A 52,500-nucleotide genomic window follows, 5' to 3' on the forward strand; every position below is an offset into this window, starting at 1 on the left:
CAGAGGACAAAGTGGGCTCCCAGAAGCCATGCATGGATCTGTGCTGTACACACACACACACACACAGAGGACTGAAATCCTCTGTGCTTTATTGCGCCACTCAGGAGTCTAAGCTGTGGAGCACTGACACACCCTGTCTACATGGATATGCTGTCTCCCTCCAGGTCTCCAGGTGGCGCTAATGAGCACTTCTTTATGGAAAAGTGGTGGTGGCGCACAGCTGGAACAAATAACTTCATTCAGCACGGCCTTCACTCACTATTCACTCACTATTCACTCACTATTCACTCACTGAAGTAGGATGCTCCATTTCAGAACACATCACGTGAAACATCACTATTAGAATAACATCACACTGTTAAGATATTAGGAAGTTAAAGTGCAGAGCTGTCCATGCATGGCCAGCTATATAATGTTGTTGCATGTATTATTTATAAAAATAACCTATACATTTCAAAGCATAGTCCTCTCAGAGGTATGAGGGCTTTTGTGTGTGTGTGGGTGTTAGCAGATACCACAGATGTCCACAGCATTTGAAAAGGTCTTTTGTAGCATACAGAGGAGGAGGAGGAGGAGGAGGAAGAGGAAGATTAGGAAGACAAGGATTGCTGAAAGATGGTCTCCATGTGCAAGAAGCATCGTCACCACATCACAGGATTCCCCAGAACAGCAGAGAGCAATCAGGGCTAATGGCCCAAGGCTCTGCCACCGCTCAGACAGAAAGCTTGTCACTGAGGGTGAAAGGATTACGCCTGGAAATGCCTAGTAAACAGCGTGGGGACAGTACTAATCCCAGTAAACAGCGTGGGGACAGTACTAATCGCAGTAAAGAGCATGGGGACAGTACTAATCCCAGTAAAGAGCGTGGGGACAATACTAACCCCAGTAAAGAGCGTGGGGACAGTACTAACCCCAGTAAAGAGCGTGGGGACAGTACTAACCCCAGTAAAGAGTGTGGGGACAGTACTAACCCCAGTAAAGAGAGTGGGGACAGTACTAACCCCAGTAAAGAGAGTGGGGACGGTACTAACCCCAGTAAAGAGTGTGGGGACAGTACTAACCCCAGTAAAGAGTGTGGGGACAGCACTAACCCCAGTAAAGACAGTGGGGACAGTACTAACCCCAGTAAAGAGCGTGGGAACAGTACTAACCCCAGTAAAGAGCATGGGGACAGTACTAACCCCACTATAAAGTGGGGACAGTACTAACCCCAGGAAACAGAGGAAACAGTACTAACCACAGTAGACAGTGGGAACAGTACTAACCCCAGTAAAGACTGAGGACGGTACTAAGCCCAGGAAAGAGTGGTACAGTAACGCAAAAAGAGGAAACAGATCCCCAATCAAATCCCTTTTGTTCCTAGTCCCCAGAGGGCGACCAGTACAGTATTTCAATGACAGAGCACGGAATACCTGCAGAAACCACACGGATATGCCTGTTCCCCTCAAGAGACAAGCCATCGTTTTCTCCCTGAAGGATGGCTTCCCCCAAAATACACCAGCAAAGCCAGCTGTGAACAGCCACACACAGGCTGCTGGTGGAATCTCACTGACTAGCTCACTAGCTTCCACTTTCCAGTGTGTGTGTGTGTGTGGGGGGGGGGGGGGGGGGGGGGGGGGCATTCCTTATTAGCATGGCCAGGATTTCAGAGGTGAAGCTTTAGAAGACACGGATCACAGACAGATGAGGTTGGCTTGGTTGCTGGGCCGGAACAATGCAATGCAAACACTCGTGGGGGTGATTCTGAGGGACTGGGCCCGAGGATTCTGGGTAAGCATCTTTGTTGTGGTCGAATTCCATAACCACGGAAAGAAACCATCTACCGAGGAAATCAGGCCTCACAGTTCTAACATGAAACACTCCCCCTCACAACTCTCCACGGCTGATGGAAGTGATTAAAGTTATCTGGGTGTAATTCCACTCTCTCTGGGGTCTCAGGTCTTAAAATAGCGCTGTGGGGCGAGCGGATGTGGGAGTCCCGCCGCTCCGGCTGCGGGCTGTCATTAGAAGCGACGTGAGGCTGCCAGAGCAGAGCGCACGAGCCTGGCAGCAGACCCAAGTCCTTTCCCCAACCCCACCTGCTGACCTTGGGAGGAGGGGTGGTGGTGGAGGTGGTGGTGATGGTGGGTGGGTGTGGGGGGGTTAAATCGCTCCATCCTGCCCCGAGTCTCCTTCCCCCACCCAATCCGAGCCACAACTTCAAGCTCTGAGACATTCCACATGGATGCCCTTACACACACACACAGATATGCCAACATGGATGCTAGCACACTGGCACTTCCTGTGGGGCCGAGCGCATGTGGACAAGCTCGGTGGAGGAAGACAGCGACGATGGACCTACAATAAGAGTATCACGTAGCCTGCACACACAAGACTGCGTGCAAATGTATCCCAGCAGACATGCAGTCTGTTCTTCCTTACTGCCTCCAGAGTGATGAAAGGGTTCCTGATTAACGGATGGGCAGAATCTGGCATGCGTTAAACCATGGAGGAAAGAGCCGTATGAAGCCACTTTTCCCTCATTCCTCCATGCAGTGTTTTCTTGGCGCTTGTCCCGCGCGGTCAGTGCCTGCGTGGGAGGAAGCTTCGGTGGGGTGGTCAGGGGTGAGCCGCTCCGGCACGTCCGGAAAAAAAAACGGAGCCACGCATCACCGTCTGCCGACCCAAAATAAGCTCGCCACAGACCCAGGTTGCAGCAGGACCAGTGAGGGCACGTTGCCCCTCAGGTAACGACCAGTTAACGGGACAGACAGGCAGCACGTTTGCTTAGACCGGAGTAGCGGCACGGCTCAAAGGCACAGGCAGGGTGGCAGCTCGTGTCCAGAGCTCTGAAACAACAGAGCGGCTGCTGGCGTAAGTTCAACGGGCCAGAGACCATCAAACAAACAAGCCTGAATGTCTCTAATGAGTGTAACGTCAGCGCTAATGCGATACATTGCCTTAGCATAAATAAAGTAGCAAATTAAGTCATTTCTGATTTTTGTAAAGCAAGCATATTCAGCTTTAAAGAGTTCACTAGCAGATTAGTTTAAGTAGAATACAAGTCCAAGCAGTTTGGTGTCATGGACAACTGATGTTGAAAAGACTGCAGTGCCAACAGTTGCTCTCAGTCTGTCTGGGTATTAGCATGTAGTAGATATTTGCTAAAAAGCAGGAAGTGCGCCCATGCCCTGTCACCACCTTGGCACTTGGCAACGCAGCCTCTTCAACACATAAGCACACGTGTGCTAGTGCAGGGGAGCGCACGAAACTGTAGGGTGCTCCGGTGAGCGTTCAGGACAGGGGTCCCGCTGGAAAAGCCGGCAGGTCGTGCGAAGCGCTCTCCTATGGCCCGGTGTGACTCCCAACACGCGCCAAGCGACCGAGAGATTTCACATCCGTGAAGGAAGTGGTTTATGGGATGTGCTGAGCCTTCACCTCCCGGTTATCTTGCACAACGGTTTATGAGCAGAGTAGTGACTAGCAAACTGATGACTTCCAAAATTTCCCAGCTCATTAACACGGCTTTAGTCTATGGCTTTAGAGCAAAACTCCTGGAAATAACGCAGCAGAATTCTAAAAATAGAGAGAGAGAGAGAGAGAGAGAGAGGGAGAGGGAGAGAGGGAGGGGAGAAAAAAAAGTACGAAAGACAGCATGAAATAAAAAGGAATGTAAACATACAGGAGATTTCTGTCAGGATAATAAAGACGTCAAACAGTTACACTGAGCAATGGCGAAACTGAACAGTGCAGAGCGTGCTAGTGCGAAGTCACGCGTGACCTTGAATCAGACTGACTCAGATCCTCTGGTAATTCCCGCCAAATCCCAGGGCCTGCTAGAGTCCGTATTGGACCCCTGGGTGAAGGCAGGCCTTGGGAAGACCTCGTCTGGAGCGTCGGCCTTGGCTCGGCCTGATCCCGAAGATGACCTGCAGTTAATCTGGGAGGGGCGAACATGGCGTTTTTAATTAGCCAAGAATTCTGTTGCATAATCAGTTCCAAATGTAATGAGCACGAAAGGAGTAAGAGGAGGAGAAGAGGTAAAAAGATATGACTCTGTGGACGCCACTGACCTCTCGATGGCCCCATACTTGCTGGGTGTGTGTGTGTGTGTGCACGCGTGTCCATGTGTAGATTAGCTGAACGTTCAGGGTCTTAGCATGTCTGGTGCTATGTGATGGAATGACAGGCTGGCTATCGGAATCACGCTGGCCCTGAGTGAGTTATCCAGTTCCTGAACTCCGCATGACGCTGTGCTGTACCGGCTCCAGCCTGACCAGACACAGCGTGGCCTGGAAGAAGACCAAAGCGCGTGCGCGAGAGAAGGGCGGTAACTCTATCGTGCTCTGCAGACACAGGCCGTCAGACCCGCATGCAGCGTGAGAGCTCGCCATCGCTCGCCATCGGAGTGAAAGCGCCCGTGTCATGGTTGTGATGTATGACACTCGGCCCACTTGCAGGGTCCCACAATGCTGTGGGACTTCAGACAAAGGGGCTTCATGCACGCAATCAAAACACACACACACACACAAACAATGAAAACACGAAAAACCCCACAAACAATAACAATAAAGTGTAATGTCCACCAGTCATCATGTCAGAGGGGAGGCAGCATGTTGTGACCGGACCACCCTTTGAGAGAGACGACATGAGCCGGTCCAAAGCCACGCAGTTCTGGCCTCCGTCCAGAGTGAATCAGACCTCCTCCATGGTTCGCTCTGAAGTGGGCCGCCCAGGCGCCGAGCGACCGGCAGGAAGCCACTGGGTCCGGCTGAGGCGTTCCACCATCGCCGCTCTCTCACGCGGCCCAGCAGAGGCTGATCGGATTGGGGGCGAAGGGCAGCTGGCTGCCCCCATGTGGATGAGCTCATCCTGGAAACGGTCCAGCCCCCACAGAGCTTGGGAGGCTCGTGGAGTGCTGCCTTCCCTGCCAAGTCACCCTAGTGCCCCTAGTGGGAGGCCCCGCCACGACCGGGCGCCAACACAAGGCCCCTCTTCACACTGCAGGAAGGAAGAGGGGCACAGAGCCAGCGCCTCCCTTCAGGCCGGGCTCCGTAGTAACAGGGAAAGTCCTGAGCAGACATAAATACACTCTCCATATCACTTCGGAGGATGAGGTCACGGACAGGACCACGAGCTGGCACGCCGCCAGGGCCGGCCGATCGCAACGTGAGCTCGGTCGCCGCAGCCCAGCGGAGATGGTCGGTTAGCCGCGAGTCAGGGGAAGTGTCAGAAAAGGACAGCTATTTTCAGGCCGAAGTGGGACCTGGCGCCGGAACACGTGGCCAAACGGTCAGCGAGCGAGGCCCAACTGGGGCAGCGGAGGCGGTGCAGCGACCGGCTGGTTTGCTACGTGAAGGCGGCAACTGCAACCGCTAAAGGTGCTCACCGATGTGGGCGACTTCATCAAGCGTTAGCTACATTAGCATATTCCTTTAACAATAAAGATCCTGGCCCTTCCGCAGTAGAGACTGTTTTTAACGTGGAGGAAAAACGGAAGGAAAGTCATAAAGCCGCTTGAATGTGGCCCAGATCATATCCAGTCAGCACACTGAGTTATACTCGCAAAGCCCTAGAAGCACCCTGACCACACAGCTGGACAGCGACCCGCTGGTCTGGACAGGCAGATAAAAAGACTGCCTCTCCTCCCCCGGCTGCAGAGACATGGAAACACACACACGTACGCACAGGCTAATTAAGTTCCGTCACCTTTATCACACAACCGGTCCACACAACAGCCTGAGAGAAAGCAGAGAAGCGCAGGGGAACTGCAGCTCTAATGGGCTCCACACGCTGATCTCATCGCCGGGCTCCGGGCCTTCACCGCACACGAAAACACAACGCATCATTCAGGCGAAATAACAGCTCACTTTGCGAGAGCAGCTGCACTGTTCATTAAAAGTATAATCAGGCCCGAAACTTTGCTGTAAAACTGGACAGCACGCTTGTTCCGCTCAGAAAATAAACCTGAGAGACAAAGCACACACACGACGTGTTGCGTTACACACGGAAGAATTTAGAGTAATAGGTCTGTAATATTTAATTCCACAATAACATCTTGAATATCCCGCTTTCCTCGGCTTCACCAGCCACAGGTCCGAGCCAGAATCTTGCCTCTCCGCTCAATTAACCACGCGGCATATAAACGTCTTTGTGCACGCGATATATAAAAACACACTGCCCATTAACCCGCGGGCTATAAAAACACGCGGTGCCGCAATTAGCCCACATTCCCAACGCGATCCAGCTGCCTCCTTCCTCAAATGACTATAATTCCAAACAACAACGTGGCAATTTCCGAGGCCGGGAGCGCATGCCTCTCGGACTATTGAATACGCCGTTTTGGCCAGATACGTAGAGCGGTTTCCACGAGAAAGACCGCATCAGCTGTCATGATCATAATTACAGCATCCCCGCTGTTTCTTCTATAATCGTGCAATTACAATATCTTTGCTATTTTGATCAATCATATAATTACATTATTCGACTATTTCCAAAGAAAATCCTCATTGTTTTGTAACTCTTTAGGTTTTGCAGAAAACAAAACAATTAACAAATATCTTTTTGACTGGGCACATGGCTTTTGCAGGCAGGTTTGATGAATGCTGGCCTCTTGGTAAAACACAGAAACAGCTAGCTTTGATGGTAGATAAAAAATAAGAATGAAGGACTATGTAACATATCTATTACACTTAAAGTCAAAAAAGAAAAAAGAAAACACATTCCTGACTGCTTCTCGGACACTCTACCCCAGTTTGGATAGCTAACTCCACGAGATTAGGCTTTCGAATCTAGCCTGCCTCTGAAAGAGAGATCTCTGTAAACATGTGCCTTACTGGAAACACATGCAGAACTGGCGACAATGCTGGTTTAAAGTACAAATCTCTCTCAGATGCCTGTAGTTATGTCATTTTCATCTTGATGCCATTGAAGGATCCTCACTCTCTTCTCACCAGAGGAACTTCATTAAATCAACTCCTTCAATTGCTTAGAAACCATCTAATCCAACGGCGAGAACGCCACAGTATCCTTCCAACCCAAACCCGTGTGACCTGGTAACACCCAGACTGCTCGCCTACGTGTTTTCCCCACTCTGCTTAGCTCCGACGACCAGCCGATGAACCGATGAACAGGTCCTGGGGCAGTCAACCTGGACCCGCTCTTATCTAGACCCGGTGTTCTACAAACTCCCGAATTACCTCGAATGTGTTCCTTGCCCAGTTCTGTCATGTGCCGTTACATACATTTTCCCCCTGCAGGGTCTTGTCAGTCTCTTGTACGACGTGACAGCTCAGTTCTGAGCAAGCGGAACACGGACTGGACCGCCCTGCCAACGTCGGGCTCCGTTGGCACACGTCAGTGGCTGCAGGGTTGTTAGCGCCCAGCCTCTGGTCAGAAACGCAGGCCTGTTGCGATGCGGCGAGGCGAACGTGCCGGGGCTCGTGGGCGGAGCGTGAGCGCTGCACGTGCCCCCTGCCAGACGCCCACAGCTGTCATAAAGACTGAATTCACAGATTGAACAGACCCTCACACAAGCTCGGTGTCTACGCGTGGGAGCTGTCTGACCTCTGCCAGCTGCACAGCTGGATCGAAATCTGATCAAACGTATATGGCAAAAAAAAAAAAAAAGACAAAAAAGACAAGTGACTATGGGGGCAATGAACCAATTAGGCAGAGGTTGAGCGGCAACATTCAGTCAGTGACCCCTTTACTAACAACATGTAGCTCGTAGACACTCGTGTGTCGCCAGCCTTTCACCAAGAGAAAGTAATTGTAGCCCCTCGGCAGCACACGAGGAAAAGGAAAAAGGAAATTGGTGAACAGGACAAAACACAACACCAGCAGACATCTGGGGAAAATCTGTGTGTCAGGCCAGCACGTTTCTCGGTAATGGGTATGTTTCTCTTAATGCTCATGTTCATGGACATTTCTCTTTCAGAGGAAGGCTATAATTAAAAGGCTTATTTATAGAGTGACCGGGCAGAGACTCTCAGCTCCAGCCCTAGTAACCCACTGCCCAGAACCAGGCAGCCTGGTCCCTGCTCCAGCATCCACGCTAATCTCAAGCAGGCTTCGGCTGTCAGATCCCATTAGGGCTCGAGATGCTCTCGAATGACATAGAAATGTGTCCCTGGCTCAATTCTGTCATAGGCCCTTACATCTAAACCTCCAGGGATGGCCCTGTCGTCAGTCTTGGTTGTGTCTGTAACCTTGGAAACCTCTGGTCAAATCCACTTCTCCGAGCAGTGTGCCCCAGCGTCTCTCTACTGGGCTATGCCATCAGAGCCAGACGTTGCTAGCCAAACCCCGTGACACAGGAGAGGACAACATTCTCTTTCACATAAGCATACAGAGCCAGCTCCGTGACTGGCTGGTCACAAGTACAGCATCGATACAAATAAACAGTGATGAAGACCAGAAAGGCCAGGCCCTCCACAGAGCAGAGACACAGTTATGGGTCTCTGTAGTCTTGGGCACCAGCTCTGTTTACAGTGTGAGCACCAGCCACCATGTTCCTAGACTGGCGTTAGACACAGTGCCGGGCTCCTGGGGAAAGTCCCATCAGCTCCGTTCCTACATTCACTCTCAATCAGTTTGGAACATCTAGTTTTCTCTCTTAAAGAGAGTAGTGCCTAAATTGTAGACTATTAAAACACTATTAACTTGAATAATCTCCGAACGTTGTGGAGCGCTATGGACACGGTATAATCCCACAGCAAACGGCTCAGGGGGAGCGGGTATCTATCCTGTTATTCTGATGGAGGGGGTGCGCGCAAACCCACCTTCTCCTGTGCTCTTGAAAGGCCTCCTTTGTGAGAGGTCCATCGCCATGACGACTGTCCCCCAACTGTAAGCCCTTTAGAATTATTAGCATTCTTGCTGATTCTGAGCAATGTAGGAAAAGCCGATTCATTTACCGCAGATCTACCGAGATGAACACACACACGCACACACACAAACACTACGTCCTCACAAAAACAGGAATTCTCTGCCCGCACATTAATTAAAATCGAATTACAGAACGAAGGGGACTGTGAAACCTGAGGCTGGAGGAAGGTGAACACACAGCCTCCCCCGCACAGATGCACAACACTCATACATCGCAGCCAGCAAGACCCTCGGAACTGGACCCAGAACCCACATCACGCTGGCCACCTTCACCTTCATATACATGCGTCAAAATGCCAGTCTGCCACTGTAATCCTTTTAAATTTCAGCTACATTCAGCTACTCATCCTAACAACTTAGAAGCTTGTGAAGATGATAGGCCAAGCAGGCCGAAGACCAGGTCTCTACCCATATAGGTCATTTCCTTAACAGATCATATGGCCGTTTTAAATACAAAGCCGTCCTGTAAGAGATACAGACAAGGGGTGTGACTGGGTGTCATTACTAATGCTCGGTCAGATAACATGATGACCTTGATTACTTTTATGGACATGCACAAAATCCAGCACGTCCAGTTCAGTTCACTGACAAAATGACTTTTGCCTAGCCTGTTACCTTTAACACCCAAGCAGAGCACTCTGCTTAATCAAATATTCAGAATTCAATACGGACACTTCTCCTGTTTGGACACTTTATCCTTGGGGCCAGCAGGGCTAACTGGTTCCTGTAATAAAAGCAGAGGTGGCATAACGCCAACACCACCTCCCGTGCGTGGAAGCCGTAGAGTGCAGGGTAGGGGTGTATCATGTTAGCGGGACGCCCGCTGCAGGGAGACGTGAGGACGGCATCCGGTCAAGAGCCAGCCATGTGATAGCCTGCCACGTCCCGCAGGCCTGTCTTGTTGTCCTGTCCTGCCAGGCCTGCCCGGGACCAGTCAAGCCGGGCTGGAGCTCGACAATCGCCTCTCTGTTGGCCTGCGGTAGAGAGAGAGCAGGGCTGTTCCTTCTCCCCGCTCGAGTACATAGTGAGAGCGAGAGGAAGGAGCCCCGCCTGGGGAGGAGTCACACCTCTGCTTCCCAGGAGGGTTAGGCTGAGCTCCAGTGCAGTCATCTCCCCAGAGCAGGCAGGTAATCTAACAGCTCCTCCTGCCCTCTACACTCGGGTTGTCTCTTAACCCAGTTATCTTAGCCTGGGAGGGTTCACCTAAAAGTTCCTCACGACGGATGTGCGTTTTTGAGAAAACTACTGGCGAGTCTACAAAACTGGACTCTTTATACACTGTCCAGTCTTGGAACGAAGGGTGTGAGATTTGAAATCATAATGAGGAACGGACACCAAACCCCCCCCAAAAACAACACTACAGAAACCGTAACACCACCCCAAAAAAAAAATAAAAAATGTGTTCTTAGATTTATTAACAGACAATAACAGTTACAGGAAGGTTAAAACATTCTGCCTGTTGTTGCCCACAGCCTATCGGAGGGCTGTCCGACATTCCAGCTCAGCAATCAGAAGACGAAGAGGAAGATGTGTGGGAACGGAGAGTGGCAGGGAGGCAACGGAACACCAGAGCACACGCAGTGGCGTCGGCGGGAGACCCACGGAGTTCCTGCAGCTGGGTGCATCTACTGCGCTGGACTCTGGAGGATACAAACAGGACGACACATGAGTGGGACGCAGGAACGCTCACAGATCTGGGCTTCAGCACCACTGGGGAAACCAGTGGAACCACCCGGCCTGCTGAGGAAGGTCCTGTGGCATCTGTATAAAACACAGACTTCCTAGGCGAACGGTAGCGCTAAAACACAGACTAATGATTAACGTCAATGTGATTCAGAAGCCAAAATGTCATTTACTTCCTAAACATGATGGGAAAACGCTGGGCTGGACGTGACTGTATCAACCCGGGATTTGATTGGGCGGATGTTACAAAACAACTCCGGTTGACTCAGACCTGGACACTAGTCTAAAGTCTATGGTGTAGGAGCGTGATGCTCTCAGGAACTGCTGAGAGCAGAACACTCTCCCCACACTCTGGGGGAGTGTGGGGAGAGACATGAACGTCAGGTGGTGTGGGCTCATAACCATCATCTCCCAAATACACCCACCCATTACAAGCAGACTAAAGAAATTAATAATCATAAATAAAATAGGAAAAACAGCAATGAGAGTTTGCTGAGAGTTGTGATGAGATGAGAGTTGTTGTAGATGTTGGATTACAGTCTCTTAAAAGGTCTCAACATGTTACCTTGGCCAGCAACGTGGGGCGTGGCACTCCCAGCCAATCACAGAGCTGGTTTCTGTAGCCCCGCAGCGTGGTGAGGTCACTCTCCCTAGGAGACGGAACAATGAGGTCACTGAGGGCGGTTCAGGGTCAGAGGAGTCCTCATGTGGGCACTTACCAGTTAGTGTCACTGAGCACAGTCGTGACATCATTCAGCACGGCCAGATCGACAACATCATCGTAGGTCAGCAGCATCTCGTACACCTGACTAGCGGTAGATTTTCTGATCTAGAGAGAGAGGATTTACAAAAATACCAAACGAAAGAGTAAGAATCAAATGCGGAGACAGAGGAAAGGAAACGAAGAGAGAATGACATCGTACTGCCAGCATCAGAGTGGCTTGGCAGCTTTGCCCAGGTGGTGTGATATACAGCGGAATATAAAAACACACACACACACTCACCACAGGGAAGGGGTGACACAACAGGAGCATGAGCTGGACGAGGATCAACTTCCTCACGTTGCCCTGAAACTGGATGAGGCCGCAGTACCTGAGACAGAGAGAGAGAGAGCACAGTAATGATAGATAAATATAATTTAGGAAATGTTGATCTATTACTGTATCATCTGCACAGAATCCTAAATTATCAGTGATACACGGATGGTGATGGTGTGTGTGTGTACACGTGTACAGGAGGAAGTCCTTACACAGCTGCGCAGGATCGTAGCTTTTGAATGTCTTTCGACTTCTTGATCTCCTCTTTACAGAGAGCCAGCAGCTCAACACACAATGGATGACTGGAGGGATGGAGAGAGAGAGTGAGAGATAGCAATAATAGCATTAACCTCACACAGACACACATTCACGTGAGCAGGTTGGTGAGCCACTCCGCCTCCCCGGGGCGGGGCAGAGGCTGAGTGTGTACTGCTCACCTGTCCTCATGGACGAAGAGCTCGAAGCAGCCGTGAGACAGCATTTGGTCCAGCATCTTCAGCAAAGGCACAGACACTCTGATAGAGGGACAACCATGCGGGACAGGACACAAACTCACATGTATGGAGTCCCAACTCCCTCAAAACTGTAACATGTTAGGGGTTGACCTTCTGTGGTACAAAAGTCCCAGTACAAAATGTCTCAGCAGACACAGATAAACAACATTTTGACATTACGACATTGCTCAGACAGACACGAGTTCTCCTGGGATGTGCTGGAGGAGGTGTGATTATGTTAAGGAGGCGTGACTGGGAGGAGCTATAGAAGGCGTGGTTATGTTAAGGAGGCGTGGCTCCACCTGTCGTTGTGAAGGTGGTCTCTGAAGATCTGCAGCAGCGTGTTTCCAAACTGCAGCAGGGCAGCGCCATCCTGCTGGACAGTCTTCAGATAATCAAACAAGGACTGGGAGGAGAAGCGCACCTGTGGAGACACACACACACATACGCACACGCACGCACGCACGCGCGCACACACACACACACACACACACACACACACACACACACACACACACACACACGACAGCAATGAGCCTTCCTCTTCGCCACTCCCCCTCACGGCATCTCCACACAAGCAGGAGAGAGCAGATGCTGGGCGCCTGTAGGGCCGATCTAAACGATCGCTACGAGATACGCGTACCGAAATAAATGCACAGCACGTGTGTGATAATAAACGACACTTTTATCGAAACATGGGGCATTATCAATTTTAAGGCTGTATCGCCCAACCCCAGCGCAGAACTTTCCTCGCATGCCATGGCAACAGTGAGAACGTCTCGCACGTCTGCTCATGCTGGCACAGTCAGCAAACGCTGCGCAATACTCATCAGAGAGGGAGAGGGAGAGAGCTGATCGGCCCGGGAGGGATAGGGGAAGTGTTTGTGCACGCTGCTGGTGGAGGAGCTGGAGCACACGAAGATCCCAGCACCTATTAAACAAACTCACCTTATTTTTCATGATAACGGAAGACCAGAAGCAAGGCAGAAGGGCTCCAAGCTGAAAGATCTCTGCCATGTGCACAGAGTGTAGAACGAGTGTGAAGTGGGGGGGGGGGGGGGGGGAATGAAAGTGAAGTAGTGTAGAAGAAAACAGTGAGAAAAGACTGAGAAAGTCTGGCCTTGAGAAATGAGAAAGTGAGGAGAAAGACAGACATGGAGAGAGCAAGAGAGGGAGAGAAAGAGATGGAGCTCTCACACAGAGCGCTTTTACTTCAGAGGTCTCATTCGTCCGCTGGAGTTAGAGGGGCATAGGTACCAGCTCACCTCGCAACCCTACACGGACGTTTGCCCTCACTGACCTCTGACCCACAGCTCTAGCCGCACTCCTCACGTCCGAACACCTCTCCAGAACGAGCTGTTCACATGGAGTTCGTCCCATCGGACCACTCAAACCATTTAAAAGAATCATCTGGAAACCTGGAGGGCGCTGTGGATCTGCCCCGCCAAACCTGTCTTCTGAGATCAAACGGCAAGACGTGATGACATCCATGACATCCGAAAGCCTCTGATCTGCACTTACTGGCCTTTGACCCTCATACCTACACCAACCCATCGACAAAGGTCGACGCAGCTGAGTGGCTCATGGCGCCATCTAGTGGGCCGATTTGAAGAGAGCGGGCCCCGCTCCCGGATTGCCGAATTTAGGAGTGTTTACCATGGTAGTGGTGGATCGGCTGAGGCCTGCCTGTGTTTGTGGGGCGTGTCTGAGCTGCGGAGAGACAGAACGTACCGTGGACTCGGTGAGGCCGCCTACGGACACAGCCAGGCCCAGCAGTGTGTGGTAGCGGTAGAGGGGCAGGCTCAGGAGACGAGTCACACGTGGGAATGCCTCCGATGCCGACATCCAGTTCAGAGACTCCGCCTCCTCACTGCAAGACAGCGAGCAGGGGAACGGCACGTCAGAGGAGGTCAGACACACACACACACACACACACACACACACACACAGTACCTGACCAAACCAGCCAATGATAAGGACACCATGGCATATTCCCATGCACATAATCATATGTTCCACAGTCCTCCACACATATCAAACCATGCAGTGAAGACAATCCACGCTTAACGGTGCTGTCGGTCTCTGGAGAGACGCACAGCCAACGTGCTGCAATGTGTTATTTATGAACCCAGAGACTCGTAAGCTCAGGTAGGAGAGCTGTTCCCAGGTCAGTCTCTCACTGCCACTCTCTCTACTAGCATTAGTAACACAAAAGCGCCCAGCCACTGAGAATGTGATGGTAAGAACTTAGACCCTCATAACGCGTGCACGCACACACACACACAGTCACGTGAGATTAGAGAGTGATATGTAAGGTTGTGCAGGCCGTGGCAACAGAGGCACCCTGAGTCACTCACGGAGGGAAAATGCTCAGCAGCTCCTCCCGGTGGGGGAGGTGGGGTACTGCAGGCTCGGTACTGTGGAGCAGACGCAGGAAGACAGCGCCGGCATGCGCCCGGTAGCGGTCGATCTTCTCGGCAGCCTGCTGGGCAAGGCAGCTCATCACGCGCTGGCAACTACACACACACACACACACACACGGCAAGCAGACAGTTGGAACTCGAATGTCTATTTATTATGTCAAAGAGAAGCGATATTGTCATGGTCACGGTTATGTCATGGTCTCACACACACACACACACACACACACACACACACACACACACACACACATAAAGGGATGGGTGTGTCAAAGATGGGTGGGGCCAGACTCACATAGCAGGAGTTAGGAGCTCGGGGGAAGAGCCAGCCACCTGCAGGGTCACATCCTGCAGACCCGTCATAGCTGCCGCGCGAACCCTGGAACGTAGCAGGGAGCAAGGGTCAAACACACGCTGAAGGTCAGCCTCAGTGTTGTAGCCATGGTAGTCATAGTGACGAGTGACGAGATCCAGACTGTCAGAACGTGATTACCTCTGCTGGGCTTTGTGGTGGGATTTAGGGGTGTGCTGTTTGTAGCCAACACCCCACCTCTGATCTGAAGGATTCGGCCCTGGGGTGTGAGTGCACATGTGATTGTGTGTGAATGTATGTGTGTAAGTGTGCATATACATGTACATGTGCGTGGATGCGTATGTATGTATGTATGTATGCATGCATGCGCATGCATGTGTGTGTGTGTGTGTGTGTGTGTGTGTGTGTGTGTGTGTGCACGCCCGTGTGTGTCTGTGCAAGTCTTTCCACACCCTCTCTAGCTCCGGGTGCCTCCTGGAGGACCCCAGTGACTCTCCAGTCCGGCACACCTGACTAGTCCCAGGTTTGGACAATGTCTGCTGTGAGCAGTGGGGTGCGCTGGTGACCCAGAACCTTTCCAGCCCTCTGGCCCCCTGGTGGTGGAGGAGGGGAAGGCTTGGCGTCAGAGGGACTCACCAGGCTCCCACATCCCCTCGGCTGTCTGTGGTGTAGTCACCCATGCAGTCCAGCAGGGCCTCGTACACGCCGGCCACGTTGGCCTCACACACCACGTTGTCCGGACTGCCCTGCGATCTGGCTCCCACTGTGACACACACCCTAGGAGAGAGGAGGAAAGGTGTTGCACACGCACACGCAGAAGGTGGGTAAGAAAAGGCAGTGCTATAAAGCGGATCGTGACGCATCTTGTAGTAAGATCATGAAATTCAGGTCGGGTGGGTTGACGCGCCAGTCGCAAATTACCCTCCTTCCAACTTGCCCTGCACAGGAGAGAGGGGCAGAGCAGAGGGGTGGGGACAGAGAGGAGGAGCACAGAGGCCACTCACCTGGCCAGTGCCACGGCTGCATCCCTGCGGGCCTCCGTGAAGCCCTCCATCCCCCGCACCACCCTGCAGGCTTCCTGCAGGCCGTGGAGGATCTGAGGAACGGCATATCAGTCTCCGTCAGACACCCGCCTGCTCGGCCGGCGACCTAGACCCAAACCAGGCCAGGGCGAGGCCTGGCAGGCATTAAACTGGCCCCCCACTCTCAGCCTTCACTCCTGACACAAGCCTGAACACGTGTGCTGGGGAAACCACGGTCGCCGAGGACCTCCGGCGAGCCTGCCCACGTGCATCGACACTTAATCATGGCTTGTTTGTGTGAAGTGTTGCCTCGTCACAGGCGGTGACCGTAGACGGCTGTGGTCTGGGTGTGTGGGTGGGGCCTGGGTGGTGGTACGGGCTCCTACCTGCTGGAGTTTGTTGTGGATCATGAACGGAGGGAGAGCTCCCAGAGCTAGAGCACAACCACAGCGACCCTGGACCTCTGCAGAACTCAGTGCTGTTAGATACCGGCTCACCAGCTGCTCTGTACGCACACGCACGCACGCACGCACACACACACACGCACACACACACACACACACACGCACACATACACGCACGCACGCACACGCACGCACGCACACGCACGCACGCACACGCACGCACGCACACGCACGCACGCACACGCACACGCACGCACACGCACACGCACGCACACGCACACGCACGCACACACACACACGGAAACATACTTCAGACAAAAATATAGTCTGGAATCCTACCATTGGAATTCATTGAATACATGCACACAGGCAGGTATTTGACACACACACACACACACACACACTTCAATGGAACTTACTTGCATGCGCACATGCACGTCACAAACACAGGCATACCCACACAAACTTCACGGGAATTTACTGGCATACACAAACACATTGGCATACACATTTACACAAACAATCCCCTTAATAGTGAAGAGACAGGCAGAAAGACATGACACCCTGCTACTGGACACACACACCCTATCAGTTACCTTGCATGTGAGGGTCCGCCAGCCCTGGCTGTATCTGGTAATACTCCTGACAAAGAGCTGCCAGAGCAGCTACTGCTACCGCCTACACAGGTCATACACACACACAGACACACACGTCAAGCAATGCACAAAAAACATGCATATAAAATGGTCAAGATAGAGTGCACACACGCACGCACAGATTACCCCACACGACTCCATGAGGACCACTGTACCTGTATGCTATGCTTGGCACTCAGAGTCTCATCCAGAAGAGACTGCCAGTCAGCTGTAACATACAAACGCCATTAGTGCACACAATCCCTCCCCTTTCTTACACAGCGCTCTCCGTTTGTCTTTGCTCTACCGTTCCTATGACAACAACCGGGCTGGGGGGGGGGGATGGGTCATCACACAGAGCAGCACGGGGGCTGTGTGGCCATAATGAACCTGACATGTTCTCAGATCTTGCTTGAGTAGTGCTGCGAGAGCTCATATAGGATCAACAGCTGTGCGTGACATGACCGACACGGAGCGGCGCTGACGAGCGGAGCCGGCTCACCGATGACGGGGTCGTCTCTGAAAGGCATCCTGGAGAGGGACAGCTTCTGGATGAGGATGCAGACTGCAGGCAGAGGTGAGAGAGAGAGAACAGACAGTCAGGGTCAGAGGTGAAGGCATTCCGCCGCGCGCCACAACGGTTTATGTGGTAGAAATGGCAGGCCCACGAAAGCATGCACGTCATTCTGTGACAGCCACTTCCTCGAGCTCCTGTCCCCTCTTGCGAGGCACGTTAAGTGCGGCAGGTGTTGCCGTCCCTTCCATGACGCACGAGAGGGCACCCAACCCGTTCCCGATCACCTCGGCCGAACCCGGGCGATCTGTGGCGCGTCTGCTGCGCCCACTTCACCAACACGCACGCGCGCGCGCACACACACACACACACACACAAAAAAAGAAAGTGCCACGGGCGAAGCACAGACGGATTTGCACGACAGCTGAAAGACAGGCCAGACCCCGCCCTGCTCCCGGAGCTTTTCAGGTACAGCCTCGGGAAACACACTCAGGAACACAGGCGCTCCGGACGCCCTGATTGGCCGCATAGCTTGTCGGATTAAGCGGGGATGGGCAAAGTCTGGCACATAGTTGGGAAGGAAAGGAACTTCACCTGCTGGTTTCATCAGCTCTCCGCCAAGACCCCTGCGGGAGGAGAAACACCGGTACAGTTCAGCGCTCCAACAGGGTGTCCCCTTCTACAGCGCGCTCGTGTGTGTGTGTGTGTGTGTGTGTGTGTGTGTGTGTGTGTGTGTGTGTGTGAGAGAGCAGGCAGAGAAATGCTCACCTGTACTGCTTTCTGTCACAGAGCTGCGAGGGCAGAGATGTTTTATGAGGGGAAATTTTAAAAACATACTGAACTTCTGACATGTCAGCAAGCAGCAGATTAACCAGCAAATTAACGAAAGCAAAACAACAACAGGCATATAAAATAAAGTTTTAAGGCATCATGAATAAACGTGACCAAGAGGTTAAACTCTGCTTGCCTTTTGGTGGAGGCCTCGGAGTCCCTGGATGGTGTCTGGGGTCAGGAGGTCAGTGACTGGCCTGAAAAAATTGTGTGTTAGACGCGTGTTTGGCAGCATGGAATGTTCATGCCTTCTGCATGGGTGGGTCTGAATGCCTTTACTGACCCAGGAAATATGCAAGCCATGTACAAACACACACACAGGTCCTACTGGTGTTCCCAACGAAGATGCCGCCAGGCGCTGAAGCCAAGCTGGGAGGTGGCGTTTACCAACCTCGCCTGAAGCCTAGAGAACGTGTGTTTGTAGACACAGTACCAACGCTTGAACTTAGGAGGAGGTCAGGGGAATAACCCCGCCTGACACAGCCGTCCGTGTCTTGGCATGTTCTTGGTCCCACACACCATGCAGAGATGGCGATTTGAGATAAACCTGGAGCACTCAGTGTGAGAGTGTGTGTGTGTGTGTGTGTGTGTGTGTGTGTGTGTGTGTGTGTGTGTGTGTGTGTGTATGTGTGTGTGTGTGTGTGTGTGTAGGCGTGCTGCTGTCAGACAAAGCAGCTCACTTTCAGGGAAGCTTCCGCTACATAGGAGCACGTGTCTTAACGATTATTTGCATGGTTAAAGTATAAATCATTATCAGAGCCTGGATGTATTTTTTTAGCTTGTAACTGTCAATCAGGCATGTGACGTTACCTGTTGCTCCGGCAGCCCAGCGTGTAGAGAGCATGAGTGATCTCGGCACACGCCAGGATGGCCCCGTGCCGGCCATGCAAGTCCATCCCTGTGGCCACCGCCAGCAGCCGAGGAAGCACTAGGAAGACAAGAACACCCTGATGTTTGTGTCTGGTTGCACCTACAGGTGACGTCCTACCACCAGAGTCTGACCTGTCAATCAGATCTGCATGTCCCAGTCACTACAAACTACTTTATCAGACGCATCAGGATGTGCCACATGTATTTGGAAAGATATTACGTCAGCGTTAAACCAACATCGCCTCTGCTCGGTGACCCGTGAGGCTTTATCTACTCTGGGTCACTTCCTGGCAAAAGCTCCGCCCACCCTCTGCACTCACCTGTGTTGGCCATGTATTCCGGGGCACACGGGGTCAGGTTGTGCAGTGCCCTGGTGGCCAGCTCACGGATTGTCCTGGACGCGGAAGCAGAGGGCTTTGGTTAGATGCCTTAGCAACACGCATGGAAAGGCCGATAGGCTGCTCCACTCCCTTACCCATCCCAGTGGTTGATCTTCCGGGTCACCAGGTGGTCAATCATTGGCTTGGTGTACTCCTCGAACCCTGCTACGTAGACACTGGGGGGGGGGGGGGGGGGGGTGTAGAGAGGGTGGAGTTTTACCCCAAAGGGCAGCATGTCCTCAAATGGAAAACTCCTACCCCAAAAACACTAATCCATCCAACTAACACACACATACACACGTATTTGCATGTGTGGATCAGTTAGGAAGCTTTCATTGGTTGTTAGTGACACACATTTATTTAAAAGCCACAAACCAATCACGTCCTAATTAAAGGTGCAGTCAGCAGTTGGTGTGGGTTTCATTCCCAGGTAACACCACCTTTAATAGAACACTCAGTACACACACTAGCCCTCAGGCACGGTGGTTCAGGTTTCCTGACCAGTGCTTTAGGACTGAGGTTTTAAACTCCAGATCTCGAAGCCCACATCCAGTCCTGGATTTTACAAGGACTGTTAGTCAGTTTATACTACAGAACACACATGTATACCAGGCCAAGGGCCCACTGATTTTTCACCATCCCTTTACCCTCAAGATGGGTGTGTTGACAAAGAAGCCATATTGCTTACATTAAGTCTTCAATTAACTCAGAATGATGAAAAAATCCAGGACCAGACGGCGGATTCGAGGTCCGGCCCTGAACGCCTCTGCTCGGCTGAATGGTGATTTCCAGAGCGATGCCTCGGGCGGAGGCTCTTAGACAAAGGAGGATGTGATTTGCGGAACGTGTGGCTTTGTCGCCCTAAGGCTAGAATATTCTGCATTGTTCCAATTCTCGAGCAATGCAGGATCTGGACACCTTGCCGGGTAGCATTGCAGCCCGGGGTGGGGGCTCCAGTTGCGCTGCCAACTCCACTATGCAAATCAGCCAACACACGTCTCCTGCATCTGACTTCAGAAGAAAGCTGCAGACCTCCCGAGAGGAGACGCAGCGTTCCCCGGCACAGCCGGTGGACATCAGCGTGCTCAAAAGAACGGCTTAGGTTCTCTCTACCCCCCCCCCCCCCACAAATATTATACACACTTGTTGGATAACACCTGACACCTGAATGCCACGACTGATGCAATTGCCTGTAGCGACCGAGTTACAGGTTGAAGCATAGCCGGACAGGATGTTCACACCACACAGTTATAACGTTTCGTGATTTTGGAGAGAACCCTTCTGCAGTATCAGTATCGCCAGGGCCGATATTGCGATAACAACGACCGAACGATATATTGTGCAGTCTTATCCGCTCATTAAAAAGGCAGGAGACGTGGCGCTCACAATGACGGCCTCTAGCCCCTGGTTCCTGTGCCTTACCTTATGGCCAGGTAGCAGTTACTCAGGTTCCCAACAGCAAAGTAGTCGGCGGCTGTTAAGATGTCGATGCCGTGGGGGAACGTACCCTGCAGAAAGAAACCCGGAGCTGAGCGCATTCTCGCCTGGATTCGGATACACTAGTCCATGCTGGAAGCATGCAAAAGGCATGATGGAGCGCACTGATGTTTTAGGAAGGACTGCACAGTAAGATTCTACATGTGTTTTTTTTCACGTGTGTGTGTGTGTTTCGGCACGGTCTGTGTTAGTGAAGCGAGAGCTGTGGACGGAGACGGGGTTAAACGCCCACATTGGTTACGGTCTGCTCCTACCTGCCTGCCCACGTTTTCCTGGAAGGCAGCCTGTGGAAGGGAGAGGGAGCATGTTACTGCCTCAGCTCCACACACACACACACACACACACACACACACACAGATGTGGAATTAACAGCACACACACACACACACACACAGATGTGCAATTAACAGCACACACACACACAGATGTGGAATTAACAGCACACACACACACAGATGTGGAATTAACAGCACACACACACAGATGTGGAATTAACAGCACACACACACACACACACACACACACAGATGTGGAATTAACAGCACACACACACACACACACACACAGATGTGGAATTAACAGCACACACACACACACACAGATGTGGAATTAACAGCACACACACATACACACAGATGTGGAATTAACAGCACGCACACACACACACACACACACACACACACACAGATGTGGAATTAACAGCACGCACACACACACACAGATGTGGAATTAGCAGCACGCACACACACACACAGATGTGGAATTAGCAGCACGCACACACACACACAGATGTGGAATTAGCAGCACACACACACACACACAGATGTGGAATTAGCAGCACGCACACACTGACGCGGTGTGTTAACATCACTCACCGAGGCAGCTTTCCGACAGGAGATGTTCCGGTCAAAGATAGCAGTGATCACCAGGGCACTGAGCAGAGAAGAAAGAAAAAACACAGACAGATGAAAAACAGAAAGAAAAAATATTTGTTAAATTTGGAGGAATTGGTTTCATTCAGCCCAAGATCCAAAACCTGACACACACACACACACACACACACACACACACACACACACACACACACACACACACACACAGCATAATAGCATAATTCCCCACCTTATTTCTCATCTTACATATTTATCCCCATTTCTTACGTCTAAACCTTCTGAGTTTCTAACGTACGTTAACGTTGCTCAAGGCGAACCAGCTGAGTCGTGTACCACTGAACCTGTGACACACACTACGTTCTGCACTGGTTTCAGCAGCTGCGAGCTGTTGTGAAACTCTCTCCTGCAGCAACACATTCAGCTGTCTGGGCACCTTATCCCCTCACTGCAGGCTGCTCATGTGCTGGGGGGGGGGGGTTTCCCAGCTGAATGCCCCCCCCCGCCGGTCGTGCCTGCTCCTTCACCTCCTCCCCCCTCTACCACACTGACAGGCTGTGTGAATGTGCCCACGAGGGATTCCCACCGAGAAGGATGTACTGCTGTTACTGCACCACGCATGCATGCATGCACACAGAGTTTGCAGTGGTTTCGATGAATTGACAATGGCCTGGAGCAACACAAAACGGACAGAAATTATATCTGCAGAGTTCACCAGTACACGCACACATGCGTGCACAATGACAGAGACAAAGTTGACTGGAGTGTCATTCCTTTAGATTAAAATGTTTTCCTTTTTCACACCAGTAAACTTTGCCAGACCTTCCGCTAGCACCTTCCCAACAGGGGTCGTGACCTCGGGCCACACGGCCAGGCGTGCATGCGGCAAGCAAGCGGGCGTGCCCGGGGGCAGGCAGGCAGAGAAGGGGGCCCCCCTCTGCGCCTGTGGGAAAGGGCCCCGGGACAGTTGGCGCGCGTGTACACACGGAGCGTGTGCAGGACACTGCCTGGAAGCGGCGACAGGACCTGACAGGCCCGCCGCCTCAGCCAGAAGGGGACCGAAACCAAGGCAACCGAGCCGAAACCTGGCAGCGCACAGAGACAAGGGGGGGAAGGTGGGTTGGGTTGGGGTGAGGTGAGGTGGGGTGACTAATAACCTGAACCAATCTGCACAGTCAATTATGGATAGGTCCACACTTGTCCCTGAGCGGGGGGGGGCAGGCATGTCAGATCACACAGCCTCTCGTCACACACTTGATCCTCTTTAGTCCTCGTCGTTACATTATCACAGCCACCTTTTAAATAACGAGGCTGGCCAATTACCTTCTCGGGTTTGTTTGGCTCACCCAGTCATCGTCCCACAGACACATTTATTTACCATCTACTGGAAACACAAAACGTTTCTAACCAGGTCAGCTTCAAACGTGGGTGCAGTGTGTGTGTGGATGGTGCAGTCTCTTAAACGCACTGCCTGCACCCCACACACACATCCACACCCACACACCACTATAACCTCATTTTCCCAGTAACCAAGAGCGCTGAAATGAGAACATTCAGGAAGGAATTAGGAAGCAAAGCGTGAGGCACTTGAGATGAGAAGCTTCTGTTGTTCCGCGCATGAACCTGAGAAGGAAGTATAACTTCACCCGGGAAACAATGGCTTCAACCGCATAGCCGCGAGGCATCGCAGGAGCCCCAGTCGGCCTGGTGTAGGTCGGCATGCCGTCCTCACGCCGGGGGCTGTCGCCTGGGACGTGCTGCCGCCCAAGGTCATGGGGCTCGGAAAACGCGTGTGGAAGGGACGTTTGTTACAAACTGTTCCGAAAAGTTCCGAAACTGGGAAGGTGTGTGGGAGATTGTGCCCTTTGACATGCACTTTGACATTTCTACAGCTTAGCTGGGCTGTCCTGTGAAATCCCGTTCCCTGGAAGGAGACGTACTTCCCTCATTCCCGAAGGGGAAATTCAGTCTCTGCATTTAACACGTGAACATGCGAGGTCCAGGAGAAAGACGGACCGCTGTCACCGCGACGCACGCACGCACACATGCATGCACATACACCAACAGATAAAACATGCATACCACTCAAACAACACACACGCACACATGCTTGGAGTGGTGGGATGATATTCAGCTGCCGTGCCTGAGGGGGTTGGGGGTTAGGTGCCTTGCTCAAGGCCACTTCAGCCTTCAACAGTGAAGGAGGAGACAGCACAATCTTCCTGTTCAGGGGACTGAACTGGCAACCCTTCAGCCCCTGAGCCCCCTTCTGTAGCCTTACACGGAGACGTGCTCGTGTGCATTCTTCTGAACATGAGAGTTTGAACTCTGAGGCAAACCAAAGGCAAAACGCTATAAATCAATGCTACAAAAAGAAATATTTCAAAACAAACTGTCAAAAATCTCGTCAAATCCAGTCAAAAATCACACTGAACTTGAGAATGAAAAGATGTGTGTGTGAGCTCACGTGGCTGTTGCTGGACAGACCATGGCACTGGTTGCGGGGCCACATGGGTCGGGGTCAGAAATCACAATGAACTTGAGAATGAAAAGATGTTGATGGGAAGTCGTGACCCTTAGAACTAAAAAGTGGCTTAATTATACAGTAACTCAGAACCATGCATGTTTCCCACAATGCACTTCTGTCAGTACTAGTATTCTATCAGCACTACCATTATACACACACACACACACAGGCACACAAAACCTGTCAAAAAATAAACTGAAGTGTGTGAGAGAGTCTAATAACTGGGAGAGGCATTAAAAACTGGTTTTAGGCAACAAATACCAGCGGCTGGATTAACAGGTGTAAGACATGCCTGTTACGAAACCCAGCATCCTTATGAGACCTTGGGTCTTGCGCACAAGAGGCAACCCACTTACCACTGTCACATCTGAATGACCTTTACTGGGGAAGCTTTTAGCAGTGGGTTCAGGGGCGGGGCTTTGACGTGGCCACGGTTACCTGGCGATCGGGTTGACGTACGGCTTCAGCTCGGTGGGGTCGTAGGCGCGGGCGAACGCCCAGCACACATAGCAGGCGGCATCTCGTACATTGGAGCCCAGGCTGCATGCTCCCCTTCGCTCGTCATACGTCAGGGCCTGGACGATCAGCGGAACCACTGGAGGACACACACACACACACACACACACACACACACACACACACACACACACACACACACACACACACACACACACACACACACACACACACACACACACACACACACACACACACAAATAGCTCATTGGTGGTACGTCTTAGTCATTATAAAGGTCCCCTACAAAGTCTGACTGACAGTGGGAGAGCACAGAGAACCCTACAGAGTAATTCTGATCCTCTCCAAGCACTTATGAGCATCATTGCATTAGCTGAGACTTTATTCAAATTTCCTCTAACACACTCCGACCAAGCTGTTGCGGTTGTGTGTGTGTAGTTCAGGTAGGACAGTACGACAGCTGCATCCTGCACATCCCTCACCCACAACCCCACCCCCAAACCAGGCTGGTCATCCATTCTGGGCAACTTTTATTAAAGTCTATCCACCTGTTGTAGCCGGTCCATGAGTTAAACTAGTAGAAAAAAGCAACAAAAGTGTGTGTGTGTGCGCGCGCTGATGTGGCTGTTGCTGGACAGACCACGGCACCAGTCGCGGGGCGGCACGGGTCTGGGTCACGGGGAGGGCGGAGTCAGTGGCAGGAGCCGTGGTTGTGAATTGTGGCTCGGGGCCTGACTAATATTAGAGCAGCAGAGGTGTTGCCTGAGGGCTCTACCTGAGAACAGACTCCACCCCACAGAGAGAGAGAGAGAGAGAGAGAGAGAGAGAGAGCGAGAGAGAGAGAGAGAGAGAGAGGAGGAGGAAAGAGCAGAGGCACATCACTCACACACATATACACACACACGACACTTCTCTGACAGCAGGACACGCAGACGCATCAGTGCTGCTTCCGCAGCCTTCCGAGAACAGCAGCACACCCGGACAGCAGACGCACGCTCCGGACCGTTCACCCAGCATCCACAGCAAGCGCCTGACAGGTAATGGAAGCAGCACCCACACAGTCAGCACCGCACGCCTGGCAGGCTGACTGCCACACACTAAAGCGTCAGATACTACTACAATCATTTCTCATGATCGCCAACTGGTGAGCCAGAGTTTACGCAACTTCAGTTTTCGGTTTCTGTGATTTTGGCTTTTTTTGGTTGCAGCAGGTGTTTTCTGAGGGAGTGTTTAGTGCACCTGTTACCCGTGTACCATACTGCACACTGGGAATACCAAACCTCTGTACAGACAGTTAGCGCTGCCTGCCAAACCTTCTGAACAGTTCTAACTTTTCCCTATCCACATCACACCTACAGGGCACGGTAATTGGAACATTAGTAACAAAATCATAACAAATAAGAAAATAATATCAACAATGTTAATAATACATTTTTTCTTTCATTGACAATAATGATATCTATGCGAATGGGAAAAATATTTTCTGTAAAATTCACAGCATTTATGTAGACCTCGTTAATCTCGATAATAACGTGTCTCTCAGAATACCGGTAAATATCTAGGCTGGATTGGCAAGGAACACAAAGGAAACCTAATTCCAGCAGCCATTGCGCAACTGAAACTTTGTGAAATGATCGGAGGGGGACTGGACTGACGACCTGTTGCGACAGTGCACGATGAGCAGGTTCCTGATGGGCGGAGCCCGGTCGGCCCCGCCCGCTCATGCTTCTTAAGGAAAACAAACAGAAGGAAAAAAAAAAAAAACAACAGGTCCTCACCCTGCCAATATAATCCCCGGGGCTTCTAAAACTTCAGGCTCCGCTGACTTCTAATAAACCTTTCCTGAAGATTCAGCCGAGAATCTTGGGTTTGTTTGGGCTTTTTCTCCTGCGGTCTCTAACAATTCAGCTCACGGGTGATGTAAGCAGATGGCTTCCGATGCCGCAGTGGGGTGGGGTGGGGAGCCCCCACAAAGAGCACGGCCGCGTGTCAGCAGGGGAAACGGCTAGAGCGTAGCGAGTGAGGCCGTCATCTGCGAGTCTGCGTTGGTCGCGACTCAAACCCCACAGAGTACAGTCACAGAGGGCCGGGTGGGATTACAGGATCGTGTGTGTGCGTGCGCGCGTGTGTGTGTGAGCGGCCTGCAGGCAGGGTCATGGGAAGCAGTCATCTGCGGTTTCCCACGCCGTGAGCGCGGCTCGGCTGGTCGGAGCGAGTCTCCACAGGCCCGCAGTGCTTCTGTCAGAACCACTCCCACCTGCCGCCCAGGCCGCCAGGAGCGCATACGTAGCGACCAGGCCGGTGCCGGGCCAACAAGCCCTAGAAAAACAAAACAAACCCCCCACCCCCACATACCCCCAAACTGCCTCTGTGTATGCAAAGCTGCCCATAGTTTTGTGTAACGGCCAACCTGAGCCCGCGGCAGGTAAGGGGGAAAACAGCGACTCAGAGCCAACAGAGGAACGGTCACTCTTCAGGACACGGCTCTGTGTGTGTGTGTGTGTGTGTGTGTGTGTGTGTGTGTGTGTGTGAGAGCGAGAGAGAGTCACTATTCAGGACAGGGCTACGTCATGTTGATTAAGAGAGTGCCACTGTGGTCTACCATTGAAATTTGAAATTTGTATGGAGTAATGGCCTGTATTATTGTGAACAAAGTGATTTATGTTGGCATATGTAAATGCTGATCAAAACAACCGCAAAGTGCTACAAAGGTGTGATGAGAATGACACTGAGCATGAGTGTGAGTATGCTGTGCAAACATCACAAGCATTTTCTTTCATTCATCTAGGAATCACAAACGCTGAACCGAGTGAACATGGAAACTCAGGAGAGGAAGCCGAAGAAGCCCCACTACATCCCGCGGCCTCCAGGAAAGCCCTTCAAATACCAGTGCTTTCAGTGTCCCTTCACCTGCAACATCAAGTCCCACCTCTTCAACCACATGAAGTACGACCTGTGCAAGAACTCCATCTCCCTGGTGTCCCAGAGAGAAGAGCACTCGAGCAGAACGTCCAGGGCTCCGCTCCGCCCCCCGCCTTCCGGCCAAGCCCCCGCCAGAGCCGCCACGCCCACCGAGCCGGCCGCGGCCCGGCCATCGCAGCCCGTTGGCGAGGACAGTGCGGAGGCGCAGGTGGACGAGGCGGTCAGCCCGGGGGCGGGGGAGGGCAGGAGCCCCGCGGAGAACGTTCAGGAGACCGCCCCGGAGACGGCAGGCGTTGAGAGTGCGGCGCGCGGTGCGGAGCGTGCCTCGTCGTCCGCCTTCTCGCCCGTCCCGCGGAAGTGCGAGGGCGAGGTGCAGAAGCTGGTCCCGCGCAAGGGCGAGCGTGCCTTTCACCCCGTGGCGGGCTGGGCTCAGGGGGCCGCGCCCACCGCCCTCAGGGCCCCCGCGGCCGACTACCCGCCCTACGCGCTGGCGGAGAGACTCCCGCACAGCCTCTACCAGCCATACCTGCAGAGCCCGGCCGGAGCCCCGGCCTACCGCCTGCCCCTGCAAGAGCACCACAGACCCCTGGTGTCGGCACCCCTGCTACCCCCGAGCCCATCGCTCCTCCACCCTTACTACAGGTACGGCCCCTCCTTCCTCCCAGCTGCCCCGCTGCCCTACGGCCTTTACCCGCCCCCCGAGCAGGCGCCAGCCATACAGGGCCCAAGGTACCTACCGGTGGAGATGTACACGCCAGCCTTTGACCCCAGGGACTATGGGGGCTACAGCTACCTACACCCGGGTGCCTACGCCAGGCGACCCGAGGGCAGCCAGCAGCCTGGCGGCGAGCGCGCCCTGCGTCAGAGCCCGCCGGCTGGATGTGCTGCGTCGGGGTCGCCGAACAGGCCTCGCACAGCGGAGTTCGCGCGGCGCGCCGGACAGTCGGACCACGTCGCTCCGGAAAGAGAGCCAATCACGGAGCTGGAGGACTCATGTAAAAGTTCACGCAGCCATCAGCAAGAGAACGGTGCGCAAAAACAAGGAAGGTAGGTGAACTTTGATAAACCATATTAGCAGAAAGTCTGGAAAAATAGTCAAGACATGATACAAGTATGAGGCGTAAACCCCAACAATGTCATGTCTTTTCTCCTTCAGAGAGAGCGTGAAGCTTTCCTCCATGGTGACCTCCTCGAGCTTCTCTTCGGGAGAAGCTGAAGATGAGGACAGCGACGATGACAACGATGAAGCAGCGCCTCTGAACCTGTCCAAGAGGGCCCCGAGACCCGTCGCCGCGGCCGGCCTGGAATCGGACAGGGATGTCGATGATCGCTCCGGTTTGGACTCGGAGGGCGGCACAGAGGAAGACGACGCCCCGCTCGACCTCCGTCTCCGCCCCCAGAACGGGAGGCGGGTCCAGGTGGCAAGCCCGGCCGCCCAGGAGCCGGCGACAGTAGCTGGCGCCGCCGAGCGGGAGCAGCGTGAGCGCAGGCGCTCGGCCGCCTTCGCCCTGTGCCAGCTGGCCAGCTCCAGTAGCAGCCCCACCCCCAACCCCGCCCACGCGGCTTGGGCCGACACCCAGGCCCCCGGCTGCCGACAGAGGCCCCCTGGCCCGGCCCAGACGGCAGGCCCGCGCGCCGGCAACCCTGAGCCGGACGCCACGCCCCGGGGGCAGAAGCGGGTGGCCGACGGGGACGCAGACCAGGGGGGGAAGAGATGGAGCACCAAAGAACCAGCCCGTCCCCAGAGGAGGAGGACGCAGAACTGCTGAACTACCAAAACACGAATTTCTGGACCACACGGAAACTTTAGAGGCTCGAACTGACGATGTGAACCGATTAACACCCCACAGCACAACTGCAAACTTCACGTTTCAGTTCTGTTATGTATGTAATCTTTTAGCCAAAGGCTATGCTGTCTAAACTGACATTATACTAACATATGTTTCAATATTGAGACACCTAAACGTTGCGTTAAATAAATAAAATATTTATAAAACCTGCTCCATGTGCACGGTTCTTGTGCTCCCTGGTGAACGTGCCATCAGAGACGGAACGATTATGGTGTCCGACACCAGCAACACTGCAGGCAGGAAGCTGGCAATAGGCGGAAAGCCGGCCGTATCCACGGCGACAAATTTAGTCTGCGAGTGTACCCACCATCGGGGAGCCGGGAGGGGAGAAGCAGACCCCTGCGACCCAGCTCAGCCAGCGCCAGGCAACCCCCATGCCATGCGTTGTCAGTCTCCTGGAAGCTGAAACACACACACACAGTTATACTGAGAAATGTTAATAAAAAATAAACGCTGTTAAAGAAAGAGTACAACTGATTTGTTTAAAGGGACAACAGCTAAATGACACAGTACCATATTAGCAACTACAGGTCACGTCACCCACACAGTGATGTCAAAGTCCTTAAGCCAGAGTGGCAGGTTGGCTAGGATATCAAAATACAGCACACCGCTACGCACGCACACCTCGACTCCTCCGTCTCCAGCTAGGGTGGAGCTCACCTGAAGCAGTCCAAGACCGAGCCAACCACATCATCCGCCAGCTCTCTGGGCAGCCTGCCTGTCACCCTCCCAATCCTGCACGGGGTTATGGGAAGGCAACACGGTATTAATGCACCGTTTGTCCCTGGAAATAACGTCCGTCCGTCCGTCCGTCCGTCTCCGCTCCGAGTCTCTCTACCGAGATAGGCAGCGGACGGCGGGGACTCCAGGCCTAACGCGATGTACACGGCTAAAGTCCGCACAGAGGTGTCGTGACTTGGCTGTGTGAGTATGAGAACTGTTGGAAGCTGGAAGTGATTTCAGAAGACACGCGCTCACCCCTTAGCTGCAGACCAACGCACCACAGTCTCCTTGTCCTTCAGAGCCACCAGGAGTTGCTCTGCAAAAAAGCACTGGGGTTTTAGTTACGGCATTCACTCACACACTCACACACACACAAGCTTCCTTCAAAAATGCATGGTTCAGGTTCAAAAATCCACCTGGATATGCTAAGCCAGCAGGCAGTATTAATTACTGAAGTTAACTAGGAGCTACTGTCAATCGCTGCAGTCCTGCTCCTTATCGAACTTGCACACCTGGGTTCCTTTAACACCCCTCTGCCCCGCCCGGACTGCTGAGCCCTGGGTGTGGAGAGGTCCTGGGTTTTATGGGACAGAGACTGGGAGTCGCATGTTCTGTTACTGAAAGCTCGAAGCTCTGAGAGACTGAATCGGTTCGTCCCACATTTAGCAGGGAACTCTCCTCTGCTCCATTGGCATTTCTCTGCAGCACCGCAGAGAGGACGTGGCGGGCACTTGCCGATAACGCTCTCCACCTCCTCAGCTATGTCGTAGTCCTCTTCTGGGCTGGCAGCCTCCGGGTCGTGTTTTGCGCCCTCCGCTTGTCCCGCGACAGCAGAGTGGCCCAGGTTCACTGCCAGGGAGCGGCTTCCCCTCTGGTACCTGGTTGGGGAGTGGAAACGCGAATGATAGAGAAATGATCTGACGAGCTGTTTGCCCATCCCAAGCTTTCCACCCGTAATCCATCCACACAGCCACAGCACACAAACTTCAGAGTCAATTAGTTCATCTGTTAGTGCTCTGTTAGAGCTGAATTAACATGATTTAACAAACATGACCGTGGCATTAGTGATAATCCAGTATTCCTTATTGGAGACACACACACTACCGGAATAAGTTTAAAGACTTTTTTAAAAACACTATTTATAATGATTCCAGGCTACACAATGAAATTCAACACCGAGACATTTTATCATCGTGGGCGGCACCGGAATTGACAGCTAGCTTCCAGGGATTCTGGAATCTGCCTTCCAGGAATGCTTGGATCTATATATGAAAGCGGTGCTTTCGGAAAGGCGTTGAAGCAGTTTCCACCCACTGCGGGTCACGCCAGAGCTCAGCTCAGTCATTGCCTTACTCCCGCTGCCTCTGCAGCCTCGCTCCGTTAACCCGAAAGGGCCGCGGGGGCGGTAACAAGGGCAGAGGTGTGGCTTGCCCCGCCCCTCTCACCTCCACTTGGCTAGGCGGGGCTTGAGGAAGGTCAGGCCCAGCCTCTGCAACACCTTCACCCCGAGCTTGCGCAGCATGGCCTGGCTGCTGTCCGTCAGCTTCTTCTGGTCCAGGCACCGGAGCACCGTGGGAGCTGTCACGGGGGAGGGGAGAAGTTCGGATCTGGCTGGCGCACCACATACGGGGAGGGTGTGTTGGGGGTTGGTGTTGGGGGTTGGGCAGGAGCGTTACTCACCGTAGGGCAAGAAGTCATCGCGCTTCCCGTGCTTGAAGAGCTGCGCCTGGTGGACAGAGGAACGGAGTCAGGAGACGGACACGACGCCACGCCTGCTCAGGCTTCTCTGGCGTCTGGTTGGCCGCGACCACTCATCCCCCCACCCCACCCCCCCTTCAAGCAGGAAGCCCCGCCCACAGCCGCATTCCAGACGGCCACGGATCCCTGTTTGAATCCCCGCCGCACCTTGCTTTCCCATCACACCCTGCATGACAGCAATTCGTTGGAAAATAACAACCCATGTCCCTCAAGGAGCCCTCATTCCACCTCATTGGTTCCTGAGTATCGCCTGGAGATTAAGGTTAGGTGCACAGGCGTGTGCCTTCCTAACCAGCGGGTTCAGTCAAAGAGGTACGCGTCCCTTGGCCCCATTTCCACAGTCGGTTACTTCGTGTTTTTTAGATCACGCGCCGCACCTGATCTTTACCCACGGGCCACCGCTATAAAACTGAATGCCGTTTCCATTCTGGACGCCACCAACTCGCTTTTCAGCACAAAATTATTCGAGCCGGTGGGTCGTCTGAACACACAAGTCCACACCAGGTTTAAAAAAACAAAAAACAAAACCAAACCAAACAGACAAAAGGGCAACAACAATAACAACAACAACAACAAAAAAAAAAAAAACGCTGTAGTAAGTAGGGTAATAAATAAATAAATAAGTCGGCCCAGTGCCTGTTAGTCGGATCATATGTTTATATCTGCAGCCAGCAGCAGCCGCTTGTAATTAACAACCTGTAAAGAATGCACAGCTTGTCTTTGCATGCCAAAGCCATAGCCTGGTGACATTTAACGACAGGCAAAGCTCCGATGGCGGTTTTGTCTCCTCGGGCACTCTCGACACACAGAGCCAGTTTTGAAAGCCTCGGGCATCAGAGATGCACCACAGCAAGCCCTAGCAGCAAGAAGCGGTGTGTGTGTGTGTGTGTGTGTGTGTGTGTGTGTGTGTGTGTCTGCCTCTCTCAAAACATGCAGGGCGAGTTTTAGAGCCAAGAGCTAAGTCCCTGATTACCATCACAGTAACGAAAGCAATTGGCAAACTCTGTCAGATCAGTGAATGCTGTCCCAGTGCTGAGGCTGCCAGGGTGGGCCGGGGTCGGCTGACGGCACCGGGGAGAGATATGCGCTGCTCACACGGCTTCAGCGCCTGTGTGAGCAATAGGGTGCGTTTTTATAACAGGTGGAGGAAACACCTGTCAGTGCTGTAAAAGTAATTATAGCTTAAAGGTAAACTCCTCAGTCCGCACCTGAAAAGCACCTGTGTGTGTACACAAGTGTGTGCGCGCACACACACACGTAACATATGGATTACCTCACACGAACAAGTACAAACAATGGGAAAGTGGTGTGCTAATGGGCCGGGGACTCTGAGGTTTCGCAAGGCTAGCACATTCCTAACTGCTCCTGAGAAGTCCTATTAACTAAGCTCTCAATCTGCTGTCAGCAGAGCTCAACAGCTCCCCCTGCTGGACATAAACGTTGTGCAACTTCAGGCATCAGCACACCTTATAATTGCTAAATAACGATGCATTTTTGTATTTTTTTGAAAACAGTTGCCAGCCCCAAGCTTGTTTTGGCAACAGCAACTATGAGCTAAACACTGCAAACCCCCCCCCCCCCCCCATGTATGCATGATCACTGAAGCGAATAACATCACTGGATGCCAGCGTGCGAGCAGAGGTATACCAGAGACCGCAAAGCTCCGTCCAGGGCCACGGTGCCAGCCATGGTCCGGTCACTGGCCTCGGACACCATCGCCAGAGTCCAGTCCAGGAAGTCGCCTAGACGCTTCTGCTTCACGTCCGGCCGAGTGACGAACCTGCACAGGCAAAGTCGAACCTCAACAACAAGCACCTAACAGTAGGATGTGTCTTATATTATGCATGTATTTACTAGTACACTGGAAACTGCTTAAATAAAACCAAACCAATAAAAATATTAAAACGTAACGTAGAAGCTGATTATATTACACATCATATCATGGTACATTGGATAAAACTTGACACTGGAAGTCCAAAGGGCATCAACCCTTGAGGTGCTCAGAAGGAGCATGTAACATAGAGAACGGCACGCCCTCTACTGGTCAGGAACTCAAACAACACGCAGAGGACCAGCCCTTAATACACAGGGACAGCTCTGGCCCAGCAGCCAATGAGCCCCTTGTCCATTCAGACCCACCTCCCCACGCCAGAGCGGATGTGCGGTACAGGTGATTGCGGGCTTACTTTGACACCAGCACAGCCGCAGCATCCCGTGGCTTGTCACTGACTTGAAGGTAGGCCTGGAACACACACACACATACACAGCTCGTTAAAGATGCAGAACACGCAGTTTTAAAGCCTCTAGTGATAGCTTTGAAAAACTACCAACCACCAAGAAGACTACCAACATCACCTGGGCATTGTATGTTGTTTTAGGTAAACACAAATGGTCTTCATTTCTACTGTTATGCAGATGACACTCAGATCTATATTAACACGGAGGCCAACACTACCCTACCACCTCCTGTTTTACTCTCCTGTATCCAAGATCTCAAGCAGTGGATGAGCATAAACTTCTTAAAACTCAATTCTGATAAAACCGCATTTCTACTTATTTGCCCGAAGTCCAAAATATCAAAATTCTCCAATTTTAAATTAAATCTGGACGGTATCTTGATCAGTTCCTCTTCCACGGTTAGAAACCTTGATGTACTCTTTGATTCCTCTCTCTTTTGATCCACACATTAAGTCTCTGATCAAAAATGCCTTTTTCACCTCCGTAATATCGCTAGACTTAGGCCCATGCTCCCCACACACGATGCTGAGACCTTGCTTCACGCCTTCATCACCTCCTGTCTTGAATACTGTAACCCTCTCCTCATTGGCATTCCTAACACAGCCATCCGCTCACTTCAATATGTCCAAAACTCAGCCGTGAGAATCCTCCTTCATATAAGGAAATCAGTCTACACCACTCCTAGACTACATCAGCTACACTGGCTCCCCGTCCCTGAACGCTTTCAGTTCAGAAGCCTCCTCCTTACATACAAAGCTCTGCACGGTCTTGCACCTCCCTGTCTAGCTCAACTCTTACCCTCGTACACTTCGGTCCTCTAATGCAGGTCTCCTCTCCATCCCCAAGTTTAGACTCGTGTCTGCAGGAGGCAGATCCTTTAGTGTCATGGCCCCAAACTATGGAAAACTTTACCTCAATCTCTCCGTCTCTCCTACGCACTCTCCGCATTCAAATCTCAACTTAAAATACACCTCTTTTCCCAACACTTTTCGTAACCTCTTTTCTTATCCGTATTTGTTGCTTATTGTGTTGTGTCGATTTGTGTCAATTTTATTTATTTACTTATTTTATACCCCCCCCCCCCATCATTGTAAAGCGACCTTGCATCTGTGAAAGGCACTATATAAATTGAACTTAATATTATTATTATTATTATTATTATTAAAACACTTACAGACTACCAACATCACGTGAGCATTGTAAAATACTTATAGACTACAAACATCACCTGGGTATTGTTATTTGTAGTCTGTAAGTGTTTTACATCACCTGCACTGTAAATCCCCCCCAAAAATAACTGCCAAGTAGATATGAGACTAAACAAGACTTTTAATGGCAAATCACTCTGACAGTGTAAATATAGCTCAGAGCAGGTTCAGTATTAGCTGTTCAAACAGCCCTGGTATTAGTAGTAGTTCAGTGTAGTGTTCTGCCCTGGTATCCAGTAGTAGGTCAGTGTGGTGTTCTTCCCTGGTATCAGTAGTAGGGTCGGTGTAGTGTTCTGCCCTGGTATCAGTATTAGGGTCAGTGTAGTGTTCTGCTCTGCACTGAGACTGAGACCATCAGATCACCACGAACACCCAAAGGTTACCTTGGCCACAGCCAAGAGACGGTCCATGACAGGCTCCCGGTTCAGCCGGGGGTCAGAGTTCAGGTGGCCATCCAAGCGGGAGAGGTCAAACGGGATGAGGCAGGTCATGGCAAGCCACAGAAGAAGCATGTAGCGGGTCTCCCATGTCTGAGAGGGAAAGGGGGAGAGAGAGAGCATGCGCATGTTCACATAGACTTTCACATACACTTAGCTATGACAAACTAATAAGCTCTCCTATATGAGCAGGTCAAGGTTGATTCAAACAACATAACAGCAAATGTGACTCCCTCTTCTCTCGCACTCACAGGAATGTTGATCGCAGTAATAAACATTTACAGATAAGACATTACATTTAGCGGAAGGTTTTTCAGCTGATTGCTTATGAAACACTAAGCCAAGAAAACCATTTCACATGCTCGTGGACACACATCTCCTGAAACACCTTTTCACATAGATTAAAGCAGCAAACAACAGACAACCCAGTCCAGAGCTATGGAGATCGTGACAAAACCACAAACTGCGCTCATCAACACCAGGACAACCAGTCAGTCCTATCCTGAACATCTGCACACCTGCGACAGGTAATCAGACACTGGCTGGGGCATGCTGGGGAACCGGTCGCCTCACCTCCGTGTCCTTCGGGTCCTGCCTGAGCAGGAGGTCCAGCACGGGCTGCAGGTCGGACACCTCGTGAGGGAAGAGCTGCATGAAGACCTTGTAGCCTCTGACCTGAGGGAGCACCACATCCCACCAGGGTTAGAAAACCTGCTACACACGCCTCTGTGAAGGAGCGCTTGGTGACGGGCGACTGCCCTTCTTGCCTTTGAGATGATGTAGAGGAATTTGAAGCCAAGATGAACCAGGAGAGGAGGTGCTTTCTCGTTCCGGACCAGGTCCAAGAGCATGTTCATCATCCACTCTGAGAGAAAAGGCAGGGGAATGATCAGTTAAGGCATCGCTGAGCCTACACGTCGCATTTGGCGTTAGGTAGAGATCGTTACCGAGGTGAGGGTCGAGGAGATGGGGCTGCTCCTGATACCGGTCCATTATAACTGCAGTAATAAAAAAAAACACCACCACCGCTTCCTTACTTTTTCAGTTAGATTTGCATCACACCAAATACGTCTGGAAGCGTCAACGTCTTCCCCCACAGAGACGGGAATATTCTCACCCACAAATCTCTCTACTGCGGACTCCCTGGTGACAAGGTCGGCGTGCAGGTCCGCTAAACTCGCCAGCAGGGCCCGTGTCTCAGCGCTGTCGCCGAAGCCGGCGAGGGGGCAGGCGTCTGCGACCACATCGGCTCCTCCGGACCCGTCGTCCCCATTACACACGTCCGTCATCGCCGTCTAGTCCGCAAGCTCTTCACTATCCGCCCGGCTAGGATAAGTGGCCAAATAGCCGGCTTACCGCGCACCGTTATAAGAGCAACCCTCAGCAAGCTGGCTCGTTTAAGAGAAGGCGCTCCGATGCCTGTCGCCTGACGGTGTGGTGCTCCTGACAGGATAAAAACGACACGCCAGAGACGCATAAACAAGCTAGCATAACAACACTAGCCAACCTAGCTAACCGTTAAACTGCTGTTTTGCAGGATGGGAGTGACTAGCACTTTTCAGTCTCTGAAATTATAATAACGAAATGATCGCCGTTAAGCGATAGAGCCACTCGTCGCAGACTGTTGTTTTTAACCCCCTAACTCTGATACATTTGCAGTTTAGATATGAAATAGTTACAGATTATAAAACTGGCGATGAGCGCGCAGGGCAGCTCTGTTGGGGAGCTCGCGCTGTTATTGTGACGTGACGCGGCCCTGACGGAAAGCCACATGGTTCGTGTTGCGTTTCGTTTTTCTCCTTCGTCTCAGTATTGCTGCGAGTCAGCATTTCGCACTGCAACCTGCGTCGGCACTGGTATTTTATGTATGTTCTGCCTTATTTTAAGTTGTTTACAATCAACTGAAAATTGAGATATACTTCACAGAGATCATTTTATTTGCTTATATACATGTATATACATCACCGCAGCAACGTGCACTTTAAGCAGGTTTTAAGGAAGAGTAACCCTAACAAGTACTGAGCTATTCAAAGAAGCACTGAAAAATGAAAATATGACATCATAAGTGCTGTAATCAGTTTGACGCGACGACTGTCGTAACGTGCATTATATAAGGTGCTTTACTGACACACATGCATGCTGGGGACAATTTGCAGCCAGGCATGAGAGAATGTCAGCATGGAAGTGGAACGGCATCTTTTAGAGGGACTCTGCACTGTCCAAGCATTTAGTGAAAACAGTTTTCAGACAACTAATAGTCTGATGCTGTGAGCTTGGGAAGCACTAAGCAAAATCTGCTGTTATGAGGTCTGTAGCACGTAACCTCTTTAACCGTGTCAAAGGTTAAAGAATTCAGGTCTGTGCATTAGCGCTGCATCTGCTCCTTAAAAGCTAAGTGCTGATAAACAGACCGGTGCTTTCCTGTTCCTCAGGTGAGTAGCAAGTCTGAAAATCTGATCAGGCTGGAAGAAAACAGTCTGGGATTCACGGGGGGGATTCAGAAATCAGAACTGCAATTAGAATCCATTCTCCTGACTGTAGCAGCACACCAGCAGTACTGAGTCTAAACAAAGTAGGTTGCGACTACTTCGAGAGATCTTTCATTATACGTAGTGAAGATCCCCTGTAACCACTGCCGAAGTGATTCCAGTGGTTAAGGTAGTGGAAGAGTTGGTAGAGCTTCAGCCTTTGCTCGAACCCCGGGGCCTTGGGGATCTTCTGGTGGTAAGCATCGTAAAACCGCCTGCCGAAGCCGCCGAACATGCCAGCGATGGCTAGCTCGAACTCAGAGTGGCCATAAAACGAGGCCGGGTCAAAGATGATGGGGCCGTCCAAGTACTCGGCCACATTGCCGCTCCACAGGTCTCCGTGGAGCAACGCAGGCTCCACCTCCACGCCGGAGAACAGCTGCGGGACCTTCAGCTGGACACAGAGAGGACACCACACGTGAGGACCAATCAGGGACCGTCAGGGCAGAGTTTCCCCAGCCGGTCCTTTAGGACCGCTGGACGGTCCGCATACTCGTTCTGTCTTTGCGCCCATCACACACAAACCAACCAACCGAGAACACCACACACCTGGTAAGGAGGGCGCAGGTATTGGACACACGAAATATGTGGATCGTCCAGGGGTCCTTGAGGACTGGATTGGGAAACACTGTACAGCAAGAAATTCAATAAGAAAAAACCTACAAAAGGATTAAGTACAAAGAGGGAATGATTAAAACCGCTGAACATCTTCAACATTTTGTTTCTATTCAGACACGCCTGGTCATCGCACTAACTGAGTCAGGCAGGCTTAGTGCTGCATGCTTACTGTGGTTGACCATAGCCGTTACCTGGAGGCTGGCCCATAACTCCCTGGCTTCCCTGTCCCCGTATGCCTGCTCCACCAGTCCCAGCTGGTGCTGAAGTCTCTGCTGGGTGTAAAACGACACCCAGTCAGTCTGCCAGTCGTTCACCTGTGGGTGAGGAAGGGAGGCCGGAAATGCGTTCAGCGCCCTACACGGGTCCAGGTGCTGCTGTGGGACTCGACTCATGCCATTAATTTCATACCTGAGGAATGTAGCCGCAGCACGTCACTACGTGGAACCCGAACCGGTCAACGACAGGAACCTCCGACTGGCCGGATCCTTTTCCTGCAGGGGTGAAAAACACTCGTTCGACGTTATGTTGCACCGGGGCTTCCCAATGCCAACCTGCACTTCCTGGTTTTTCCTTCTTATTGCGCTCACTGAAGTTACGCGTTGCTCATAGTCATCGATCGCAATGAAACCACTAAGGCTGCAGTGCTACGTCATTACAGGTGCTCTTAAACATCAGGTCCCACTTCTGGGGGGAGACACTAACCTGTGCAGTGCTGTTTTCCTTCCACCATGGAACATGGGTGCTTCTCTAAAGCAACCACAGATAATGCAGCACTCAATAGCAGCGCAAAACTGAGGTGTTAGACGCCAGAACCGCGTTGTCTTACCAATGGTTTGCTCAGCCTTGATCTGTTTCTCTTTCTGTCTTTTATTATGCAGGTGCAGGTCAGCTAGTTGCTCCCCCAGTTGAGCAGAGTACCTTTATGAATAACAGTATACACAAAATACATTTACACTTCTACACAAAGGAGTTTAAAGCAGCTGTCCACCGGGTGACTCTTCTTTTGGAGCTGCCTGGGGTCAGGTGTCTTTCTCAAGCACACAATGGCAGTGGCCATTGGTTAGGATCAAACCTCTGAACATCTGAAGCACAGCCAAGTTCTCTAACCACCTGTGTGGAATTAGTATACTGCCATTGGTGGGTGAACTATGATGCTTGTGGTTGAGGAAGCTGAGGAAGCTATGTGAGGGTGAGGCACGAGCCTGTGCGCAAAACCCGCCTGCTCAGCAATCTCATGTCCACGTGCTCCATAACAAACACGGCTCCGCCTTGGTCGAGGTCCACAACCTTCATTGGTCTCGGGGCTTTGATGGCGTTCGTGGACAAGATGGCGTCCAGACTCACTTTCTCTCCATCAAACATCTGTCTAGCCTTGGTGTGAGGAGACAGAAAGCAAGAACCTCCGAAGAGCGTTTCATAGCAACATTTAACTAAAAAAAAAACACCCACGCCCACAAAGTACAAAGCAGTGTGACATCGAAGTTGTACTTTTTACACACACACCAGCCATATGGCTACTATATGTATTTACTCCCATCAGTGCGTTAAGGGTCTTTAAACAGAGCACCTGGTTCTTGTAGTTTATCTTGGCGAAGACTCTTCCAAAGTCTGTGTCATAGCTCAGGCCCTCGCTGATACATCCGCCCCCGGAGTGTCCAGTGGCTTTCAGCTTGGCAGTTCCCAGCTCCCTCTTCAGTAGCGCTTCCATGTCTTACCGTCGTACACACCGCAATGGGGAGCCGCTATTCGCAACACGAAAGGCAGTTGCGGCAGGTATCCAAGTTAGCCCGATACACACATACACGGCACACAGGCTATGTTTTGTGTAGCACCCACCTTTCTGTAGCCGATCGTACTGTCACGCGGGTTGTGGGATATGTCAAAATAAAAGTCATTTCTTTCACGCATGCGCTGCTGTGGCATATGAATACTGAGAATATTATTAACGCATACGATAATAATAACGAGTATGTTATTAACGCATAAGCTAATAATAACGAATATATTATTAACGCAAACGCTAATGTGGTATGTGAGTAATGAGTACTAAGCCATTTATATAATGAATAAATGTCCAACTATGAAAGTACTAGCAAACTGAGTGTTAACTGGGACGTGGGGGGTGGAATACTGTGCTTGGTATAGTGTACATGGCTAATACTCAGCAGGGTTTTTTTTTTGTTTGTTTCTTGTAATAACTGAACAAATGTCAGATGTCTAAATCATAGCTGCTTGGCTTGTTTTCAGGCCCCTCTGCTGCTCTCCTTCCATTGGCTCTCTGTAGCAGCTCACATCTGATTTAAACAATGGCACTTACCTACAAAGCCATAGCTGAACCAGCTCCCACATAGCTAAAGTCACCAATTCACCAACCCATTTACGTTCTTCACCACGCTGTCTTCGAGTCTATACTGATGCTCGACACAAACCACCATCCCTCAGAACACAGAGAATTCACGCATCAAGACTCTTCTCTGACCTCGCACCCAGGTGGTGGAATAAACTTCTAGTGGCTGTCATAACCTATAAATGCACTCTCAGTTACGTCTTCTAGAGTTGCATGAGTGTGATAGGGTGTGATAGTGTGTGCTATGTCAGACCACCAGAACTGCTAGTCTGACCAGTCACCCCGTTCATAAACTCATTTTGACTCTGCTGGAGTCCATCATTTCATTTCCCAGGCAAAGCCAGGAGCAGTTAAAATGATCTTAATCTCCACTTAATTTGTACAAGACGCTGTCGTAGTCTATTACGGCTTTGCAGTATATGGAGATGGTTTAATAGTTGCTACGATGCCATGATGATACGATGTCCCTGAATCTTGACTCTTTGAAAAACCCCTGCGACGTGCACGTTAAGCCTGTGCCATGATAGTCATTGGACTTATCCGTCACTGCAAAACTACTACTGTCTTTTACAAACTGCTCCCAGAGTGTAATTGGAGATACTACGTGGTTACACAAATACTACGTGGTTGTTCCACTAGGACGAAACTCCGGATGTTTCCACACAATCCGACTTTGTTGCATCTCAGTAAGTTCCGTGAGGCGGAACAAGGGCGTCTCGTCCTTCGCGGAAAGCAAAGCGGGTACTTTCGCTTTCTTGTAAGAGCTACTTGTCTTCTCGAGTTGATCAGCGCTGCAGAGGGGAGAGACCTGCAGCGCAGGACGTGAGCAGGCTGGATGAACGCGCAGTTGATCCCCGGCTTGACACTCGGTGTGCACTTAAGCGCTATTACACGCTCCCTGTAGCTCGCATGAGCCTTGGGAGCCGCCGAGTGGGTTCTGTGTCTGTGTGTTCCTCCAGGGTCACCCCTCCTGTACTAGTGGCCATGCTGCAAGCCACCCAGCCAGTTCCTGTTTCCAGAGTGAAGGACGGCTCCCCAGCCTGTTTCTGTTCCTGTTCCCAGCGTAGTGGATGCTGCTCATCCTGTCCCCGTGCCTCATACCAGGCCTGCCTGTAGCCTCTGGACCTGTTGGACCTGCCAGATTGGGGCTAAGAAATGAAACGCACAACAAAGGGTCAAAGGTCTGTCCCAATTATGTCACCAAACGCACATCAGCCAGCAGCAGAACGTGCCCTGTTGGTTTTGTCAAGCTGTAGTTCAAATTTCCCACTAGTTTTAATATTTCCCAGCATAACATTCTTGATGTCAGCAGACATTTCGTCGATACATCTGAAAGAGGGAGCACCTCTTGCTACTGCTATTTACATTTATGGTATTTAGCTGACTCTTTTTATCCAAAAGTGACTTACAGTACATTTTTTCAGCATTCTCACTTATCATGGTGCTCACGATTGCTCTGCATGCCGGTAAGATCAGTGAATCATCCAGTGTGTTTTTTGCTTTATCAACAAGTTCTGCGCACCGATAGCTGGCCTCCCCGTGCTCGCGCACCGTGGCACTTTTATCGCATCAGATTCGCCTTCTTCTCAGTTTACTCTCTCAAATGTTTGTGTCCTTGATGACGAGTGAAGGACGTTTTAGTGGCGAGTTTACTGGGTACCATGATTGGACAGTTTCTCCCCACGGACACACGAACAGGCACTGAGATCTCCAGTAAGAGTCCGTATTTCATGTCCTGTGCTCAACAACTAGAGAAACAGCTAAGTGCTGAAAAACAGACCAATGTTTTCCTGTTCATGTCAGCATGGAAGCGGAATGGCATCTTTTAGAGGGACTCTGTACTGTCCAAGCATTTAGTGAAAACAGTTTTCAGACAACTAATAGTCTGATGCTGTGAGCTTGGGAAGCACTAAGCAAAATCTGCTGTTATGCGGTCTGTAGCACGTAACCTCTTTAACCGTGTCAAAGGTTAATTCAGTTCTGTGCATTAGCGCTGCATCTGCTCCCTAAAAGCTAAGTGCTGATAAACAGACCGGTGCTTTCCTCTTCCTCAGGTGAGTAGCAAGTCTGAAAATCTGATCAGGCTGGAAGAAAATTTTGAAACAGTCTGGGATTTACTGGATTGGGGGCGGCGGGGGGGGGGGGGGGGGGGGGGGGGGGGGTGTTCAGAAATCAACTGCAAATAGAATCCATTCTCCAAGCATAATGACTGAAGCAACACACTAGCAGTACTGAGTCTAAACAAACTAGTGTCATTCCTAAATCCCCGATCAGCTAGTTTTACAGTTCTACATTCAAACAGAAAATAAAGATGCAGACTTCAGAATTAGTAGAAAAGAATATCTGGTCCTGTCCTTTATTGAAGGTTAACGTTAACAAGCATTATTGAGGCACCATCCGGAGAATAGTCCAACAATATAACAAAACCCCCACATTTTTATACATTTGTCAAGCAATTATGTATTCACCCCACCTTCCTTTGAATATTGGAGTTTGCATTTGCCTCCATTACATCCAAATCATACATTAGTCAATATATGTAAACTGATATATAACACCCACACCAGTTGAAAACCATTATCACTACATTCCTATGGAAGATTTCTCTTGACCTTGTCCTAAAGAACATTTGTTTTCTATACAGTCCTGATCCTGGTGGAGAGGTCATATATCTTACCCTGAGGTCCACTGAAGCCTACCCAGCATCCTTTGCAGAAGCCTGCAGAGGTCTCAGCAGAGGCCTCCGCCCTGTAAATAAGGCATTCTGAAAGGACACAGAATCTCTGTACTCTCTTACATTTGCATTAGACATACCAGTAACAATGTTCAAACACTTTTCCCTGTAAACATTCTTTTTATTACCTCAGAATGCGACTACTTCAAGAGATCTTTCATCATGCAAAGTGAGGACTCTCTGTAGCTGTTGCCGAAGTGATTCCACTGGTTAAGTTTGTGGAAGAGTTGGTAGAGCTTCAGCCGTTTCCCAAACCCCGGGGCCTTGGGGATCTTCTGGTGGTAGGCATTGTAAAACCGTCTGCTGAAGCCGCCCAACATGCTGCCGAGGGCCAGGTCGCACTCCGAGTGGCCGTAAAACGAACCCGAGTCAAAGATGATGGGGCCGTCCAAGTAATCGGCCGCATTGCCGCTCCACAGGTCTCCGTGGAGCAACGCAGGCTCCACCTCCACGGCGGAGAACAGCTGCGGGACCTTCAGCTGGACATGGAGAGGACACCACACGTGAGGACCAATCAGGGACCGTCAGGGCAGAGTTTCCCCAGCCGGTCCTTTAGGACCGCTGGACGGTCCGCATACTCGTTCTGTCTTTGCGCCCATCACACACAAACCAACCAACCGAGAACACCACACACCTGGTAAGGAGGGCGCAGGTATTGGACACACGAAATATGTGGATCGTCCAGGGGTCCTTGAGGACTGGATTGGGAAACACTGTACAGCAAGAAATTCAATAAGAAAAAACCTACAAAAGGATTAAGTACAAAGAGGGAATGATTAAAACCGCTGAACATCTTCAACATTTTGTTTCTATTCAGACACGCCTGGTCATCGCACTAACTGAGTCAGGCAGGCTTAGTGCTGCATGCTTACTGTGGTTGACCATAGCCGTTACCTGGAGGCTGGCCCATAACTCCCTGGCTTCCCTGTCCCCGTATGCCTGCTCCACCAGTCCCAGCTGGTGCTGAAGTCTCTGCTGGGTGTAAAACGACACCCAGTCAGTCTGCCAGTCATTCACCTGTGGGTGAGGAAGGGAGGCCGGAAATGCGTTCAGCGCCCTACACAGGTCCAGGTGCTGCTGTGGGACTCGACTCATGGCATTAATTTCATACCTGAGGAATGTAGCCGCAGCACGTCACTACGTGGAACCCGAACCGGTCAACGACAGGAACCTCCGACTGGCCGGATCCTTTTCCTGCAGGGGTGAAAAACACTCGTTCGACGTTACGTTGCACCGGGGCTTCCCAATGCCAACCTGCACTTCCTGGTTTTTCCTTCTTATTGCGCTCACTGAAGTTACGCGTTGCTCATAGTCATCGATCGCAATGAAACCACTAAGGCTGCAGTGCTACGTCATTACAGGTGCTCTTAAACATCAGGTCCCACTTCTGGGGGGAGACACTAACCTGTGCAGTGGTGTTTTCCTTCCACCATGGAACATGGGTGCTTCTCTAAAGCAACCACAGATAATGCAGCACTCAATAGCAGCGCAAAACTGAGGTGTTAGACGCCAGAACCGCGTTGTCTTACCAATGGTTTGCTCAGCCTTGATCTGTTTCTCTTTCTGTCTTTTATTATGCAGGTGCAGGTCAGCTAGTTGCTCCCCCAGTTGAGCAGAGTACCTTTATGAATAACAGTATACACAAAATACATTTACACTTCTACACAAAGGAGTTTAAAGCAGCTGTCCACCGGGTGACTCTTCTTTTGGAGCTGCCTGGGGTCAGGTGTCTTTCTCAAGCACACAACGGCAGTGGCCATTGGTTAGGATCAAACCTCTGAACATCTGAAGCACAGCCAAGTTCTCTAACCACCTGTGTGGAATTAGTATACTGCCATTGGTGGGTGAACTATGATGCTTGTGGTTGAGGAAGCTGAGGAAGCTATGTGAGGGTGAGGCACGAGCCTGTGCGCAAAACCCGCCTGCTCAGCAATCTCATGTCCACGTGCTCCATAACAAACACGGCTCCGCCTTGGTTGAGGTCCACAACCTTCATTGGTCTCGGGGCTTTGATGGCGTTCGTGGACAAGATGGCTTCCAGACTCGCTTTCTCTCCATCAAACATCTGTCTAGCCTTGGTGTGAGGAGACAGAAAGCAAGAACCTCCGAAGAGCGTTTCATAGCAACATTTAACTAAAAAAAAAACACCCACGCCCACAAAGTACAAAGCAGTGTGACATCGAAGTTGTACTTTTTACACACACACCAGCCATATGGCTACTATATGTATTTACTCCCATCAGTGCGTTAAGGGTCTTTAAACAGAGCACCTGGTTCTTGTAGTTTATCTTGGCGAAGACTCTTCCAAAGTCTGTGTCATAGCTCAGGCCCTCGCTGATACATCCGCCCCCGGAGTGTCCAGTGGCTTTCAGCTTGGCAGTTCCCAGCTCCCTCTTCAGTAGCGCTTCCATGTCTTACCGTCGTACACACCGCAATGGGGAGCCGCTATTCGCAACACGAAAGGCAGTTGCGGCAGGTGTCCAAGTTAGCCCGATACACACATACACGGCACACAGGCTATGTTTTGTGTAGCACCCACCTTTCTGTAGCCGATCGTACTGTCACGCAGATTGTGGGATATGTCAAAATAAAAGTCATTTCTTTCACGCATGCGCTGCTGTGGCATATGAATACTGAGAATATTATTAACGCATACGATAATAACAACGAGTATGTTATTAACGCATAAGCTAATAATAACGAATATATTATTAACGCACACGCTAATGTGGTATGTGAGTAATTTATATAATGAATAAATGTCCAACTATGAAAGTACTAGAAGTGTTAACTTGGGCGTGGGGGGTGGAATACTGTGCTTGGTATAGTGTACATGGCTAATACTCAGCAGGTTTTTTTTTGTTTGTTTCTTGTAATAACTGAACAAATGTCAGATGTCTAAATCATAGCTGCTTGGCTTGTTTTCAGGCCCCTCTGCTGCTCTCCTTCCATTGGCTCTCTGTAGCAGCTCACATCTGATTTAAACAATGGCACTTACCTACAAAGCCATAGCTGAACCAGCTCCCACATAGCTAAAGTCACCAATTCACCAACCCATTTACGTTCTTCGCTGTCTTCGAGTCTATACTGCTGCTCGACACAAACCACCATCCCTCAGAACACAGAGAATTCACGCATCAAGACTCTTCTCTGACCTCGCACCCAGGTGGTGGAATAAACTTCTAGTGGCTGTCATAACCTATAAATGCACTCTCAGTTACGTCTTCTAGAGTTGCATGAGTGTGATAGGGTGTGATAGTGTGTGCTATGTCAGACCACCAGAACTGCTAGTCTGACCAGTCACCCCGTTCATAAACTCATTTTGACTCTGCTGGAGTCCATCATTTCATTTCCCAGGCAAAGCCAGGAGCAGTTAAAATGATCTTAATCTCCACTTAATTTGTACAAGACGCTGTCGTAGTCTATTACGGCTTTGCAGTTATATGGAGATGGTTTAATAGTTGCTACGATGTCATGATGATACGATGTCCCTGAATCTTGACTCTTTGAAAAACCCCTGCGACGTGCACGTTAAGCCTGTACCATCTGATAGTCATTGGACTCATCAGTCACTGCAAAACTACTGCCGTCCCAGAGTGTAATTAGTGATACTTAATCACAGCATTTGTACTTCCATCTGATTTTCGTAGCTTTTCCCGCTTATGACTTTGACACGTTTGATTGAGTTGTGTGCTTTCACAAGTAGACTTTCTGTGGTCTCATAATCAGCAGAGGACACGATCATGATCCCTGTGGTCTTGAGAGGAGTGTAATTACACGCGTCGACAGCTTGCCCTGCTCTATTTCCCATTGCCGGGCCCTGATCGCACATGGCCCGGAGCGTCGTTCATCCTCAGCGTGGGCACGTGAGCTCACTAGTGTGGGGCGTGGACGTGCAGACAGGCCCGGCACACGCAGGGTCACCCGCGCCAGTCCACGTCTGGTTGCTGCATAGCGACAAAGCTAATGCCCCCACCTGACTTCCACAGACACGTTTATTAAGATTTCACACCTTTACATGTAACAGAGTTCAAATGTTTACAAATTAATTTTATATGGGCCAGAAGAAGAGCTTATACAAGCTTACAAACAACCTTCGGCTGTTCTGTATGTTGGTCCTCTACCTGTAATGTACCTGTACCTTAGAGGTATAACATATACCCCATCTCTTTTGGAGAGGAGACATGCATAGAATAAGATTTTTGTTATATTTACATTAATTGTCCTTCAGGTTGTAAACAACATCTGATGTCCAAGGAGCAGCGCATGCAGATGTTGGTTCAGGTCATGTAGTGTTTATGTGTCAAGCTGTTGATACAGTGACATCTAAAGGTCTGCTTAGAAAGTCTGTTCCAGTCTCAAATGTCCTCTCTGGCAGCGTCTTCGACCTTGAGAACGTCATTGAGTGGGAGTTCCGATCTATATGTCATGCCACAGCACTAAGATATGAAAACAGGCCAGAACGGGGTTTTTTTCTATTAAAACAAATCTCCAAAAGCAATTCTACTGTCAATTATTTAATTGGTTTTACTTGAAACATTAAGCCTGACATACTAGTTTCTTTCTTGGAAAATGCCACCACCACAAAGTAAGTGTCCCATGTTACCTATGACTTATTAAAGAGTGGTCTTGATAAATAATTGATGAGGGGTTTTGGGGCAGAAGAGCATTGTGTTATAAGGTTGTGTACTAAAACAAACGTCGCAGGTGTTGGACCTGGATGTTAAAGTATAACCAACTTTACTACTGAAGTGATGAGTCTTCAAAAATTCATGATTCTAGCACACAAGACAGTTTACCACCAGTCAGACCTGCAGTGTCTGAATTGAGTGACTTTTAGAAAGAGAGCGTTTCATGTTCAAGCAGTCCTAGATGCGACGAATGACCCGTTTGTGTCCGCTGGCAGCCCCAGGGATGTGTCCTGACCTGGGCTGTGGCATTCTGCGTTTCCTGCGCTACAGCGTCCTGCTCCTGGTCGTCCTGATCTCGGTCACCCTGTACTACGGCCCTTCCTTTCAATGCCTGAGTCGGCAGCTGGAGCCAACCCTCAGCTCCCTTCGCCCAGTGCTAATCCTGGTCTGGCTTTGGCCCTTCAACAAGACCTTCGAACTCGACCTCTGCAAGCCGCGATTCAACATAGACGGCTGCATCCTGACGGCCGACCGGGAGCTGTACAGAAATGCCGATGCTGTCCTCGTCCACCACAGGGACATAGCCTGGGATCTGTCCAACCTGCCCCAGTCCCCGCGACCGGCGCAGCAGAAGTGGATCTGGATGAACTCCGAGTCGCCGTCCAACTCGCTCCGGATCCCTGGACTGAACAGCCTGTTTAACGCATCGCTAAGCTACCGGAGGGATGCCGACATTACTGTGCCCTATGGGTCGCTGGTTCCACTCGCCCAGGTGCAGGATGCACCCGCAACTCCAGAGAAAAGCAAACTGGTGTGCTGGATAGTCAGCAACTACAAACCGGAGCACATGCGGGCCCACTACTACAGAGAGCTGCAGAAACACGTCCCGATTCATGTCTATGGGGACTTCTTCAACAGGCACGTTTCAGAGCAGGAATACCGGGAGATCGTCTCCGGCTGCAAATTTTACCTCTCCTTCGAGAACTCAGAGCATGAAGACTACATCACGGAAAAACTGTTCAACGCTCTGGAGTTGGGCACTGTGCCGGTGGTCCAAGGTCCCTCCCGCCAGAACTATGAGCGTGTTGTCCCTGGCGACACCTTCATCCACGTGCAGGACTTCCCTTCCATGGCAGGCCTGGCCAGGCACCTCCTCCTCCTGAATGAAAACCATGCCCTGTATCACTGCTACTTCCGATGGAGGAGGCAATTCCAGGTGAAAATCTCCTCCTTTCCCATCGAAAATGCTTGCCACTCGTGTGATTACATCCGGCGGAACAGGAAGTACCAGGTGCTGACGGATCTCTACCAGTGGTACTGGGAGATGAGTGAAAGAGGAGATCTGGTGTCGTTTCTCTACTAACTCCTTCTCTAACACCACTCACTGGAGGAAGCCTTTTGCCATTCACCCATTAATCTGTTGATTTGTTTCGGAGTATATGATACTGTTTTTATTAAATAATATAAATGAATTAATTTTCCCCCGTGTCGGTCAAAAGGTTAGTTTACATTTCAGCCCTCAAGAACCACTTGGGAAATGGCACAATAGGCTCTCTCTCTCACACACACACACACACGGTTATTTATTTATTGTAGGCTTACAGTAAGACTCTATTCCACTGTCAGTTTATGTTAGAACAAACTTTGGTAGTCTGCTTTGTTAGGTATTGAATGTGGCGATGTTAATCAAATATTAAATATTATATTCGTTTTTAGGAAGGTTTGTTACAGTGGCTACTCTGCAGGTAGATGTAGTTGATGGTGGGGTGTCAATGCATTAACTGTTAAATTGTGTAATTTAACTGATTAATAGATATTAATGAATAAACTGTAGTGGTTAGCAGTGTCCAGTCAAAGTGAGATAAAATAACAAAATTGAATAAATTATGAAAAATCAGTGGAAAAAATTATCAACAATGTGTCGAGATTTTTCTTTCTTTCAGGAAATATTCTAAATAAGTAGCTCACGATACGCTAGACCACGCTGCCCTGTCAAACATTCACAGAAACACTTCTCCCATTGTAAATCCCCCACATTTAAGTCGATGTCACCTGAAAACCTCACTTTTTTCGTAGGCAAAGGCAGACTAGAACCCAGATAACAGAATGATTCTGGTCCGGCTCTGGCCCACTTTCCACATGGACGCACGGTACTTGGCCAGTCTACTCGGGGTTGCCAGATTGGGGCCAAGAAATGAAACGCACAAGGGGTCAAAGGTCTGTCCCAATTATGTCATCAAACGCACATCAGCCAGTAGCAGAACGTGCCCTGTTGGTTTTGTCGAGCTGTAGTGCAAATTTCCCACTAGTTTTAATATTTCCCAGCAGACATTTCGTCGATACATCTGAAAGAGGGAGCACCTTTTGCTACTGCTATTTACATTTATGGTATTTAGCTGACTCTTTTTATCCAAAAGTGACTTACAGTACATTTTTTCAGCATTCTCACTTATCATGGTGCTCACGATTGCTCTGCATGCCGGTAAGATCAGTGAATCATCCAGTGTGTTTTTTGCTTTATCAACAAGTTCTGCGCACCGATAGCTGGCCTCCCCGTGCTCGCGCACCGTGGCACTTTTATCGCATCAGATTCGCCTTCTTCTCAGTTTACTCTCTCAAATGTTTGTGTCCTTGATGACGAGTGAAGGACGTTTTAGTGGCGAGTTTACTGGGTACCATGATTGGACAGTTTCTCCCCACGGACACACGAACAGGCACTGAGATCTCCAGTAAGAGTCCGTATTTCATGTCTTCGCTGCGTCGGCTCCCGAACCGTCTGGAGTTTAACATTTTAAACAATTATTCGTCTTTTTCCAGGTGTTAAAAAAATAAATGAATTAAATAAAAAATCAAGCTTCAGAATCGCTGCGTCAGAGATCACGTGACAATTGGTGGCTCCTGGGTGGCGATTTGATCACATTTGAGCGGATTTATAATATCTTAGCGTAGCATCTTAATGATTCCTAACACAACCTATTTTAATTTTAGTTTGAAAAACGATTTTCTGGTGCAGCTTGGGGAAGAAATGTTAATGCGCATTAAAAATATTCACGGCACCCCTGGCTTGATCTTACGGCATATCGGTGAAAAACGCTGGCCTAAAGGGTCAACCCCCCCTTTGAACAAAACAAGGAAGGAAGACATTACCGGGAAAACAGGAAAGAATAAAAAATAAAAAAAACTGAGTGCAGCAAGCACCCGTAAAAGTGTATTTCTTGAAACACTTCTGGGTTCCCTCGCCATCGATTTGCGTTCGTGAAGAATAAAGTTGGATAAATTGAGGTCACTATTCTTAAAGTCGGTTTAGTACATGCGCGATCTCCGTTTTATCAGGTGAACGTGACTGCTACATAATGTTAAAATGACGAGAATCAGGCAAATGATAAACGTAGCCTACATCACTCACCTTTAATAAACCAGCTTAAAAGACAAGTCACCACGGGGTGGTGCTGTGACCCCATTATCTAACGACAGCTGAAATGAAAGCGCGCGGCGGGGACGCGATGTCTCTCCGTACACCGGGGGGAAAATAGCTACCCTTTATTACACTTAAATGTGCAGCTTGAGAAATAACGTTGGATGTTTCGTCGCTTGGCGGAAACCGCAAAGCCAAAATAGCACGTGTTTTCGTCCCAACTCCAACGCT

At 50.7% G+C, this 52,500-nt stretch overlaps 4 protein-coding genes across 8 annotated transcripts; 1 reads left to right on the forward strand and 3 right to left on the reverse strand.

The window, feature by feature from the left end:
• Nucleotides 1-10,237: 10,237 nt before the first annotated feature.
• On the reverse strand, nucleotides 10,238-37,761 carry tbcd (tubulin folding cofactor D). Its single transcript, XM_027021820.2, has 39 exons — nucleotides 37,114-37,761; nucleotides 36,944-36,994; nucleotides 36,764-36,861; nucleotides 36,570-36,671; nucleotides 35,943-36,089; nucleotides 34,300-34,355; nucleotides 33,761-33,893; nucleotides 32,036-32,081; nucleotides 31,801-31,933; nucleotides 31,091-31,233; nucleotides 30,611-30,671; nucleotides 30,293-30,367; nucleotides 29,940-30,034; nucleotides 24,824-24,980; nucleotides 21,844-21,901; nucleotides 21,223-21,252; nucleotides 20,894-20,979; nucleotides 19,567-19,647; nucleotides 19,412-19,485; nucleotides 19,032-19,149; nucleotides 18,358-18,418; nucleotides 18,159-18,181; nucleotides 17,985-18,016; nucleotides 17,379-17,441; nucleotides 17,053-17,105; nucleotides 16,838-16,919; nucleotides 16,224-16,342; nucleotides 15,820-15,911; nucleotides 15,452-15,592; nucleotides 14,798-14,881; nucleotides 14,440-14,598; nucleotides 13,814-13,952; nucleotides 12,385-12,506; nucleotides 12,026-12,103; nucleotides 11,801-11,890; nucleotides 11,556-11,643; nucleotides 11,271-11,380; nucleotides 11,117-11,201; nucleotides 10,238-10,508 (listed from the first exon to the last, which is right to left on the reverse strand). The coding sequence occupies exons 1-39, from the start codon at nucleotides 37,283-37,285 to the stop codon at nucleotides 10,494-10,496; spliced, it is 3,552 nt and encodes a 1,183-aa protein (XP_026877621.2). The 5' UTR covers nucleotides 37,286-37,761; the 3' UTR covers nucleotides 10,238-10,493.
• A 149-nt stretch (nucleotides 37,762-37,910) lies between these two features.
• fn3krp (fructosamine 3 kinase related protein) lies at nucleotides 37,911-41,032 on the reverse strand. Of its 3 annotated transcripts, none has more exons than XM_035524903.1 (7): nucleotides 40,979-41,032; nucleotides 40,710-40,884; nucleotides 40,362-40,513; nucleotides 39,969-40,060; nucleotides 39,551-39,633; nucleotides 39,334-39,456; nucleotides 37,911-38,918 (listed from the first exon to the last, which is right to left on the reverse strand). In XM_035524903.1, the coding sequence occupies exons 2-7, from the start codon at nucleotides 40,848-40,850 to the stop codon at nucleotides 38,580-38,582; spliced, it is 930 nt and encodes a 309-aa protein (XP_035380796.1). In that variant the 5' UTR covers nucleotides 40,851-40,884; nucleotides 40,979-41,032; the 3' UTR covers nucleotides 37,911-38,579. The 3 variants fall into 3 exon arrangements, with proteins under 3 accessions (XP_035380796.1, XP_035380795.1, XP_035380797.1); XM_035524904.1 differs by lacking the exon at nucleotides 40,979-41,032 and adding an exon at nucleotides 39,074-39,152 and having other exon boundaries at nucleotides 38,716-38,918; nucleotides 40,710-40,972; XM_035524902.1 differs by lacking the exon at nucleotides 40,979-41,032 and having other exon boundaries at nucleotides 40,710-40,972.
• A 2,783-nt stretch (nucleotides 41,033-43,815) lies between these two features.
• LOC113587308 (ketosamine-3-kinase-like) lies at nucleotides 43,816-46,799 on the reverse strand. Of its 3 annotated transcripts, none has more exons than XM_035524835.1 (7): nucleotides 46,763-46,799; nucleotides 46,494-46,668; nucleotides 46,146-46,297; nucleotides 45,753-45,844; nucleotides 45,335-45,417; nucleotides 45,118-45,240; nucleotides 43,816-44,702 (listed from the first exon to the last, which is right to left on the reverse strand). In XM_035524835.1, the coding sequence occupies exons 2-7, from the start codon at nucleotides 46,632-46,634 to the stop codon at nucleotides 44,364-44,366; spliced, it is 930 nt and encodes a 309-aa protein (XP_035380728.1). In that variant the 5' UTR covers nucleotides 46,635-46,668; nucleotides 46,763-46,799; the 3' UTR covers nucleotides 43,816-44,363. The 3 variants fall into 3 exon arrangements, with proteins under 3 accessions (XP_035380728.1, XP_035380727.1, XP_035380729.1); XM_035524836.1 differs by lacking the exon at nucleotides 46,763-46,799 and adding an exon at nucleotides 44,858-44,936 and having other exon boundaries at nucleotides 44,497-44,702; nucleotides 46,494-46,754; XM_035524834.1 differs by lacking the exon at nucleotides 46,763-46,799 and having other exon boundaries at nucleotides 46,494-46,753.
• Nucleotides 46,800-48,775: 1,976 nt separating this feature from the next.
• Nucleotides 48,776-50,751, forward strand: LOC113587304 (4-galactosyl-N-acetylglucosaminide 3-alpha-L-fucosyltransferase 9-like). The gene has a single exon (XM_027025898.2). The coding sequence runs from the start codon at nucleotides 49,096-49,098 to the stop codon at nucleotides 50,215-50,217; it is 1,122 nt and encodes a 373-aa protein (XP_026881699.2). The 5' UTR covers nucleotides 48,776-49,095; the 3' UTR covers nucleotides 50,218-50,751.
• The last annotated feature ends 1,749 nt before the right edge of the window (nucleotides 50,752-52,500 follow it).

The sequence above is a fragment of the Electrophorus electricus genome, chromosome 4 (genome assembly GCF_013358815.1).
Source record: "Electrophorus electricus isolate fEleEle1 chromosome 4, fEleEle1.pri, whole genome shotgun sequence".
Taxonomy (NCBI): Eukaryota; Metazoa; Chordata; class Actinopteri; order Gymnotiformes; family Gymnotidae; genus Electrophorus; species Electrophorus electricus.

Coding starts and splice junctions, on each gene's coding strand:
- LOC113587304 (XM_027025898.2), top strand. CDS start 49,096: ATGCGACGAATGACCCGTTTGTGTCCGCTGGCAGCCCCAGGGATGTGT.
- fn3krp (XM_035524903.1), bottom strand. CDS start 40,850: ATGGAAGCGCTACTGAAGAGGGAGCTGGGAACTGCCAAGCTGAAAGCC. Junction 40,061..40,361: donor GACATGAGATTGCTGAGCAG/GCGGGTTTTGCG, acceptor TTATTCATAAAG/GTACTCTGCTCAACTGGGGG. Junction 39,457..39,550: donor GCTGCGGCTACATTCCTCAG/GTATGAAATTAA, acceptor CCTCACCCACAG/GTGAACGACTGGCAGACTGA.
- tbcd (XM_027021820.2), bottom strand. CDS start 37,285: ATGACGGACGTGTGTAATGGGGACGACGGGTCCGGAGGAGCCGATGTG. Junction 30,672..31,090: donor GGAGGTGGAGAGCGTTATCG/GCAAGTGCCCGC, acceptor GCTTTTTTGCAG/AGCAACTCCTGGTGGCTCTG. Junction 24,981..29,939: donor CCCCTCCCGGCTCCCCGATG/GTGGGTACACTC, acceptor TGTGTCCTCCAG/TGGTTCCGCTGATCGTCCAG.
- LOC113587308 (XM_035524835.1), bottom strand. CDS start 46,634: ATGGAAGCGCTACTGAAGAGGGAGCTGGGAACTGCCAAGCTGAAAGCC. Junction 46,298..46,493: donor AGATAAACTACAAGAACCAG/GTGCTCTGTTTA, acceptor CCTCACACCAAG/GCTAGACAGATGTTTGATGG. Junction 44,703..45,117: donor AGTTATGGGCCAGCCTCCAG/GTAACGGCTATG, acceptor CTCCATGTCCAG/CTGAAGGTCCCGCAGCTGTT.